At 36.2% G+C, this 71,159-nt stretch overlaps 5 protein-coding genes and 1 pseudogene across 10 annotated transcripts; 4 read left to right on the forward strand and 2 right to left on the reverse strand.

Moving 5' to 3' along the window:
- The first annotated feature begins 2,168 nt into the window (after positions 1-2,168).
- LOC147568108 (putative glucuronoxylan glucuronosyltransferase IRX7) lies at positions 2,169-4,684 on the forward strand. Its single transcript, XM_086654550.1, has 3 exons — positions 2,169-3,510; positions 3,608-3,864; positions 3,982-4,684. The coding sequence occupies exons 1-3, from the start codon at positions 2,821-2,823 to the stop codon at positions 4,448-4,450; spliced, it is 1,416 nt and encodes a 471-aa protein (XP_086510676.1). The 5' UTR covers positions 2,169-2,820; the 3' UTR covers positions 4,451-4,684.
- Positions 4,685-5,885: 1,201 nt separating this feature from the next.
- Positions 5,886-9,686, reverse strand: LOC147568109 (arsenate reductase 2.2-like). Its single transcript, XM_086654551.1, has 4 exons — positions 9,628-9,686; positions 8,555-9,287; positions 8,294-8,432; positions 5,886-6,228 (listed from the first exon to the last, which is right to left on the reverse strand). The coding sequence occupies exons 2-4, from the start codon at positions 8,713-8,715 to the stop codon at positions 6,061-6,063; spliced, it is 468 nt and encodes a 155-aa protein (XP_086510677.1). The 5' UTR covers positions 8,716-9,287; positions 9,628-9,686; the 3' UTR covers positions 5,886-6,060.
- A 2,375-nt stretch (positions 9,687-12,061) lies between these two features.
- Positions 12,062-22,638, forward strand: LOC147568110 (pentatricopeptide repeat-containing protein At2g38420, mitochondrial-like; annotated as a pseudogene). The gene is made up of 5 exons (XR_015230423.1): positions 12,062-12,067; positions 12,636-14,096; positions 15,346-15,468; positions 16,069-16,362; positions 21,817-22,638. The product of XR_015230423.1 is annotated as a pentatricopeptide repeat-containing protein At2g38420, mitochondrial-like (transcript).
- An 8,802-nt stretch (positions 22,639-31,440) lies between these two features.
- LOC147568111 (transcription factor HHO2-like) lies at positions 31,441-32,845 on the forward strand. The gene is made up of 6 exons (XM_086652851.1): positions 31,441-31,735; positions 31,778-31,888; positions 31,931-32,118; positions 32,220-32,263; positions 32,438-32,571; positions 32,769-32,845. Exons 1-6 carry the CDS (start codon positions 31,441-31,443, stop codon positions 32,843-32,845), a joined length of 849 nt encoding a protein of 282 aa, XP_086508977.1.
- A 1,712-nt stretch (positions 32,846-34,557) lies between these two features.
- Positions 34,558-39,999, forward strand: LOC147568112 (uncharacterized). 5 transcript variants are annotated; one of them, XR_015230962.1, is made up of 8 exons: positions 34,558-35,764; positions 36,089-36,164; positions 36,299-36,388; positions 36,469-36,510; positions 36,917-37,099; positions 37,181-39,289; positions 39,452-39,626; positions 39,683-39,999. XR_015230962.1 is itself a non-coding variant. In XM_086654548.1 (6 exons), exons 1-6 carry the CDS (start codon positions 34,797-34,799, stop codon positions 37,190-37,192), a joined length of 1,371 nt encoding a protein of 456 aa, XP_086510674.1. In that variant the 5' UTR covers positions 34,558-34,796; the 3' UTR covers positions 37,193-39,892. The 5 variants fall into 5 exon arrangements, 1 of the variants encoding a protein (XP_086510674.1); XR_015230963.1 differs by having other exon boundaries at positions 37,181-38,591; positions 38,887-39,289; positions 39,452-39,999; XR_015230965.1 differs by having other exon boundaries at positions 37,181-38,591; positions 38,887-39,267; positions 39,452-39,999.
- A 6,620-nt stretch (positions 40,000-46,619) lies between these two features.
- LOC147568113 (putative xyloglucan endotransglucosylase/hydrolase protein 32) lies at positions 46,620-48,400 on the reverse strand. Its single transcript, XM_086670529.1, has 4 exons — positions 48,107-48,400; positions 47,914-48,014; positions 47,489-47,706; positions 46,620-47,240 (listed from the first exon to the last, which is right to left on the reverse strand). The coding sequence occupies exons 1-4, from the start codon at positions 48,303-48,305 to the stop codon at positions 46,874-46,876; spliced, it is 885 nt and encodes a 294-aa protein (XP_086526655.1). The 5' UTR covers positions 48,306-48,400; the 3' UTR covers positions 46,620-46,873.
- Positions 48,401-71,159: the final 22,759 nt, after the last annotated feature.

The following is a 71,159-nucleotide window of genomic DNA, read 5'->3' on the forward strand; positions in this document are numbered from 1 at the left end:
GTTTTTTGCATTATTATTTTTTATTGGGTTTTTTTCCTATTAGGACCTAGAGTTTGGGTTTTTCATGCATTGTTTCTTTTCAAATAAAGGGAAGTTTAAATACGCTCCCTATAAGTGTTGCAGGCGCCCCCTCAAGGCAAAATTGTGAGGGAGTTTGTGAAGACAGGCCGCGTCCGTAACACTTAAGGGAGGCGCCTATGAAACTTCCCTCAATAAAACATCACGAAGTGTAGTTTTTGTTTGTAGAGTTCAGTAATCATTACAATCATTATGAGTCACAAAAACATCACGAAGAAATAATATACAGATACATCAAGATTCTTAAACTGAATAATTATTATAACATTATAATTTAGGATCGCAAATATCACTTAACATCCCTTAAAGGCTTAAAGTCAATTAATCTACCTTTATTTTATTTTGACGTCTAAATTACATGAGGTCAATTTTAAAAGTAATATTTTTGATTAAGTTCGGTTGCACTACTTAATGGGCTTACGACGATTACAACAACTACACACTTTTTTATTTTACGCATACTTTACACTCGCCTCCATGTTGCATTTTGTTGTATGGAAAGGGGTTTGACCGGTTGGCTTCCTCGATACATTTGTAAGCAGATTGTGACTTGGTTAGCCAACTTCGTAAAGCGTTAAGTTTGTGGTCATCAAACTTAAAGCCAATTGACAATGAGTACAGGACCTAAACATTATTTATTTGGTTGCTAGATGCCCATTCTCCCATGTGAGACTATTCTCACATAGAACTTTTTATGGACTATTTGTGACTTGGCGTGATGGCACCAACTGCTTCTTTTCTAGGAGGATCGTGACTTTGCGACTCGACGCTTTTGACTCATTTCCACACGGACCGTGACTTGGTGAGCTGAGGCCACAACTCACTTTTTAGACAACCGTGACTTGACAATTTGCGACTTTGTGCACACACCCATTTCTAGAGGGACCGTTACTTTACGAGCGTGCACTCAATTCTAATATGACCTTGGTGATCTGATACTCCACCCATTTCTACGTGGATTGTGATTCAGCGAGCTAGCCACCGACTCATTTCTAGACACTATTTGACTTCGCACGTTAACACTATGATCCATTTCTGGACAAACTTGGCGAACTCGCACCTTAATCCATTTAGTGACACAACACTACTCGGTAACTCAACGCCGCAAGCCATTAGACTGACTATGACTTGGCGAGCTGACACCCTGATCCATTTCATGATGGATGGTCTGGTCATTGCGTTAATTTGTCTATGTCATGTCGTGCCCGTTTCACCTTGGTGCCTTGGTGGAACCCATAAGAGCGAGTCCAACCAGGGATTGTCCCAGGCCCTTAAAACCACTTTTTCATTTAAATTTTACAACCTCAGCTCAGGCCCTGAAATTCAGTTCCAACCACAGATTCTCTTGGACCCTTAAATTTGAATTGATCACTTTTCTACCCTTCCAACCACCATATTAAATTCTTTATCAAATTTATTCTCTATAAATACAACTCTCTTTCTCTACAAACTCAAATCAATTTCATCTTCTTCCTTCTATACAAACTTATCAAACTCTCTTCCTATACCCTCTATCCTTTCTACAATGCAAAGCAGTTTCTTTTTATTGAACATGATGCTTGAAGAAGATGCATGGGCTGCAGAAAGAGATGATGATGATCTCAGAATGTCAGAAGAAATGGAAAAGAATGCTAAACGAAAACGTACTCGTCATGTTGGTTCTGTTTTGGGTCACCCAACGATAGATAATAATGGACAACTCGGTCATGAAACCATGATGAGAGACTATTTCAATGAAACTCGAACTTATGATGATACAAAGTTTCGCGCACGTTACAGGATGAATTTCGATTTATTTTTGCGTATTCTCAATGTTGTTGGGGATACAATCCCAAATTTACCGAAAGAATTGATGGATTGGGTCAAAAAGGGATGAAACAGTCCGATACATCGCAGAGAAACTTTGCCGGACGAATTACTTGACCGTATAGGTCGAGTTAGAAGCCATGACATCCACACCCGGTTGAAGGCAGATCTCGTTGAACACGTGTAGAATACGAGATCTAACGACAACGAATAGATTATTTTAAGTTTTTGAATTAAGATGTTAGATTATCAATGATAATGCATTTTAAGTTTTGAATTAATGGTTTTTTTTTAATTTAATTTTGTTTTTAAAAAAGAAAATAATCGACCGTTGGATCACATCCACCGTTGGATGTGATCCCCCATATGACCCGTTGGTGACCTTCCCAACGATCATATGGGGATGTTCAGCCGGCCCTTACTAAGAGCCGGCTGTGGTTGGACCGGTGGGAAGGGACCCTTAAATTGAATTAAGGGTCCAACTCCCACCGGTTGGACTTTTTTTTTGTCGAACCCTACCGGTTGGACTTGCTCTAATAAACCAATTAACTACATATAGCTTTAGCGCCGAAACCCAACCAGACCACCAAAACTTACCTTGTTTTAAGCAAAGAAAGACCAATCCAGCTCTCATTTGTACATAGAATGATAGAAGAATATAACCTCAGAAGAAAAATACACACACAAGAAAAACGTCAAAATCTCAACCTAATCAATCTCACATAAAACCCCAAATAAACAAGTCTGCTTACCGAAGTGTTTGAACAAACAGGCAGCCAACATTCAACCACAACCAATCTCTTTGTTCCTTCTTCCTCACCTCATCGTCAACCAAACACTGAAAGCTCCATTTTACATACTAAACCCATCTCAATCTCCATTTTATTCTTTCATGGGTTTCTATCAATACATCTGATACTTCAAAAAGAAAAGGAGATGTCTGAGTTCAATAGAATCTCTGAAAATAAAGGAATCTATGTGAAGATGAAGCTCTTAAACAGAAATGGAAGAAAATCTAAAAGCTTCTTCTATAAATGTTTCAAATGGGTACTTTGGATTTCTTTTTCTCTCTACTTTTTTAGCTCTTACCTTATCACTACCTCAACTAAAACATCTTCTCCTCTTTCTCTCTCTAAAATTACCTTTCCTATTTCAAAACCCACTTTTGTCTCTAGAGCTTTATTTGAATTCAATACTACAGTTCTTCAAAAACCCATTACTAGAAATGTAATCCCATCATCTCCTTCAAGTAAGATTTTTACAGAGTTATCAAGTGATTTGAAGATCTATATATATGATCTTCCATCAAAATATAACAGTGATTGGTTATCAAATAAAAGATGTAGTAATCATCTATTTGCAGCAGAAGTAGCTATTCATAAAGCTTTAATGAGTAGTGAAGTACGAACATTGAATCCATTTGAAGCTGATTTCTTCTTCGTTCCTGTTTATGTTTCTTGTAATTTCAGTATTGTAAATGGGTTTCCTTCACTTGGTCATGCTCGTCCTCTATTGAAATCAGCTATTGACCTAATCTCATCAACTATGCCATTTTGGAATCGAACTAATGGTTCTGATCATATTTTCGTCGCTACCCATGATTATGGAGCTTGTTTTCATGCCATGGTAAGATTCAGATTTCGATTTCTCCCCTTTTTTCTTGATCAGATTTACATTTTTTGACTGGTTCTGATCATAAAAATTTGATTTTTTTTTTTTGTAGGAAGAAGATGCGATTGCTGAAGGAATACCTAAGTTTTTGAAGAAATCGATTATTTTACAAACATTTGGGGTTAAATCAAAGCATCCATGTCAAGAAGTTGAGAATATTTTAATACCACCTTATATCTCACCGGAGAAGATACAATCAACGGTGATCAAATCTGTTTCAGCTCGTAATGGCAAAAGAGATATTTGGGCATTTTTCAGGGGTAAAATGGAAATCAACCCTAAAAACATCAACGGCCGTATTTATAGCAAGTAATCACTCTCTCTTCTTACAGTTCAATTTCAATTCTTTTGTTGATTGTGAATTGACGATTAAACCCTTGAATTTAAACTAATATTACGTTGTTCTGTTTTTTTGATGATTTTCAGGGGAATTCGAACTACGATATGGAAAAAATTCAGTAGGTTCAAGAGAAAGTTTTACTTGAAACGCCAAAGATTTGATGGATATCAATCAGAGATCGGACGGTCTGTATTTTGTTTATGTCCTTTGGGTTGGGCCCCATGGAGCCCTAGAATCGTTGAATCCGTAGCCCTTGGATGTATCCCCGTGATCATCGCCGATGATATAAGATTACCATTCTCGAACACAATCCGATGGTCAGAAATTTCTCTCACAATAAAAGAGAAAGATGTAGGTAAACTTGGTAAAATACTTGAACACGTGGCAGCTACTAATCTCACGATGATACAGAAGAACTTGTGGGACCCTGTAAATCGACGGTCCTTATTGTATAACAGTAAGATTCAAGAAGGTGATGCCACGTGGCAGATATTGAATTCTCTATCTAAAATGATGCACCTATCGTACAGGAGATCAAAACTTTCTGACTTTTAAAGACGACAAACGTGGCAGGTAGTGATTAGATGTGAAGCAGAGAAACCACTGCGGTTTGCTTAGCTGGAAAAAGAGTGAAATTGGTGGAAGACAGCTAAGCAGAATAATGGTGGGGACAAGGGAGTGATATTGTACATCGCGTTGTACCAATTTATTTAGTGTTACCTAGTTTGTAAAAAGATAGTATTTGATTCTTTCATTCATTTAATTTAAAGAAGTAATTTTGACGGTGTAGATTTATTTCATAAGATAAGATTGGTTGGAATGGGTTAACATGATAGGTGATCTATAGAGAGAGAGAGAGAGAGAGAGGGAGGTCACGAGAGTGTCAGGTCATTTATTTTGGGATGTCGCTATCGATGATGAAGTTGTCACGAACTTTATCGAATGAAGGGAACAAACATTAAAAAGGAGAGCTAACATCAATAGCAAGATAGTAAAGATTGGGAAATGGATCAAATGGTCCCTCTTTCACTCTTTAGAATCTGACCTGGATAAACAAAGTATTTTGAGCCTTTTGAGATAACACAAAGTTTTTTTTTTTTTAATACTATGGAAATTGCCACACAGGCTGTCTTTAAATCTATATGGCATGTATCGAGCTGTATAACCTAAGTTTTAATATTTCAACCACTTGACCTTTCCCCCATCCATATATTATTTATAAATGAGACATAGGCTCATTTACGTGCTAGATTTGATTAGGCATTTTTCGGGAAGGACGGACTTTTTTAGTATAATACGAGAGTTAATTTTTATTTGACCTCCTATTTTATGACCAACTTCAAATATGACTCTCAAATTTCTGTAAATTCAAATATGACTCCCTATTTTCATACAAATGCCATAACTACCTCTCCTATTAATGTATTTTCAAAATAAAATAAAAAAAAATTCTAAATTCCACCTCACTTCCCTCTCCACCACGTCACCTCTCTCTCCAACTCACCTCTCTCTGTCTCTCCACCTCACCAGTCTCTTCTCCTATGAAGGCCGCCGGTCGAAAAATTTTCCGGCCGGCGACCTTCATCGGAGAAGAGACTGATGAGGTGGAGAGAGAGAGAGGTGAAATGGAGAGAGAGGTGACATGGAGAGATGAGTGGTGGAGAGGGAAGTGAGGTGGAATTTAAGTTTTCTTTTTTATTTTATTTTGAAAATACATTAATAGGAAGGGTAGTTATGGCATTTGAATGAAAATAGGGGGCCATATTTGAATTTACTGAAATTTGGGGGCTATATTTGAAGCTGGTCACAAAGTAGGGGGCCAAATAGGAATTAACTCATAATATTATGACATGGGTTGTACTAGAGGAAACCCGGATGAATGCTTATTCAAAGTCAGCAAGTGCCAGCCATTTCTGGGTGGTAAACCAAAATTTTGGGATGCTCATGTTCTACTAATCTTTGAAAAAAATACCTTTTCTAGGAAGAGAGAGACATAAAATAGTAATTTTATACTAGTATATTAGAGTTGGACAAGAAACAGATACATGTATCATCATTCTGGACATAATATGAACATCATTGTCAAGGTATGAATCAACATAACACAAACACATTCATTTCATGGGCAATAGCGTAAGAGTTTCGGCTTTTCAAGCAAATATCTGTTAGTGTTTGCCTTCGCAAGGGATATCGGTGCAGCGACAAACAGGTCTACCAGAAGCTTCCCATCCATTGAAGCCCCGTTCCAAGACCACAATATTCTTTATGCCCGCATCTTCCTTTGTTTCTTCAAGATAGTTTGCTAGTTTTCGTGCACAAGATGGACCTCGGACCTACAAATAACATCACCAACAGATAGTGTTATGGGAATATATAGACAATCAAAATCTTTGTTCTAAGTTTAGATTAACTTTAAATGAGATACATGAAAAGTGTACATATTTTCCAATACCTGGAATTAAGCTCTAGATCATGTGTCATTTGAGCAGACTAAGATAATGAATACTTAATGATGAGTGAGTAAATTAGTAAGGTCCATAAAAAACTGAAAAGAGACTTGAGTTGCAGACAAGGGTGATCCGAATATATACTTCTATAATTCTAATGAAGTGAAGTTATGAAGTTTAAGGAAAGGTTGAAGTTTAACCGGGAAGGTTGTAGGTGAGGGTATTATTTATGGATTACACTATAAAGCACTCATCGATGGGACCATTTTCAACCATTAATGGAAATTCGTCATCTACATTTTGTATGTCGAATTTGGAACATGAAGCAGAACTTGGAATATGAAGCAGAACTTGCAGTTATCGTGGCCCCATTTTTGCTTTGAGCCCACATGCCACAAGCATTTTAATTTGATTGTTAAGACCATTTTAGGATTTCAATATATCGATCGGAAATGACGTGTTCCTATCGTAGCTAAAAAAGAATTAGATATAACAACAAACAGATGGAAACATGACATAGTTTTATCTTCGTACAAGAACAAATGGGACCAAGAAAGCGAACTACCTATAGCTTACAAAATTTAAATGGTGAAGTCGAAAGTGCAAAAACTAATGGAGCTAGTATAAGTTTGAGCCCATCTGAATTTCAAACTAAAAACAATCAGCAATGAGGTGAGAGCTCTTAGATATTATTTACTAGACATGAAACTTCCTTTTGTCCATGTGAGACTATTCTCATATACATGCCATACAAGTGACTTTCTTTTGAGCCTAGCAAGTTTCTTTTTGTTGGGAGACAGATAACAGTGATAAACCAATTGGACCTAAGATTTCCATTTCTCTATGTGGGACTATAATCGTTGTTTCTCTGGTATAGTAAGACTAGAAAATTTGTCTTGCTGTTCATCTGAAACAGTGATAAACAAAGAAAATTTCTATCTGAAAATTCAGAGATAGACGACTATTATTTTTTTTATTTTGTATTCAATACAAACTTTCAAATCTTGTTTAAAAGCAGAAGTTTATTTCTGTTTCAAATACAGACTTTTAATTCGATTTTAAAACCAGAAGTTCATAAAACTAAAGGAACAACAATAATAAAAGAAGAAGAAATCAAAGAATCATAAAGTCGAGTGATCTCTGTCCTTGAGACATATTACACCATGTTATTTGTACCAACAGATCTTGTGTTTGTTTACCAAGCCAAAACAGCGTTACCTTTCAGGGGTTAGACGGTGGTACGTCTGGTTTCCAAAAGTCTGTCGAATAGCGAGTAAGAAATACAAACTTTTGCTGAACTAAATGAGGGCTTAGAACTTTAATGCTTCTGTTATGAACTAAATATACATGGGCAAATGGGCTAGTTATTAAAAGGAAATTTTTTTCTCTCAGTACTTTTAGATTTGTGACTATCTAGTTCACACTTTATTAGTTGAACTACTTCTCATACCAACTTGAAATATTAATAACTCATTCGTCAGGAATCGGTTTTGGAAAAACTTTAGGTCTAAAGTCAATAGCTCGACGAGATCCGTTCAGCTCCTGATTTGGATTATGTTTGGTCTCTCAAAAACATGAAACACGGTTCTAGCTAAATCCTAGCTTAGATCCAATTCCACCACTCGTAATAATGGTAACCTAGCAATTAAGTTTATGGATGGCCTAAGAAACTATTAGATTGAAACCAAGGTTTATAAATTTTTGGAATTGAAGGATTAATCTACTACTGCTTAAATTCAAATGAGTTCATTTGGTAATAACAGAAGCGATTATGATTTAATTAACTAATCAAAGGCTTATCTAAGCAACAATCAGTGAAAGAAATCAAAACAAAACCCAACTTTTATAAGAGGGATTAATGATAAATTAATCTCTATCCATGTCAATTAAACCCAGAAACCAGGGAAGTTCAAGGAACATAAATCAGGATTTGAAAATTAAACAGAAATACCTGGCTTAGGGCACAATGAAAGACAAGGGTATCTTTCCCTTTAACTTGTTGAATGAGATTAGGGAGTTTCTCAGAGAAAGTATCACTTGCGTAATGAAGAGAACCAGTTATATGTGCATCGTAAATTCTCTCATCGTCCCTATACAAAAACCAGAAGGAAACTTCAAATTAACTGTGTCAATTTTGACTTTTGAGATTTCAATAGAAGAAGAAGAAGAAGAAGAAGAAGGGAAGTTAGAGAGATATATATAGAGAGAATACCTGACATCAACAACAGCTATGTTTTGTTTGCCATTGAGAGAGAGAAGTTGAGAACCAGTGATGTATGAAATACTTGGAGCCATTTTTGTGTGTGTTCTCCGTTGAAGATCAGGCTGCTTGTTTATTTTTGCTAATGGGACGGGCGAGGGATATTTCGCCATTTCGGTGGCGGAATATATGGGCTAATTCTCGTTTAGCTCCTCATAATTTTAGGTGATTGGACCAAAGGTCCAATGGTCTCTCGGTCATACGACTCGTCTCCTGTGGACGGTTATTGAGGCGGAGCTCCAGGACGTCTGAGGGTGAGTCGGAAAGACGAGAAAGGGTCATAGGTTTCGAATACTTATGGTAAATAAATTTCATTCAAAAGATATCCGCTAAATCTTCAAAAATCCTAACAGTGGTGCACGTTTTTCTGTCCGTTGTCGTCCAACCGTCCCATCTCATCAGTTCCGTCCCACTTCACTCTGAAATTTAAATTGATTTTTCTTTCTCTCTCACAACCGTTTCCTCTTTCTGGTTTCATTTATAATCATCTCAAAACTGGACCTAAAACACCTGAAATCCAAAATCTCTTCAATTCGCCTGAAATCCAAAATCTCCTTTCTGCCCTTGAAACCCAAAATCTACTTCTTTTGCCTGAAACCAGAACTTTCTCTCTTGGCGAAAGCGCGTTTTTCTGCGTAATATTTTCTCAACAAACCAAAATCTGCTTAGGAACAATAAGTATCCCCTGTGAGAATAGTCCCACATGGGAGAATGGGTAACTAGCAACCAAAAATATAAAGAATAGGTCCTCTCCACTCATTGCCAATTGGTTTTGAGTTGGATGGCCACAAACTTAACATGGTATCAGAGCTAGGCCCACACGTGATAGGCTTAAAAGCCACACGTGCTCCACGTCACCCGTAAAGAAAAAAAACACGTGTTCGGCTCAAAGAACGCCACACGTGAGGGGGCGTGTGAGAATAGTCCCACATGGGAGAATGGGTAACTAGCAACCAAAAATATAAAGAATAGGTCCTCTCCACTCATTGCCAATTGGTTTTGAGTTGGATGGCCACAAACTTAACATCCCCATCTTTCTTCAACTTCTTGTAAGTTGTTATAACCCAAACCAACAATCTTTTGTTGTTTGGGGTTAGGACTACTCGGTTTTAATTTTGTAAATTTTTTCGGTAAAGTCATTGCTAAGTTGTCATAGATAAATTTGACAGCATTATATTATGCACTCATACATGTCCATATTTTGACTAACTGTTCGAATTCCCAAATGGGACAATTTCATAATCTCACACATTCATAAAATTAAGTACAACTTCTTTAACAAGGCTATATATTGTATTGCCATACAAAGCTTAAGCAGACCTTTCAAAATGAAATGTACACCTGTTTATGCACTCCACATTTAAAAATTCGGTGTATATGAGATTTGTAACATTGTGTTTTGGCAACCTAGTTTAAATTTCTCTAACTTCTAAGATCAATTCATGACAGTATCTATCGCAATAATAAAATGGGGTATTTAGCGATACCCCCTCATCCCTAATGTCCAATTAGGGATGCCCCCTTTTTAAATTGGGTATTAGGGATACCCTTTTTTGTACCTAAAAGTACAAAACTACCCTTGTTCTTATAGTTTCTTTTTTTTTCTTCGATGTTATGTTTATCAACTTATTTTCGTTTCTCACAATTTTTTTTCTTGTATCTGTCTTTTTCTAATTTACTAACAAAATTTATCAAAATTTTTAAAAAATTGATAAATCACAACAATTCGAAATAAAAATCGTAAATTCTAAGAAAAAATTTAACTTTTCATTTGTTTTTTCTTTTACGATAAAATTGATGTACGTTACCCATTTGAAGAAAACCTCTTGATATTTATTGTTCTTTTTATTAATTATAACTCGTATCATTCAAAAAATACAAATAGAAATTGAGATTATGAAGCGAACAAAAAGTAAAAAAAAAAAATTAAAATAAAATTACTCAATGAACTTGCAAATGAGATTTCAAAATTCTTCGAACGGGCAAAATTAGAGTGTTACGTTAGTCGTGAATTTACAAACTAGATAGAAAACTTCACGAGAATACCAAAGTTAGAATGTTATGTTGGTCGTAATGATATGAAAGGGAAGAAAATAAAATACAATATGTCGGTCGTTATGATTTATTAATTTTAAATTTTCGATAAATGTTGTTGGTAAATTAAAAAAAAGATGGATAAGAGAAAAAAAATTATGAGAAACGAAAATAAGTTGATAAACATAACATCGAAAAGTATAAGATATCAAACAAAAAAAGAAACAATAAGGGAGAAAAAGAGTAGTTTTGTACTTTTAAATACAAAAAAGGGGGCATCCCTAATATCCAATTAAAAAAGGGGGAATCCCTAATATCCAATTAAAATTTTTTTTTGAGTAACTTTAATTTGTTTGTATCCTATAACTTATTTTTAAAGATTTTCCCCTAAATTTTTGGTTTGATTTGTGTTAGTTAGAGGAGATGTGATAATTGTGATGAAGGAAGGTCCACCACTTGATAACACGTAAACTGTTCAATAGACGCGTCCGTGTTGCAGCCACGAGTAATGCTACTTTATTACAAACATTATCTTCTACAGTTTTAAAAGATTATCTCTTTTATTTTACTTATTAGAAACTAACACTTTTATAAAACTTTATTTACTTTTAAATATTAAAATATATATAATTTTTTATTAAACTATTTATGAAGTTCCTTATTAAAATATTTATTTTATAGTTTGCTACTTATTATGAATCATTATAAGTTTAATTTTTGATAATTAGTTTTAATATTAAGTGGTCGCGTTTATATTTTAATAAAATCTGATAAATAAGTTTAAACTTTAATACGAAAGTATCATTAATAATATCAAAGTTAAAATGTATCTTTCAAAAGGTTAAAAACCAAATTAACTATATAATTTTATAGATTGCAAATATAATTAAGAGAATTACGGCACATTCACAATAGTATGATTGTTATATAAGATTTTTAAATAATTATGTACTGTATTTCTACACTGTTAAATTTATACTCGAATTTACTCAATTTAATTTGAAAAGAGGTAGACTTCCGAGATTAGAGTACATCTTTTATCACAAGAATTTGAGTACGACGGATGAAAATATCATCGATCACAAAAAATATGGTAAAGGTCGTAGAAAGGTTCCAATAAAATCAACAGATTCATGTAAATAATAATTCGTTTTAAATTTTTTTTATAGTTATTAAAATATTAAAAATAGTTTGTGATCAAATGTTAAAAAAAATCAACAGAAACAAATATATATCTTCGGTAGGTTTATAAAGGATATCTCTTTTGTTTTGCTTAATAAATAGAAAAAATAATAAGAATCTTTATTTACATTTATATCATTAAGAAATATTTATTAAAGTATTTATTAAAATTTTATTAAATAGTTTGCTATTTATTGTAAATTATTACAAACTTTATTTATTTTTAATTGGTTTTAGCAATAAATGGTCGTATTTATATTTTAATCATTAGAACCTATATATAACCAATATACATATGTAGTTTCTCTATGTATTTTTTCGATCGAAAAATTTCCTAGTATAAAACACAAGGGGGTTTCTATTGTCTAAGACATATGATGGGCCTAAAATGTGTTCTTAAAAAGTCTCCGCCGATAAGTATACTACACTTCAAGTAATAAACCTAGTAAACCGGGTCGATAGAGACTAGTCAAAGCTATTCTCAATCTGAAACTAGAAATAGTAACTTTGACTTTTGAGTTTGATAATGAAATCTATTATACAAAACAGATACTTGTGACTAGGACAAAATAAATGTCCCTAGATTATGACTAGATTGCCACATAGATTTATAAGTGGGACAAATTCTAACTTATATAATAGAATAGCTTGGAAGATGACCGACCTTCTCCCGACCCTCCATTATCTGACCGAACAATTGAGAAGAACATAACTCCCACCCTTCTCTCATTAACACTGCCTGGCTCTTCAATTTCTAAAAGATGTTAAAATTTTCAGCTTCTTCAATTTCTTCATCTTCCTGATGTTCTCTCTCTAGCTAAATCATTTGAAACCGAAATGGCAAGAAAACTTCAACGAACAACATGCTATTGAAACCCTAAGAAAATCAGTATCATCTGAAGAAAAATCTCACTATAATCTTCTCTCACTTCTCATCAACTCCTTCAACATCTATAATTGCAATCCAACTCCTTCCCCTTATTCTTTCATTTTCAAAATCCTAACCCTAAGTTCCCAAATTGATCAAATTCCTTCAGTCCTCGACCACTTAGAAAAAAAATCAAAAAATTCGATACACTCGAAGGAGTTTTCATAAATCTCATTCGAATTTATGGGGATGCAGATAAGTTGGGAGATGCAATTGATTTATTCTTTGGAATCCCTGATTTCAGGTGCCACCCTTCTATCTATTCCCTTAATACATTGCTTTCAGTTCTATGTAAATAAGAAGGTCTTAAATTGGTTCATCAAGTTTTATTGAAAGGCCAATGGATGAACATTCGATTTGAAGAATCGACTTTCAGGATACTAATTGTATCTATTTGTCAAATTGAGAAAGTTGGGTATGGAATTGAGATGTTAAATATGATGTCTGCTTATGGATATGATCATGATTCAGAATTATATGTTTTTGGAAGAGATTCGAAAAATGGGTTTTAGTCTAAATAGAGAGAATTACTCAAGTGTGATCAGCATTTTGGTCAAAAATGGGAAAGGAAAAATGCTTTGATATGTTGAGTGAAATGAAAACTAATTGGTTGAAGGCAAATATTGCTTGTTACACTAGGGTTTTGCAAGAAATTATATCTATTGGGAAAATTAAGAAAGCAGAGGAAGTGTTCGACGAAATGCTTGTGTTAGGTATAGTTCCTAACATTTATACTTATAATGTTTATATACATGGAACAGGATAAAATTGATGATAGTTTTAAGATGCTTGGATATATGGAAGAATTGGGGTAAAGCCTGATATAACAACTTACAATACCGTTATGATGGGGTTTTGTAAAATTGAAGTTAGATAATCAATGTCTTTCTCAACAAAGCCTACTTGATTTTTTTCAAACCAAGTTTCTGATATTGCTTCATCTATTGATATTTGTATCAAAATCGTTTCAACCTTCAATATGCCCCCACTCCAATCGCTTCACACCCTAACCCTGCTAAAACCTTACATGAAAATCGCCCATTACGTTCTTCTATTGAACCTCGGGCGACCATTATCCAACAAAACGCTAATCCCCAAAGACCCTCACCTAAAATTAATCATTCTAATTAGTGAGAAATTCTCTTCTGGTGTTGTTGGTTCAAGTGGAAGTCCACTTTCTATTGTTAGATCAATGGTTGTTGTTTATTTATTACATCAAGTTCCTCTTGAATATATTGATTCATCTCTTTTGATAAGAAAGTCAGAGAATTGTCAGAAAGTGCTCAATATCAACAGCAACAACAGCAAGACTCAAATTCGGCAGATGGAAATCATAATCAGAATAAATAGGTAAATTTTATTTAAAGGGTTTATGGCTTTTGTAGTAGAATCCAGATGGTTTCGGTTTAAATAGCCTAACTAGCAACCAACTGCAAGAGCCAAAAGTACAAGTTTTCTGCCCATATATATTATGCACTTAAAATTTTCAAGTTGCAGTATATAACTTACTAGGTTCCCACCGCGTCCGTAGGACGCGGTAGATCCCTTTTGGCTGCGCCGTCGTGTTAATAACAGTTGAATAGTCATTTTACGTTTAGAGAAAACTATAATTATACATTAAACAACCAAGAGAAGCAATCAAATACTAAGCTATTTACATTTAAAAAAAGAGAATTACATTTAAAAAAGAAAAATAATATTTCATTGAAGCCTGAACTATAAAATAGATGTGAGAGATTGTTTTTTTCTTACAGTGAAAAGATATCAGTCTGGCAAGAGTCCTATTTATATATTTTTCGAAGTAGTTACTTTGGGAAGTTTTTCATAAAAAAACCGATCAAGAATGTGGAAGAGAGATTTTCTCCCCACTAATTTCTCATCCTCCCACGTTTTTCTACTGAATAGAAAAAAAAGAGAGAAATATATGGGTAGTAGTTACTCTAACCAATTTTAATTGATTTACATAGATACCCTTCTTTTTGTAGTCTATTTACATAAAAAAAAAATTATATCATCCGTCGGATGTCTTCCCAACCAAATCTCTAAAATAAAATGGACGGTCAGACTTATCCCCTGGATAACCGACTGACCTGTTTTAATATAATAGATTAGGTAATCATATATATATTTGGGTCATTTTACTGGAGTATCTCATTCTAAATTTTATTACTTTTCTATAAATTTCCAACTTCTTCAATTTCTTCATCTTAGCTAAACCCTAAGATTAAGGTTCTTAATCTTAACCCAATGAAGAGTTCTGATAGTTTTCAAGGTAATGTGGATTTCCCCTTATCTTTTTAATCTATTATTTTCCTGAATATTGTTTTTGAAATTCTAAATCATTTTTTTTCTTTTCCAAAATGAAGTAGATATAGGAATTGGGGGTGGAAAACTAAACAACTGAAGTCATATTAATAGTATAGTTGGGCCTTCACCTTGTGCAGTCAATAAATAATATTTTTGGAATGAAGTTGTGAAACCCTAATATCTCATTTGCCCTAAATGTTTACCCCATGAATTTATATTTCTGATTTTTATCTTGGATTTAACCTGAATCTTTCTTTTTATTCAGAAAAAATGCAATTTCATTGTTTTGTAGAGAAAGCTTCCTCGAGAGAGAATTAAAGTTTGTATCGATGGGTGATTATAGAAAGAAGATGAGTTTTCATTTTGGGAAGAACTTTCACCGCAAGAGTATGAGCTTCTCGTGAAGGACATTGTGGTAATAACAATTCATTCTTTACTCTTTCATTCCTCTTATTTGATCCTGATTTCAATTGATTTTGCATATTTATATCTTTACTCACTATCTTTCATTATCCATTTTTCAGAATTTGGGGTTTCAGATCTGAGAATAGATTGAAAATCGATTAGATGTCATTCAATGAATTTTCCAAGTATTTTCAAATATTTTTTGATTCGTTATCTCTTAAATTGATAATTATATGGTTTTAGTTAATTCATTGATTCAGTGAAGTTTTTGTTTTCTTACCAATTGATGTACTTATTTTCGATACTGTGAAGTCAGAGCAATTAGGTTCTCAACAGGTTTTCCTTTTTTATGTTTTGGCTCGTAGACTTCTCCTATTTGGTGAAATTGGTTTCGCTGGTGTGTACTTGTCACTGGAATCGGGCTTTGTTACTTCTGAATTTCTATTGAGAATATATATTGGTTCCAATGTTCACTCGAAGTATCCAGCGATACAAATACCTAAAAAAATGGTTTGGTTATACTCACCATTCACTTATATGAATTATTATTACTATAGAATAAGATAGGTATTAATAAAATTTTCAATACATTATATCTTTACTGTTGCAGGTAAATCTGCTGCACTCAATATGGACCATGTCAAAGTTTGATGGCATACTTGGACTTGGTTTTCAAAAAATCCTGGTGGGCAATATTGTTCATGTTTGGTATGTTATTACATCTTTAAATATTAGTAAATCAATCAAAGATTTGTTTAAAACTACACAGTAGTTATAGATTTGGTATTTACACCATCTGTTACTCTATTTAATTGACCGAAAAACGTCTCATTTTTCCTTAAAATTAGCTGTTACTTCTCCCTGTATCTCCTATTTGAACTGATAAGTTTACAATCTCTATTCAGTTATTGTAAGAGGCAGTTTCTAAAAATTGAAGAGGTGGTTTTGGAGGCATGGATGTTTACTTGTGGCGGTTTAGGATGGCTTCAAATTAGGCAGTTTTCAAAATTGGTTGGTTTCTAATTCATGGTCGGTGGATTGAGTTTCCAATTTTGAGCCAATTTGGAGTCGGCAATTCCAATCCCACCGGCTTATAATTTATATAAATAAGGGGTCTTAGAGTGCTTCTACACAACCAACACAAGCAACAACAACTCTTCTTTAGAGAGAGCTAAAGAGAGAGAGCAAGAGTGAGAGGAATTTTTCATAGTTTTTGAGCGGTGTTAAATTTCTCGGTCGTCGAAGATTTAGTATAGAAGGTTATTACTATACGGTACCATCTTGGGACGAACTTGCGGGTTGTGTTAGTCGTCTTCATCTATCCTTCAATAAAGATTTCTTGTTCGCCCGAGGACGTAGGCTTTAAAGCCGAACCTCGTTAAATTCTATTCGCATATTTGATTTTGGCTTAGCTTTTCGATTAATCTTCATAATCGGATCAATTTCTAGGATAGGTTCGATAGCTTCCGCGACTTTTAGTTATAACAATTGGTATCAGAGCCTTGTTGAGATTGAATGAAGAAAAGATGGGATCGAGAAGTGGTACGGTCAAAGCAGGGAAATATGAGATAGAGAAGTTCAATGGGAAAAACGATTGTTCTTATTGGCGGATGCAGATGAAGAATCTGTTAATCTCACAGAAATTACACAAGACGTTGACGGGAAAGAAACCGGGAGATATGTCAGATGAGGATTGGGAAGAGTTAGATCTCGAAGCACGGGCAACCATTATGTTGTGTCTTGAGAGGGACGTGGCGTTCCTAGTAGACGAAGAAACAACGGCGGCGGGTGTGTGGTTAAAACTAGAAAGCAGTTTCATGACGAAAACTTTAACGAATCGGGTCTACTTAAAATCTAAATTATTCACATCTAGAATGGAAGAGGGTTCTTCTATTCAGGAATATGTGAATAGGTTTGACAGGATTATCTCAGATTTGAAGGATATTGATGTTAAGGTTGAGGATGAGGACCAAGCCCTCATATTGTTACTTTCATTGCCTAAATCCTATGAGAACCTTGTTCAAACTTTGATGCTTGTAGGTGATAGTCTAAGCATGGAAGAGACGAGAAATTCGCTATTAGCGGATGACCTTCGTAAGGTTGCTACTAGCAGTATGGCGTCGGGTGGAGTAGACAAAGAACAAGCACAAGGGTTGTTTGTAACGAGGGGGAGGAGTAATGAAAGGGGAAAGGGAAAGGGCGGGAAATCTAGATCCAAATCTAGAGGCTCTTTCAAGAAAACGTGCTTTAGTTGTGGTGAGCTTGGCCACTTTAAAGCGGCTTGTCCAAAGAGAAAGTTGAAGCAAAAGAACGAAGGCTACAAGGAGAAACAAGAGATGCAAGAGGCGGGATATGTGTCAGAAGAGGCGGATGAATGTTTCTCGGTGACAGAGGTGTCTGAGAAAATCTTTGATAAGTGGATGCTTGATTCAGGAGCGTCACACCATATGTGTCCAAATAGGGAGTTGTTTACTACCTATAGGAGTATAGATGGTGGTACAGTTATACTGGGTGATGATAGTATATGTAAAACTGTGGGACTCGGAACAATACGTATCAAGATGCACGATGGAGTGGTGAGAACATTGACGGACGTAAGACACATACCTGATTTGCGGAAAAATCTAATTTCCCTTGGTGTGTTGGAGCGGAACGGCTGTAAGATAATTATAGAGAATGGCTCCATAAAAGTCGTTAAGGGTTCTTTGGTGGTAATGAGAGGTACTCGTTACGGTAATTTATACAAACTTTTGGGGACAACAATTACTGGAGATGTAGCAGTAGGAATCAGTGGAAGGGATCCAACGGCTAGTACGAGGCTTTGGCATATGCGCCTTGGGCATATGTCAGAAAAGGGTCTATCTCTGATGTCCGGGAAAGGCTTGTTGAAGGACATGAAGAAGCCTTGCATGGAGTTTTGTGAGCATTGTGTGTTCGGGAAGGCACACAGGGTGACGTTCTCTACAAGCAAGCACAGGAGCAAAGAGGTGTTAGACTACGTACACACCGATGTCTGGGAACCGGCAAAGTTACCTTCCAAGGGTGGTTCCAGGTATTTTGTTACATTCGTTGATGATCATTCGAGATTTGTCTGGCTTTATTTTCTGAAGCATAAGAATGAGGTATTCAACACATTCCTGGTGTGGAAAGCAATGGTTGAGAACAAAACTGGTCGAAAGCTGAAGACGTTAAGGTCAGATAATGGGACCGAGTACACGGATGGGGCATTCAAGGAGTTTTGTAATCAGGAAGGCATTGTGAGGCACTGGACAGTAGTAAACACACCTCAGCAGAATGGAGTCGCAGAGAGATTGAACCGTACACTACTTGAGAAGGCTAGATGTATGCGCTCCAATTCGGGACTAGGCGTAGAATGGTGGGCAGAATCTGTTGCTACAGCTTGTTATATTGTGAACAGGTCTCCACATTCTTCTTTAGATGGCGGCATACCTTACGAGGTGTGGTCAGGTGAACATGCAGATTACGGGAAACTTAAGGTTTTCGGTTGTACGACCTATTACCATGTTAAAGGTAACAAACTTGACAATAGAGCAAAAAAGACAATTTTCTTAGGATATGCTACAGGAGTCAAGGGTTATCGGCTATGGTGTACGGAAGACAATAAGTTTGTAATCAGCAGAGATGTGGTGTTTGATGAGTCATCTATTATAGCTATGGCGAAAGCTACAGTGCCTAGTTGTGGTGATGTTGGGTCTACTAAAGCTCAAGTAGTGGAAGTAGAAGCCGAAGACCAACGGGTTTCTAGGAATCATGATCAGGTGGAGCATCAGGATAATACTCAGGATGAGGAAATTGATGAACCCGATCATGAGGAGGTTCAAGGGGAAGGTACACAAGTTTTACAACAACAACAGCAGGATGTTTCGGTACACACTAGGCCGAAACGGTTATATAAGCCGGTACAGAGGTTAGGGTCAGACAAACCTCTTAGGCATTACGGGCAGGCAAATGTGGTTGAATATGCACTCTCGGTGGAAGATGACGAGTCGGTCACCTTCAAACAAGCTATTACCGCGGAGGAAAGAGAGAGTTGGTTGGTTGCTATGCAAGAAGAGATGGAGTCTCTTCACAAGAACAAGACATGGGAGGTTGTCCCATTGCCCGAAGGTAAGTCTGTTATTGGTTGTAAATGGGTGTACAAGAAGAAAGAGGATTCTTCCGAGATCAAAGGTACAAGGTATAAGGCAAGACTAGTGGCCAAGGGTTATGCACAGAAAGAAGGGGTCGACTACAATGAGATTTTCTCACCGGTCGTGAAACATACTTCTATTCGGGTGCTATTGAGTATTGTTGCTCACAGGGATCTTGAGCTGGAACAACTCGATGTTAAAACCGCCTTCTTGCACGGTGATTTGGAAGAATAAATTTATATGGCTCAACCTGAGGGATACAAGGTTGAGGGCAAAGAAAATCAAGTATGTCGTTTGAGAAAGTCTCTTTACGGATTGAAACAATCCCCTCGCCAATGGTACAAACGATTTGATTTTTTCATGCTAAAGCATGGTTTTCCCAGAAGTGACTATGATTGTTGTGTATACATCAAAAAACTTCGCGAAGGTGACTTTATTTATCTCCTTTTGTATGTGGATGACATGCTTATTGCTTCTAGAAGCATGGTGGAGATAAATAAGTTGAAATCTCAACTCAGTCAAGAGTTTGAGATGAAAGACATGGGCGCTGCAAAGAAGATACTGGGAATGGAGATTAAGAGAGAGCGGTCAAGTAAGAAACTGTACTTGAATCAGAAAGGTTACATCGAACGAGTAGTTTCTCGGTTCGGGATGCAGAATGCAAAGGCGGTGTCAACACCTTTGGCACCACACTTCAGGCTCTCGGGAAAACAATCTCCCACTACTACGGTGGAGAAGGATCATATGAATCGTGTACCGTATGCTAGTGCAGTTGGCAGTTTGATGTACGCTATGGTGTGTACTCGTCCGGATATTTCACAAGCGGTCAGTGTGGTTAGTAGGTTTATGGCAAACCCAGGGAAGACACATTGGGAAGCTGTGAAGTGGATCTTGAGGTACTTAAAGGGTACCGTTGATACGGGTTTGTGCTTTGGTGGAGACACATGTCAAGTAAGCGGTTATGTTGACTCAGATTATGCTGGCGATCTAGATAGAAGACGATCTACTACTGGTTATGTATTTAGGGTACATGGTGCTCCAGTTAGTTGGCGATCGATGTTACAATCTACAGTTGCATTATCTACTACGGAGGCCGAGTATATGGCTATGGCCGAGGGTGTGAAGGAAGCATTGTGGTTGTGGGGTCTTCTGGATGATCTAGGGATTAAGCAGGAGTGCGTAGATTTATGGTGTGATAGTCAAAGTGCGATCCACTTGGCGAAGAATCAGGTTCATCATGCTCGCACTAAGCATATCGATGTCAGGTATCACTTTGTACGAGATGTCATAGAGGAAGGTGATATTTCTCTCATGAAGGTAAACACAGATGAGAATCCCGCGGACATGTTGACTAAAGTGGTGACGTGTAGCAAGTTTCAGCATTGCCTGGAATTGCTACAAATCGGCTCGTGTTAAGTTGCCCGAAAGGGCGTAATGGCGACAAGGTAATCTTTATGTGAAGGATTGGTAGAACTACGGTAGGCTTGATCCTATAAAAGGGTACGTAGGCAGCCATGGTCATATGGTGCAGTCGGATAAAGTTACAAGAAGAAGATATATCTTACAAGGAGTATCCTAGTGTTCGTCCAAAATTTGAAGTATATCAAATTGTGTACGAGGTGGAGAATTATAAGAGGCAGTTTCTAAAAATTGAAGAGGTGGTTTTGGAGGCATGGATGTTTACTTGTGGCGGTTTAGGATGGCTTCAAATTAGGCAGTTTTCAAAATTGGTTGGTTTCTAATTCATGGTCGGTGGATTGAGTTTCCAATTTTGAGCCAATTTGGAGTCGGCAATTCCAATCCCACCAGCTTATAATTTATATAAATGAGGGGTCTTAGAGTGCTTCTACACAACCAACACAAGCAACAACAACTCTTCTTTAGAGAGAGCTAAAGAGAGAGAGCAAGAGTGAGAGAAATTTTTCATAGTTTTTGAGCGGTGTTAAATTTCTCGGTCGTCGAAGATTTAGTATAGAAGGTTATTACTATACGGTACCATCTTGGGACGAACTTGCGGGTTGTGTTAGTCGTCTTCATCTATCCTTCAATAAAGATTTCTTGTTCGCCCGAGGACGTAGGCTTTAAAGCCGAACCTCGTTAAATTCTGTTCGCATATTTGATTTTGGCTTAGCTTTTCGATTAATCTTCATAATCGGATCAATTTCTAGGATAGGTTCGATAGCTTCCGCGACTTTTAGTTATAACAGTTATACTCCTTTAATTCCTGCCATCTTTATATAATCAATACTTGGTCAGGTTTGACCACTTAAGTATTGTGTTTTTCAACTTTCAAGCTGCAATGATTAGGGATAAGTGCTTGATTTAGTTATCTGGCTATGAAGTTTATGGAAAATAACTGAAAGCTCCCTTCTGATGAACAACCCTCGAGGAAAGGTAGTATCTTACCTCAATTTTCTTCAAACGATGCTAAGGAATTTAGTTACTCAACCTTTCTCTTTTGTATTGAGTTTCTTGAAAACAGAAAATATGAATTCCCTAAACATAAATTTTCAATGTTTTCTATGTGTAGAATCTGACTTTTGAAAGGGGTATAAAATTTGTAAAGTTGGATTATTTGAACTTTTCGGTCAAAGTATATATATGGATCAATAAGACTGAAGTTAATATTAAGTTTGGACAGGGAGAAAAAAAATTGTCATCTATTTACACTAATAATATAAGTGGTTTCCACATTGTTTTATCTCATTTTTCAGTATGCTATTGTGTACAGACGGATCATGAAAGAGTTGTCACATGAAAGTGGGGATGAAGTCATCAAAGGACCCTAATGCAAAAGAACTACTCAGTAGACCTTTGAATTCCGAACATGAGATGGATGCAGTTAATATATACACCAATATATCTATAAGGGTGAAAATAATACTTCGGTAATCGAAGCAACATACGAGATTAAGTAATACTATGATTATATTGTTTTTTTGGTTTAAAAGTTGTTTACTATCGAGTTCAATTTATAACAAATTTTTATTTTTATATTTAATAAAATTATTTTGCTGTATTTTTCCTAATTAGTGAGCATGTACTTCCCCTCTTAGTTTGAAGAAATCTGTTCGGATCATAAAATTAAATGTCTTATTGCATACCGCACACGTTTTCTTTTTTCAAATTGTTATCTTTAAAAATATCTTCATACATTGTCTCTCAATCCTCAAACTATACATCTCCATATTAAACGATCGTAGATTTTGTTTTCCTCCATATGATTCTCGTATGTTCATTCACATTTAAACTTCTTTTGTTGTCGATGATAAACTAGAAAAGACGGTAGATATTTTTTCGTCGTGTAACTATAATCACACTAGATGGTGACTGGGCGGACACACAAACATATGACTGTGACGAACATTTCTCATTCAAATCCAACCATCCGTTTTCTTTCTCAGATTAAATCTGGTTCTCCATGAACACTTCATTGTCCCTTCAATTACCTCTTCATTGTCCCTTCAATTACCTCATTCGGATACTAAGCGTGCAACACTCCGTTTCCCTTCTCCCTCTGAGAACTTCATTCTTCTCTCTTTATTAACTGAAACGACAGAAACCCTAATGCAGAACGCTTTGTCTGCGATGTTGTTGTTAATTGAATCTGCACCTTTATTGAATCTCTCCTTCACCACCGTTAAAGTTGCACCTTTATAGTTGGGATAAAAAAGACATGGATGAACAGTCAAGAGATTTGGTAGACAAACTGAACGTTGCTACGTACATATAGATCATATCTTGTACGTTTTGCAATAATGTTTTTTTTTCCTTTCTTCAGTTCCATTTTTATTTTAGGATTTAATTTTGTGGAGACCTCTTCTTTAGTGTTCATAAGATTTCTTTGTCGTTCATCTTCATTTAGGCTTGAATTCTATTCAAACATTTCATAGTTTACTTGTTGGAGATTGTATGTATAGTTCTGAAGATGATATGATTATAGAGTTGGAAATTGATGAGTAAATCCTAGAAACTGATGAGTAAACCCAAGCTAAAACATATTTAGAAAACTAAATTCTTTTTTGAAGTATCCAACGAATCACATACCTAAAAAATGGTTTGGTTATACTCAAGATTCACTTATATGAATTATTATTACTCAGATAGGTATTAGTAAAATTTTCAATACAGTATATCTTTACTGTTGCAGGTAAATCTGCCCAACATGTGGCCTACTTGAATATATTTAGTGATGAATATAACCGTGCAAGATTTGCGTGTTAAAAAGAATCAAACAAGGTGTTTGTAAAATGAAATCTTTTTTTATCTTTGTCTCTGTAGATATTCAGTTTCTTTAAATTCACATCAATTTACATTATGTCTCCTACACCCAAGTATGAGTCTGAATTGATTTTTTTTCTTTGACATTAGGGAGTCTAAATTTCTTGCATTTGATTGGGTTTCATATTCTTTATAGAAAATTACATCTAATAACTCTATCACAGTATGTACAAAATTTAGTAACGCGTGTGAAGAAAGTAAGATGGCAACAAAGAAAAGAGTAAGATGGTAGTGATCTATCCATAATTTTTGAAAATAGATTTTCTAAATCGATTTAAAAACATTAAAATTAAAAATAGTTTTGTAGACTTCAAAGCTTTAAATAACTTAAGATAAATCTAATACCTCAAGAACAATACACTTATGGAGAATATTGATTTGAAAAGTTGATACCACAGTGAGAAAGTACTAAATGTGGAAAAGAAGAGAAAATTTAAATAATCAAATATCATGTCTATTATTCTGTTGCGTAAAGGGCATTCCCCCGCCCACAGGGCGGGGGTTATGCCTTGTAAAATAATAAAGCGAAAAAAAAACAAATGAAGCAATCAGGAGGAATGAATATGGAGAAAAAGCTAGAATTTCTGAATCCACCTCGAATTATGATAAATAAATTCTCCTTAACTTAATCATGATTTCTAACTTTATAACTCAATATTTGGTAAATTATCATTATATAAATATATGAATTCATCTTTTCAAAAGAACATGTTCAATAACAAAATAGTTAAACCTATTTCGATTGAAAGATAATAACGATTCAGCTATATATTGACTATCAATTAATAAGCATGCATCATAAAATAAAATTTTCTAAACATGACGTATCAAATTAAAAAAATAACCAATGAAGAACATGTTATTACTCGAAGAAATCGAATAAGAGTTTTGGAGAATCGACATTACATATCACATTGCAATATTTGGTGGCGAAAATGGAAGACTCAGATTTATTAAATCAATATAAAAAACAAGGGATATGGGTTGCGAAATTGACGACCCATATAAATTTGAAACACGATGGATGACCGAGGTAAATTTAAAACACAGTTGATTTATTTCCTATTTCATCTTCCAGCAAATGGATCGTCCTCTTCATCTTCCGACATTACAACTTCGAATACTCCTCAATAATCAACCTTGTGTTACCAATCAACCTCATTCCTCTTGCCTAAAAATCTTCTTCATCAATGGAGTCCACCCTCACACTCGCTCTCTATAAATCTCATATCATTCATCTAGGTCTTTTGTTCTCACCTGTGTTTCTCTACTTGCGAAGGAGATCACAAGTTTGTTTCTCTCTCCAAAAATCTTTATCTTACTATTTCATTCTTAAGGTTCTCATTAAAAATGGTTAAACTTAGCATTTTGAACTATCTACGTGAAGGAAAAAATTGTGTTTTTTAAGGTTCTGGACGAAATATCCCTTTCAATGCATGTGGTGTCATTGTAGATTTCTATTTCCGATTGTATCATGTTAAATTGGTTTTCCAAGGTTTAAACTTAGCATTTCGAAGTATAGACGTGAAGGAAAAATTATAGTTAAAAGTTTGATCGACTAACAGTTGTCTCATCTTGGTAGATTTGAAACTTAGGCATCTAGTTGTTTCTGTTATCTTCATTTTACCTTTTCCCTTTTTCTACCAGAAAATCTTGGTTAAGTTTAGTAACTCTATTTTACTGTTTCCCTTTTTCATTGTCAAGGTTAGATGGACTAGTAGATTTGAAACTTAGGGCATAATGATGGTCAATGAGGTGTTGCAAATTAGGGATTGTATTATGTTGTTTAACTTTGATAAACTCGTCGGTTAAGTTTCAAATATATTAGGTTTTACTGATTTTTTTCTTTAAAGTTCTGATTGAGATTCAATATTAGCCCATCTTAGATGAAATATCTCTTTCATAACATGACGTTTCATTGTTAAGGTTGGGTATCTACTTGTTTCGTTGTTAAAAATGGCTTTTTCAGAGTTTGAATTTTGCATTTTGAAGTATCTATGCCAAGGAAAAATTATTTTTTTCAAGGTTAGATCAAGTGGAAGTTGTTTGAATCATTGTAGATTTGACATCTGGGTTTTATGTTAACTTCATTTTAGTGTTTCCCCTCTATCTACCAAAAAAATTGTTTCATTGTTAAGATTTGGTATTCTTTTATAGAGGTGAAAACAAGTTTCCCACTTCCTCGATTTCCGTTAGATAAGAAGATAACAAGTTATATTACTACTTTTGGATGATTTTACTTATCCTGTTCATCCACTTACTTTTATGAATACATGTTTGCTTAGGACTGTTATGATTTAAACTCTAAATTTTGTCGTACTTTTACGACCTAAAAAATTCATATTGAGTTTACTTTTGCGATTCTAAAGCCTCCTTTATAGTTAATAGGCTTCGTGATGTTTTCATGTGATTCTAGCTTGTAGTTGTTGGAGGTGTTCTTTTTATGAAACAATTTCAATCTATTAGAATTTTTATAACCTTGAAAGTGTTTAACCTAAGTATTCCACTTAATATTTGTTAAAATGATTGTCAACGAAACCTCTCTGGCCTCTTTCTCTCCCTTTCACTTGCTTACTGGGGTAACTTAGTTAAGCATTTTGTATTGATCAGGTCAAGCACATGAAAGAAAATCTTACTATTATGCATTTTGATGTTTAACTATGTATGAATCATGTTTGCTTGAATAATTGGTATCTATTTCATCACCAATAGCTTAATTTAACTCTCCATCAGGAGACTTCTCATCACAATTTTTCCTACACATATAATTTTCTTTATATGGAGAAGACTTTCCCTTATAGTTTTTAGATTGGATATATTGTTTGTTTTGTTAAAGTGATGAGGATGTAGCCGAACTTGTGACCGCCATACAGGGGCGGAACCAGGATTTCAAGCTAGCCTGGACAGACTATTTACTTAAAGTAATTCGAACTTTTAACAAAAAATTTACTACACATTAAATGTAATATCCAATAAGAGTGCAAAACAACCTTTATTTTTCGCCCTAACTCGTAAACCTAATATGATTTGAGTGAAACTAAACTATTTCAAAATTATAAAATAAGCCCTAGAGAGAGAAACTAAAATAAACCTTAATCTTAATCCGGTTTTTCGATTTATAAACTTAGCTTGAGTTTCATTTTCAATCCAACTTCCACAATTCTTTAAATCAAAAGGTAGATAAATTCATAAACCCTATTTCACTCATTGAAGTTTTACAATAAACCCTAGAAAGAGAAAATGGAAAACTTAAACTTGAAAATATATTAGAGATTTAAGAGTATAAGTTAAGTAGAATATTAAACATTCAATTTTTGGAGTTGATCTTCATGAATCATGAATCAAATTCAAGAAAGCAATGATTTGCATAAGAAACTCCCGGTCTCTGCCTCTCTCGAATACTCCCAAGTTTTCCTCTCTAACGACCCAATTGAAAAGAAAAAAATAGGTTTGAACCTGAATATACCAAATTTCCCCTACATCTCTTGAAATATTACAAAATCCAGCCTAGGCCATCGCCCAATCTGGTCTTCACATCAGTCTGCCCCTAACCGCATGGTATGGAATGTTCTACTAAACACGTTACACGAGGGTGTCATTTCCGAATATGCAAAAAATTAATGCTAGGTGTCCTTTCTTATGGGTGGGAAATGGAACTGACAGATAGCCCGCAGACACATACTTCCCTGTCCGAGCTGAAAAGACACATTTTAAATTTGTCCACTTGGCAAACGGGCGGACACTTGACAAAATCGAGTTGTCCATTGCCCGTCCGTGTTTGCCTAAGATGTCGGACAATCCGGGCATTGGACTATTCGGACCCTGGTATAACCACTTTTTATTTCTTCTTTAAGTGCCCATAAAGATACTAACAAAATTTTACCTTATATCAAAACCCACTTTGAAGCCCAATAAAGAGAGTTCCATATCTCAACTCCTACAAGGAACTCCGATCACTTTTTCCTTTACCACTAGTGATGTGAGACAAAAATGTAGAGAATAAAATTTATTTTTGTTATAATATCTTAGTTCGACATTATAAATTCTTTGAGATAAAAGAGATCCAAAGCTTTATAAATAAGAGAAATGTAAGTAATGGTCTAATAATGCACGTAGGTTCAAGTGGGCAACCTAAATGCTAACCTTTTAGTTAAATAATTACTATTTATATACAATAAAAACTTCAAAGTGAGTTATATATCAACTGGTCGGGCTTTATCAGTCGGACTCGGACGGGAGCCCTGTTAGAGCTCCTTGTTCGCGTTCATCTACCTAAAGTTGACGGTCTGGACGGGTAGTGCCCGTCTCGCACATAGGACTTCTGTGGACACATCGGACTCGGGCGGTTCGTGGGCGCATCTCAGACTTTTTCCTACCTTATCCTTTCTGGAGGAAAAATGTAGGAAAGTTGTGTCATGTATGGTACAAGGGTAGTTCGAGAAGAGAAGAAAGAGGAAAGAAAATCTTACGCTAGGCCATTAATCTCTGTCACCATTAATCTCAGTCTTTTTTCTGACGAGATGACCTACGACCAAATTCCCCAGCTACAGGGGGTCAAATCTTATTAAGGTTTTTTTCCGACTGAAAGCCAATTTCCGGAGTAATTTTATATACACTCGATGTTTCAACCTTCCACACTCACATTTCATTTGATTTGGTCAATTTGATTTAACCATGTCAAGTTTCATTCACATTCACCACTTGATCAACAAGATTTATGTAATAAAAATCAGAATTCTCCACCATTTGCAAAACCTAGAGATTTCCCTTCATGATTCCTTCATTAGTACACCAAGTATTTTGTCAGTCGTAACATCCCAAAATCAAACTATTATTTTCCTCTGATATCATTTTCTGTGGTGTAGACTTAAATTAGTGTTTTACTATTAAAAATCATAAAAAATTCAAAATCTTATGATTCAAATAAAATTATACAAAGAAAAGAATGTCCCACTACAAGGGTATGGAAACATTTCATTATCTTCGTTTTAAGTGATATTCCGATGGAAGTGGTGTTTTAGTTGGAAATGCGCTTAATTTTCAGATCAGACAAATGATGTTGATCATTAAGTTTGGTCATTTTAAGGGTCGTGACGTTGAGCTAGAAACCAACTACGGTCAGCGACTCACTCAGTTGGCTCGAGGATAACGACGGCTTGATCTTACAACGGGTTACCCAAAAGAATGTCGACTTGATAAAAAAATTTGAGTAGAGGGAATGGGATATAAATGCGCGGATTTGATTCGGCTAAAAGTATCCAAAAGAATCAGGCTCCAAGATAGCAAACGGTCGGGGCAAGCACCCGGGCCAAAGGGTGGTCGGGGGCATGGCTCGAGCCATGCCTAAGCCAACCACATAGGGTCGGCCCTAAAAAGGGTGGGTCAGCCAAGCTAGTCCAATTGGGGGTGGAACTAGAGGCTGGTCACACCTGAGGGAATCTCATATGGGATTAATTCTCCATCTGGGAATCCCACGCAGATTTAGTATTTTGTTTGTGTTGTTTTGGGGAATCTTATTTCCATTACCTTTTTTTCTCTGTTGAAAGGTCTATTTCCATTACCTGATTGTGACTTCAGAAGTCTCTTTATAAGAGAACCTCATTATAATAGAAATAAGTGTGGAAAATTTTCATCAATTTAATTTTATGCATCTCTGGTTACACCAATTAGAAGATATAAAAGAGATTAATTCTCAAGTTACCTATGTAGTCTAAAAAAGAGGGGGGTTTTCATCTTCGACGCTAAAGAAGGATCAAGAGGGGTCTCAAATAAAGGAGCTGCACAAGTGGAGCTCTAGATCTCCGAGATACAAAAATCAATTTATTTCGAGGGAAAGCAAATTAAGGTATTTCTCTTGTTCATCTAGTTCGTTATTAGTTTTGGCATGGGATCCATGCAACCTAGTGATAGGTATATGATACCCAAGATTCGGCACATTAGGTGTCACCATAACCCAGTACTAGATAGTCAGATTTCTTTTATGCTTTCTTGAAAATTGTGAGACTGTATAAGTCGACTACATCTTCAATTACAAATGTTTTTGTTATTTTAATTTTTTGTCTATCGTCAAAGATATACATACAAGTAAATGTTCTAGAACTAACAAATGAATATGTATACAAAGTTTAAACTGTTTTAAATACGCTTCCGTGTTTTTTATGTTTTCCACATTCTCTCGGTTCTCAGTCGGGAAGATGAGTATCGATCAGCGAACAAAAAATAAAAGTCGGAGGCATCTTCCGATTTGGTTTATATGGAGTTGGTAGCATGTCTTAGTAACGAAAAACCGAGAGCTATATATTATTCTTTGTTTTCGTCGGTAAGATGAGGACCGACGCTCAAACATCAAAGTCAGATGCATCTTGTTGATTCAAATAAAAAAGTTTGGTTATCGTCTCGCGACTAAAGCCAAGGGGCGCTACTACAAGCACCCGTCCGAAATGCTGTACGCGGGCGGAGATTTTCTTGACTCAGGTTAATGATCATCGACCCAAGCTCTATATAAGCACCAAGTCAACTAACCTATATAAGCACCAAGTCAACTAACCTGGTAAAGTTCACCTCTATTATATTTCCTATCTTCTAGTTCCAAAATAACATTTTGATTCGTTAATGAGTTTATTTTGTTTTGCGATTTAGTCTTGTAATGCTTCACTTCTATTGGATTCAACAAGGAGAGTCTTGTGATGCTTTACTTTTGATGAAAACCAATTTCATTTGAGTACAAATGAAGAACTATCCCTCCTTCTAAGTTACCTGATAATGTACAAGCTTAGACCATATTAAGAATTGTAACTTCATCAGGCTCTATGCTACCATTTTCTCTTATCTTTTTTAGTACATCAAAAGCTTCCTAATAAAATCATTCATAAACACGTGCTCCAATTATTGCATTCCAAGTTTCAATATCTCTTTTAGGAGTATAATCGAATAACTTACAAGCATTATCGTAACAACCCGATTTTCGAGTATATCTAAATGAAAGAGTTAAGTACAAAAACATCTATTTGAAAAGTTTGGCAATGTAATCTCGTACCAAAGTGAAGATTCTATTTGTTATTTTATGGCTATTTATTTGTGGTCTGATTGTGGTTTCAGTTTGGAGGACCTCATATCCAATTGAAGATAGAAAGAAGAGATAGGAGGACCAAGGTTGAAGTGCTTGAACTCTTCCTGACCACAATGAGAATATCTCTGTTGTGTTTGAGAGGTTTGGTTGGATGAACATTGACATTCCTGCCTGGCCTCCTACTTTAGCAAAAATACCCATATGGCCCCCTTTTTCAGTTACCGTTAACCAGTCATCATTTCTCTCTCTTCCATGTCATTACCTCTCTCTGCCACCTCACGTTATCGCCAACTCATCATCTTCTCCGGCGAAGGTCGCCGGCCGGCCAATTTTCCGGTCGGCGACCTTCAAACATTAAATTCTTTTTTATTTTCATTCTCTCTCTCTCTAATTTTTTTTTTCTTTCCTCTCTCTCTAGAACAGATCTAGAGAGAGAGGTCTGTTCGGGATGGAACACGAACAGACTCAGTTCATGATGAAAATGGGTGTCATGGATTCGATTTTACAACCAGAACTGAGGTTAGGTTTAAAACCCACCTTCATACCTAAAACCATTACTGATTTTCTTCAAGATATTTCAATGGTAATAAATGTTTCTGAGAAATCTTCTAAGCTTGATGAATTTATTACAAAGTTAGAAGAAGAAATGAATAAGATTGATGGTCTTAAACGTGAGCTTCCTCTTTGCATGCTCCTTTTAAACGATGATGAGTTTCTTCATCTTCAATTTTTTAGCTTAACTTTGATTTCTAAGATATGGGTTTTTGATTTTCAAGGTATCTAAACAATGGGTACTAATTATAATTTTGAAATTGCAGCTATTTTGACATTGAAAGAAGAAATTAAACATTGTGAAACTTCATCTGTTGTTCATCTTCAATTTTTTAGCTTAACTTTGATTTCTAAGATATGGGTTTTTGATTTTCAAGGTATCTAAACAATGGGTACTAATTATAATTTTGAAATTGCAGCTATTTTGACATTGAAAGAAGAAATTAAACATTGTGAAACTTCATCTGTTGTTCATCCTGTAATTGAAGAATCTAGTCCTAAAGATGTTAAAGATAATAAGATGAACTGGATGAGCTCTGTTCAGCTTTGGACTAGTACAGATTTGCCCAAAATTGATACTTCAGATGAGAAAAAGAACTTGGTAGAGGTAAGATAGAGAAACAGATTCTTTTTTACTTTTTTGGGGAATTAAATTATTCCTGGGTTGATCTGAAATTGAAGTTTGATTTTGTTTATGGTGATGAACAGATAGCCAAAGAAGAAAAGATTTCTCCAACTCACATGAAATTTCAGTACAATAATGGTGGAGGAGCATTTGTACCATTTAAATGATTAACTGGTTTTCCATTACCAGAGATGAAGAAGATGAAAGAAGATAAAAAAAAGGGTCAATCAGTTTCTCTCTCTAGTCCTGTAAGTATGAAGATTACAAACACAGATTCAGGTACCAGCATTTTGAATCCCAGGTACCCATCTGTATCAATGACAAACTTAACTTCAAATTCACCACAAAATCCATGTAGGAAGCAAAGAAGATGTTGGTCACCTGATCTACATAAAAAATTCATTAATGCTTTGCAACAACTTGGTGGTTCTCAAGGTTAGAACCCTAAAGTTTCTGGTTTAATTAGGTTAAAGTTTGGGATTTAAGTATTAAAGATTTCAGCTTTTGATATATTTTAATCTGGGTACGAGTTGAGTTAAAAGAAAAAGGGGCAAATAGAAGTAAAAAGGTTCCTTGTTTCTGATTCTTATGCTTCAAAATCTGATCTTTAATTTGTTTTTTGTCTTGTTCAGTGGCAACACCTAAACAAATAAGAGAATTGATGAAGGTAGATGGTCTAACAAATGATGAAGTTAAGAGTCATCTTTAAGTGGGTTTGATGATCAATTTAATAGATTTTGATCTTGAATCTTCTTCATTTAGTTCAAAATGGGTGCCATGGATAATTTAGTTCAAAATGGGTGCCATGGATAATTTAATTCAAAATGGGTTCCATCACGAACAAACCTCTCTCTAGATCTATTCTAGAGAGAGAGAGGAAAGGAAAAAAAATAGAGAGAGAGAGAGAAAATAAATAATAAATTTTTTTTTAATGTTTGAAGGTCGCCGGAGAAGATGATGAGTTGGCGATAACGTGAGGTGGCAGAGAGAGGTAATGAGATGGAAGAGAGAGAAATGATGACTGGTTAACGGAAAGTTAATGGTAACTGAAAAAGGGGGCCATATGGGTATTTTTGCTAAAGTAGGGGGCCAGGCAGGAAGCTGGTCACAAAGTTGGGGGCCATTTGAGAAATAACCCCTTATTTGTTACCTTGTTAGGTAAAACAACTCGGTTAGATAGAATTGAGCCGCTTTCATAGAATTGGGTGCCTATAGAATTTCAGTCGGGTGAAGGCGTTAAGAATTTCCGTAAGGAAGGCGGGGTGCTTTCATAGAATTGGGTGGCTATAGAATTTTAAAATTTTGAGCCGCCTACTAATAGCCCCCGCCCGCTTATAGCAGGTGCTTTTAGCGCCCAAAACCTACCCTTATAAAAAATTCTCAATTTTTGCTTAAAAAAAAATCTCAGTTTTCATCGGTAAGATGAACACTGACAAACGAACATCTAAACCAGACGCATCTTTCTGATTTTGTTCATATGACGTCACTAATTATCTTACCGACAAAAAAAAAGTTCACCAAAATGTGGGTGTACATGAAAAGTGAGTCTAGGAGGGTAAAAAGGGTTCATGAGGTGTGTGCGAATAATCGCTAGTGCAACAGGTAAAAACTTTAATGGTGTGTTTGGTTGCAGGATTCCTAAGTAGGATTCCTATCAAAAGTGGAATTTGGTAGGAATCATGAATCCTTGGTCTGTTTGGCTACCAAGAATCCTAGGACTCTTGACTCCTAAGGATTCCTAATTCCAAAATTTGTATTGGACCAAAATCCCACCCTACCCCCTAGGATTTGCTAGGATTTTGGATTAATGAACCTAAATTTCAAACTTAAAATCAACAAAAAAATATTTCCTTCTACAAAATCATTATTTTTTTCCAAAATCATTATTTTTTTCAAAAATCATATTTTTTCTAAATACGTTTAAAAATACTCAAATAATAATAAATGATAGGATTCTTAGTTGCCAAACAAGCAAAAAATTATTACTTGGATTCATGAATCCGTGGAATCATGAATTCCAAAGACTCATGAATCCGCGGATTCATGATTCCGCCATCCAAACACACCATAAGTGTATATAACATTTCTCTAAGGATATTTCGTGTTTGGGTCAAAGAAAAGTACCCACTTTAGTGTTTGCCCCAACTATTTTTTTTTTTTAATGTACTTTCCTTGACCCAAACGCTAAAGCCGGTAATTTTCTTTGACCCTAACACTAAATATCTCTTTCTCTAACTCAATTTAGGAATGTGAATCGAACCCAAGAGCACATTACCCCGACCCAAAATGTCCCAATCCAATACACTAATAATAAACTAGGCCGAAGCCCAAAACGGTTACTATCCGCCCCACCCATTAAATTTACAGGGCGGGCTTGGCCACATATAAAACCCAAAAAAATTTGCAAAATCAGTTGGGCCACTTTTAAAACCCAAAAAGGAAATGCGAAATGACTGAACGGAAGGCCAATTTGCGGTGAGAAGAATGGATCAGCAGAGAGTCGGTTCGGGCCTTGGAGGACCATAAAACTCAAAAAGGGCGCAAATTCGAACTGTTCAGTGAGTTTGCGATAAAGCACCGCGCCACCGCGAAAACTGAATATATCTCCCCTCTCTCTCTATAAAGTAAAACCCTTTTTACGCCAGTGATTTTAATCGAGGATGAGCAACTCTGACGACGGCTTCTATAATTCCGGCGAGGAAGAAGACGATGACGGCGAATACATGGATGACCAAGACGACGATGAAGGAGAATTCATGGATGAAGAATATCACAATGATGAAAACTACGTTTCTAACCTTGAACAATTACTATCTCAACAAGAGGAAGAGGACGAAGGAGAGGAACTGTATGATGATTTTGATGAAGATGAAGAAGGATTTCAAGAAGATGAAGAAGAATTTCAAGAAGATGAAGAAGAATTTCAAGAACACGAAGATGAACACGAATTCCAAGAAGAAGATGGATTCGATGTATTTGATGAGTGGGAAGATGGCTATGTTTCCCCAATTAGATCAACACCTAGGGTTTCATCTATTCCGTCTTCTGTTACTTCATCTCTTTCTCCTTCCGTTTCCTCCCAAGAATTAGAAAGGGTTTCATCAATTCCTCCTTCAACTTATGGTGTTCTTGAAGAATGGGAGGAGGAATGGGGTGATTCGGATGAAGATCAGGAGACAGTAACGATTAGGAATTATACAAGTCATTTTTCTGGGTATCGACCAAACGATTGGTACCATGGGTTTGGAGCAGAAGAAGAATACGAGTATCAAGAAGATGAAGAAGAAGAAGGAGAAGAGTATTTAGAAGAATATTTGGAGGAAGAAGAAGAAGAAGAAGAGGAAGAGGAAGAGGAATATGAAGAAGAAGATGAAGATGGAGTAGAAGAAGAAGACGAAGAAGATTTAGAGATATTATTTCAGGTCGGAGAGAGTTCAGTGGCAATCATGGATGTTGATATTAGAGAAGAGCATAATCAAAGAATTAGAGGAGAAGAAGAATTGTCTTCGCAATCAGCAAAAAGAACCAAAATTGACACTAGTAGACAATCAAATACTAACGATGCCGATGGTAACTGTTGCTCTATCTGTATGCAGCCATGGTCATCTGAAGGTGATCATCAAGTTAGGTTCGTATCTTCTCTATTTTCTTCCTTCACACTAATACATAGTTGTTTGTGTTTGAGCCTGATTAATTCTCATGTATGCCAATTCTATGATATTTGTTCTTAAGCCTGATATTTGTGTTAAAGCTTGATAACTCACATGTATTCGAATTCTAATATAGGGTTTACTTGTATCCCCATTAGTTGCACATTGTAAAACTCCATTAGGACCCGTAAATAGAATTTTGCAATAACGAGAACCACACAGTTAGCGTATTTTAATTGGTTTGAACTTGGATATTACAAGTGCATATGTTTCGTTTGTCTTATTATTGTATTTGATTGCAGTTGTCTTCCTTGTGGACATGTCTATGGGCTTTCTTGCATAAAAAGGTGGATTGAACATTGCGGTGGGAATTCAAAGGTATTTTGATGTTGTAAACACACGATTGTCGTCCAACTTATTGTTGGTTTGCTGTCGTTAATCAGCTACTTAGGTCCTCATAATTTTTCTACTTCTTTATCTAATTCTGTATTTTTTTTGCTTGTATTCTGTAGTGTCCTCAATGCAAAAGGACGTGCAGGAAGTATGATATTATAAAGCTTTATGTTTCAGGGTTGGGTGTTGCTAATGAAGAACAACAAAAGGTCATCCCCGTCTCAATCTGATTTTTCTTTTGGAGAAAAGAAACTTTTGATTTTTGACTGAAACTCTTCCTTCAATGCAGAATTTATCTCTTCAGTCTGAATATGATTTTCTTCAAATGAAGGTACGAGTTGCTAGATGAGGAACAAAAGACATTTGATTAGTGTTTTTTCTATTAGTTTCCTACATGTTGGATGTTATCTAGTTTATTCAGCTTAGTATGTTTAATGGAGAATTAGAGGCGTCTATCACTTGTCATCTTGGTGCATGCTGGAACCAAGCACAAAATAAGATATTATGCTTATATGTATTATCTATTTAGTGGAAGGGAAAAAGGCAAAAGCTGTTGTCATTCACTTTAGCAAAGCAATTTAAAAGTTTTCGAATTAGTATGTTTAATTTGTGACCTCGTTTAAGATTGCTGAACTATGAGTGGGGTTCAACTCTAATAGATGGTGTCCTTAAGGTTGGTGAAGGTTGTATTCTACATACTCATCACAATTTTTCTCCTTATTTTTCTCTTACTTTAGTTTGAGGCGAAATTGGAGGGAATGAAGAAAGTTATGTCTGAGATGAGGGAAGAAAATGAGGAGAGATTTAAGAGGCTAGAAGAACAGTTGAAAGAAATGAGCCGATCGAATGATGAGTTATATAAGAGGCAAGAAAGGCGGATCGAAGAGTTGAAGAAGAAGATTACGCCACGCGAGGGTCAGGTATAAATATTTTATACTTTTAGTTGTTTTTATACATTATAGATCTATAGCATCCACTAACCAGTTTCTCATGTTATTTAGCACTCCCCATAGCCGGACCCGAGAAGATAAGATCATTTTGGGCTGCAATGCTGCATGGGTGCAAGATAATACTATCTGCCTTCTTCTTTTTTTGTTTCGAAGTACTTGTATAGGTGGACTTGGACACAAATAATATGAATATATTGGGAGTTTGAGTTTCGTTAATGCCTGTTTCCTTTTGTAGGTGTGTAATATTGTAGGTTAACAAAGTTCCTTTTAAATGCTTTTTGCTATTTAAGCGATTGAAATTCTACTATTTGCATCATTTTTGTTTTAATGTATAGTCTTCGGTAATACATGAGGTTTGCAGTAGACTACCCACGTTCACTTCATTAATGTCTCGTTCTCGTACGGGACCATATTCGGTCTGGATATTGGAAGACGGAATCCGCAAGTGAATGCAGGCTGTTGTGTCCTCTTGAGGTCATTCTTGAAGGGTTCTTGGCCTTGGTCTTATATTTTCTTCTCTTTTTTTTCTATTTATAGAGCTATGCAGTTTGGTTCTTAGTTTCCTTTGTCTGAGGGAAATATGTTATTTCAAAATCAAAACTTGGAAGTAGATCTACTATGTCAAGCTCCTCTATAGAGATTTTCAGCAAGTGACTTTCAAAAATTGCTTAGAATGTTTTGAGCAACTTGTCCATTTTGTTGTTAGGTATTCTGGGTTTGCTGGTCAGTTATTCATGTGATCTGTTAGCTCTACAATGAATGGAAATAGAGAGTTTTGGTCTTGTCGGGCTTCTGGTGAAGTTCGAACTTTGTTAATTTTTTTTACCAACTTCGTATGACAAATAGCTCCTAAAGAAGTAATTATAATGCATACATACATGGAATGTGAGCATTTGCAAGCACTTGCAGTTTGCATACTTTTAAAATAACTGTTCTGGTTTTCGACTTTCTAGTCCCCTACCGTGTCATCAAGTATTCAATCTAATGGTTTAGAGGCAGCCCTGGCAAATTACTAGTTACAAGCATTGCATCGTAGGCGTTTCACCAGTGGCACTTGAAATGAGCCCAAGCCAGGTTGGTTCTCAAAGAATAATTCCTACTAACATAAGATTATAGAAGAAAAGAAGGTGTTACGAGTTACAGAATGTTCTTTTTATTTTCCAATGGAATGATAAAACTACACTTCAGATCCCCAGTGATATTTCTAATGTTACAAGAAATTTTAATATACTTGTATGGGTGATCTTCATAAAGGTTCTACTGTAAAGTTAGTTGCTTGAAGAAACATGGAGGGTGGGAGGAATGGAAGGAAGAAAGGAGGTTTAGAAGCTTTCACTTATATTCTTCTTGCACAGGTGAAAGAGATATGTTTCAAAAAATAGGTGAAAGAGATAAGCCGATCGAATGATGAGTTATGTAAGTCGAAGAGTTGAGAAGGAAGGCTACGAGGCGCAAGAGTCGGGTATTGATCTTGTATACAACTATACATTACTTTCCTTCTTGTTTCGAGCACTCCCTCTCGCCAGACCTGTTAGGATAACTGGATAAGAGCACTTTGGTTGCATTTTGGCACCGCTATTTGTTCTATCTCGCTTGTTAGGAAAAGGATGTATAGGCGATGGATACTGCAATTAGTGAATGTTAATATGTCGAGGATGTGGCTATCTTAATGTGTAGTTTGTTTTGTAGGCTTATGTAGATTGCAAGCAGATAAATTGTTCTTGTAAATACTTTTAGCTAATATGTAACATTTTCAGGATAAAAGGTCTACTTCTAAGCGTCTGTACTCTTTTAATGTACGAAGTCTTCTCTTTGGCAATAATGGCATGAGGCGTGTGCTGAAGATTGTACTCTTTTGTTGGGCGGTTTCCATAGCCTTCTGCTTTTTGTCGTTGTTGGGTTCGGGCGATGGTATCACTACATCATACTGCAGTCGAGGGTAGTCCTTTTTCTGTTATCCATTGGAAGTTTATGAGAATAACTTCTATGAAGGATGGGAAATTGGATGGGTTCTATGATTTCAACAAGAAAGAAGACAGAAGTCAAAGGAAAACACATTGAGGAACAAGACGAGGAAGAACACCATGGCGATGAAGCCTACATTTCTTAGCTACAACGATCAGATAATTTTGGTGCAGGTATCTTACCTAGAACATTCAGGTAATTTTGAAGGTGACTACGATTTGGAAAATTTAGAGAAGATTGAATTCAATGAATTTATTAGGTTAGCACCTAGGGTTTCATTGCTTCCTTCTTTGGCTACTTCCCTCCTCTCGTTCCTTACCTAGAGTTTGTAATGGTTTAACTAATCCTCCTTTCCAGTCTCATTGAAGGATTTGAGGACTTGGAAGAATTGGAAGAAGTGCTAGAGACACAACGCTTTTCGGAATTCGCTAAATAGTTCTCTAAGGGTCTGCCAACATGTTTCTTACCCCGGCTCTGACGTTGTTGGCAAAAATAACTAAAAGTGGAAGATTCAAAAAGACTATGGGGATGGGTAACTGTTGTTCTATTTGTGCAGCCATGGGCATCTGAAGATGATCATCAAGTTAGGTACATAACTTCTCCGTCTTTGGTATTTACAACGGTACAATTTCTTTTTCCGTTTTACTTCATATGATCTTTTTTGTGTTCATGCCTGATAAATCTCATGTATGAATTCTTGTCTTGTGTTTTTCTTAGTTTGGAGAAATGTGATTTATCATGATATACAAAGGTCGATCGACCACTTGAAGAAATTAGTATATCTAGTAACAAGTCCAATTTCCTTTGTCTTGTATCATTTGTAGTACACTATATCTCGCCTTTAGGATATCAGCGGTTAACATATTACACTAGTTTGAACTTCGAAATAGGATCTTTCAAGTAAATCTTTTTCTCTCATCTTATGGTTGTATTTCAGATTGCAGTTGTCTTCTTTTTTGGGCGTGTTTTTTTTTTCGCATAAAGGATAAGAGCAGTTCCAAGGCTTTGGGGCTGAAATTTAGCAGGATAACAGCACTCTTTGGACTGCATTTTAGGTAAATGATCCAAGACTAGTCTGATTTTGGTCCCAGTAGTGGTATTGAGCCTTGGATGAGGTGATCATACTGGGGCTCCAGACAAGCCTATTCCTCTTATCAGTTGGCTGAAAGTTGAAATTTTAGTAAAAAGAACATCTCCCCCTCTGTCAAAAATTTTTTCAATACAATTTTGCTGAGATGCTATGTGTACTGACCTGATCCGTACATAATGAACAACACGAACCGGCAGAAAACTTTACTGAGCTCTAAAAGGTATTCAGACCTAATGCCTAGTGGTCTTCACATCTGGTACCGATGGCTCACCTTTTTCAGAATTTTTATTGTCGTGATTAGTGATTTGTTCTCTCTCCAAAGGTTGAGATTAGATGTCTCAAACTTATCTCCAAGGTTGAGATTATACTTTCTCAACTGATCTTCAATGATTAAGACTGCACCTACTAAACATTATTCCCAAAAGGGAGGAAGAAGGAGAAGCTGCATCCTCAGAGTTGACCTCTCACTAAGGGTCTTTCTTTCTGTCTGTTTTGTGTAGTTCTTAGTTCTTGTTTGTTTTATCTCCTGTTTTGTGTATTTGGTCTTTTGTTTAGCAGGTACAGCAGCCACAGTTGTTCTTCTCTCAGAACAATCTTTTTTCCTTTGCTTTTGTGAAGGGGATGGTCTGAGCTTTCTTGGTATAAGACATTAAAGCTATCAGACATCCCCCATTAGGGTTTGGCAATCTGTAGCGGCTAAGTTCTTATCTCTGTTTGTTTTTAGCAATCTATCCGTCCTTAGTAGTTTTATTTTTGTGGTTATCTGTGCTTACTATTTTCAGTTGTTTGCAGCTTTAGATAGCTTTCTGTTTTCAGTTCTCTTTTGACCTTTTGTTGATAATGAACAACCCCAAACCCACTGACATGTCTATCCTGGCATGGAATGTCAGAGGTTGTGTTAACTTTACCAATCGTAAGCATCTATGGAATCTTATAAATGAGCATAAACCAGGTATTATCTTTTTGTCCGAGACCAAATGCATGAACATCAATTAGTAAAAAATGCTAAACCTTAGACAATATTTACGATCACTTTGTTGTTGACCCATTAACAAGGCTGGCTGTCCAGCCATTTACTGGACCCAGGCTTGTTCCCTTGAGATTATTTATGTGGACCATAACATTATTCATGCTAAAGGCACCCAGGCCCATAACCAATTTCAATTTTACATCACGGATGGGTGCCGTTATAGCATAAATAAAAAGAAACCTTGAACAAAAACTTGCTAATCTCACATCTAACCTTAACACTCCTTGGGTGGTTATAGGAGACCTTAATAGTATTCTACACGCATCGGAGAAAGTGGGAGGTAAAGAGACCCAACCAGCCGGCATGATGAAGATTAAACAAGTTATTAACAACATGGGCCTCCATGATATTGTTTTAACTGGCCCTCCGTTCACTTGGTCCAATAAATAATTTAAAGGTAACCTAATCTAATAAAGGCCTGATGGGCCTTGACCAACCACCATTGGCTATTGCACTTCCCACTACCATGATATCTCACCTACTTAGCCCAGGCTCCGATCACAACAACCACCAAGCCCAAATCTAATCTGGGTCGCAGACCTTTCAAGTTCATCCGCATTTGGATGACTCATCTAGATTGTGCCCACTTCATCAGAAACAATTGTACAAATCTGCCCAACCAGATTCAATCTAAACTGAACTCGTTAGCGATACATCTTTCCAAATGGAACAAATCTGTCTCACTAATCCTCAGAACGTTAATGATTATTCTACCTACCATGATATCTAGGTTCAACTGAATCACCTTTTCCTTCAATAAGAGAGCCCCTGGAAAGAAAATTGCGTATTGCCAACATTAACCTGGGTGATCGTAACCCCAAATATTTTCATTCGAAGGCGATCACTAGAAATAGGAAAAATAACATCAGCTTGATCAAAAGAGAGGACAACTTTTGGACTAATGATGAAGCGGAAATTTCGTCCATCTTCTCTCTTCATCTCTCTAAAATCTCCACCTCGGTTGGCTTTAGCATATCAGATAACCTAGTGGATTGCTTCCATGATCAGATCAATGATATTCAAAATCTATCCCTCACCACCAACCCATCTGAAGTGGAAATCAAAAAGGTAGTTTTTTCACTCAAACCAGATACGACCCCATGCCCTGATGGTTATCCCCACTTCTTCTATCAGTCTATTTGGGAAACGGTCCAGAAAGACATCTTTGTTGTGGTCACTAACTTCTTCCAGACGGCCTGTCTCCTTGACCACTCCAATCATACCCATATCTTTCTTATTCCTAAGACTAAAACCACACAAACTTCGGCTGCCTTCAGACCCGTTAGCTTACTCAATGCGACGTACAAAATCATCACCAAAATTCTAGCTAACCGACTAAAGAACCACATTCCTGATCTTATCTCTTCTTTCCAAGCTGCTTATGTGTCGGGCAGACAGATAAGGGACAACATTATTATCAGTCAAGAACTTGTCCACTCGTTTAAAAAGATTCGCGGCACAAAAAACTATTTTGGTCTTAAACTTGACATGTCGAAAGCTTTTGAGCGCATTGAGTGAAATTATCTGGAGAGAATCATGACACACATGGGTTTCTCTAATCAGTGGAGTCATATGGTCAGAGCCTGCCTAAACTCCTCTACTATGGCGGTTCTTATTAACAGTCGTCCAGGACTTACCTTTGAAATTAATAGAGGAATTAGGCAGGGAGACCCTTATTCCCCCTTCTTATTTGCCATTGTCATGGAATGGCTTAGTCGTATGTTAGAGAATAATGACTATCCCAATCACTTCATTGGCTTTCCTATCCCTAATTCCAATCTGAGCATTAAACACCTTCTCTTTGAGTCTTTGTTAATAATTGCATTATCTTTGGCCAAAACACTCCTGATAATGTTTATAATCTTAAACAAATCCGTAAGGAATTTAGTGAGGCCTCGGGGTTAGATGATTAACTATGCTAAATTCACTATCTTTTTCTCAAAAAACTCTCATCCAAAGTTTAAAAGAATGATCATTAGCAATCTCAAAGTTCACCAATCTTCCTCTCTTGATAAATACTTGGGCACGAACCTGTTCATCAATAGGAATAAGAAACAAACATTCTCCTCTCTTCTCACCTAGATCCAGAATAAACTTTCCAAATGGCATACTAACCTTCTTTCCCAAGCTGGTCGCTCTGTAGTGGTTTCCACTATAGCAGCTGTTGTTCTCCGATACCAAATGCAGTGCTTTGCCATTCCAAAGGAATAAGTAACCGCATTGAGACCTTACAAAGGTCCTTCTGGTGGGGAAAATTCAAAACCTTCCACACCATCAACTGGTCCTCCATTTGCCTCCCTCGCAAACTGGGAAGGCAAGAATTTCGTTTTCCGCATCTCGACAACCAAGCCTTCCTCAGCAAGCTGGCTTGGCGAATGATAAAATAAACCCCAATCCGTTTGGACCCAACTTCTCAAAGCTGAATACTTTTCGAGAACCATCAAACCCGATCTCTCGAAATCTAATCATTCTTGGCCCTGGATATCCATAAGAAAATATTTTGACCAGGTAGCAAAATTGATCCTCTGGGATGTCAATAACGACACTCAAATCAATATTTGGCATGACAACTAGATCCCGAACTACCCCTATTCCTGACATTAGAAATTTGGGTAGCCCAACTAATTACTAATAATGAATGGAATACGAATATTATTAATCATTGTTTTACCAGCGATATCAGTAATGATATTCTCAGCATCAATTTGCAGGCGGACAGAGAAGACACAGCTAGATCGACATTAACAAAATCAGGTAACTACACGATTAGTTCAATGTACAGACAACTGAGAACTAACAGGTACGATAATACTAACAAACCAACTGAATGGCATTTTATTTGGGGCTTGAACACGACGCCAATAATGAAACTATTTATATGGAAATGTTGCACGGATAATCACCTACTCAGAGACAAAATAAGTAAATTTATTGGGAACTTATACTCTTGTATTAATTGTGATGCTAACGAAATCATCGATCATGCCCTGATTCATTGTCATTATGCTGGAGCAATATGGTTTCATTTTTAGATAAGAACAGAAAACTTCATCACAGTCAAACAATGGATCCTCCAATGGAAGGATCTCGATGAGGAAAACTAATTTATATGCAAAAATATTATGGTTCATTTGGAAGGCAAGATGCGAGAACTGTTTCTCTACGCAGAAACAAAATCCGATGCAGATTATTAACAAAATCAAAGTCACACCAATTATGCCACTGAAATAACACCTCTGAAAACAACCACCGAAGGCACCCAACAAAAGCAACACCAATTGAGTCCTCCATCGACACCATTCCTTAAGATCAACGTTGACGCTTCTTTCATAGCCATGACGGAAGCCGCAGGTATTGGTTGTATTATGGATGATGAAGAAGCAACATTTGTAACACCTTTAGCGGATACAGTCAGAGGGAAAAATGCAGAAGAATGTGAACGCTTAGCCACACGGAGCGCTATCCTATGGGCGACCAACTTACAAATCCAACACGTCCACATCGAAGGTGATAACCTCAACGTAATAAAGCACATTGAAGATCAGACTTACGTTATGGCAATCAGGAAAATTCATTGATGAGATCCTCAAGTTGAAGAGACAATTCGCGGACATTATTTTCTCTTACACTCCTAGACAAAACAATACAAAGGCAGACGCGCTGGTAAAATGCAGAAGGAATCATAATCAGAAGAAGATCTGGAACTCCATCCCACCGTGTATTTCTCGTATTAGTTAATGGATGTTGTAGCATTACTCTTTCAACAAAAACAAAAATCTCTAATGCTTCATGTTATAAAATTGGCTGTCCACCGGGCACGGGTTATACCCTCGTAGTTGTATACGCGATCTCGTTCATTTTGTTTATAAATCTGTGATGCAACATAACAACACACTACTACAGTCGTGAATTTGGGGCTTTCTCCACCAAAAGAATAGATTTTGTGCTACATGCCTTTTTTTGTTTTGAAAGATGCTGCATTCTGTGTTGCTATCGTGAAACATTTTATTGATTACTAGTGCTATGACGAAAAATTCATGGATTGCTAAATGTGAAGTTTTAGAGGTGCCTTCCCAAACTGTTATTGGGGCCTAATGTACTTCCTTTGACTCTCACTCTGCTTTGACTGCATTTGACTAAAGACGCCTCTGGTTGGGGTGGTATACATAAATCTGTTTTATAGTTTTCTTCGCCCACATTTTTTTCCATCCACACCCCAGATCCTCCAAAAACGTACATCTCAGTGGAACTACTTCAACACCAGGCGTAGGCGAGCTCGAGTATGGTCTAGTCTTACCGAAATCGAACACCTACTCCATTGTGTTGTTGTGTTCCACTGTAAGTGTTCTTTGTTGCAAATCACTGTGGATAAAAATAATCTTGAAAAATTCGGGGTAACATAAGGATACTAGCAAACTAATTTGTAGACATGATTTGATTTGCAAAAGCGGCATTTACAACCCTACATTATTGCAAGTTTGAGGAACTTCGTTATTGTCAATTTTTTTGAATACAACCATAATTTCGGTCTAGTCATGTATTGAATTTTTTCACTAAATTTGCTTGTACCGGACCGGTTTCAACTCAAAATAATTGAGTGAAGTTAGTGGCCCAGAAATCGGTGGCTTCCAACTGAAATTTCATTCAAAATTTTAGTGGAGGTGAAATGGGTGAGGTCTGTACAATCTTCGCCATGACCCAGCCGTTTTAAACTTGAGTAACTTAACTGAAGTTACTTGAGTCCAGAACGGTGAGGTTAGACAAATACGGATTAATAATTCAACTCAAGTCCACCGTTTTCGACTTCAGTTACTCTACTTACATTACTGAAGTTTAAAATTGTATCTTTATACCGGATTTCGAAACCAAAATTAGGCTGTTGCAACCGTTGTACATAACAAAATTTTACCCTAAATCCATCTAAATCTTCACGAAAAACCATTATACAAGGAACGAAAACATTCTTAAGACAAATAAAAACTTCAAAGCACCACATTTAAGATCACAAGAGCACAAATAATATTGCATTTCAGGGTTTACCTCAAATTGGTTCTTTCTTTTGATTTACTCTTCACTAGATAAAAATGACCAAGATAATAGTTTCAAACAACCTCTTAATGATCCTAAGCAAGATATTGGAGTTTCAGGAAATATTAATATCGTAAGATCTAGCGCGAAAGAGGTTTTGCTTTGCTGAGAGAGAGATATTGTGGTTGCATTTTTCGCCGAGAAATGATTTGGGGTGGGGTGGGGGACGCCAACAACGAAGATGTGCAGATAATAGTTGCGTGGGGCGTCTATAAAACTCCACTTCCCTTGTGGACTTTCTACATAAAATTTTTGGTTGTTTAAATTGACTTGCTACATAAAATTTTTTGGTTGTTTAAATGATTTCCCACTAAATATTTCCACACTGATAATATTTTTTCATTACTACAATTATACATACATAATATTCTTATTGATGCATACACCACACAAACTAAATAACAAAATGAACAGACAATATCAACTCTTGGAGTCTTGGAAGCTTAACTACTCTTGCATTTTTCTGTTTGCAAGTCTAATAAGGAACCATCTCAAGATACCAACCTAGAGTTGCCAAAGAAAAATAAAAATTCTAACAAACATTTATATTTGTAGAGAGAATTTGACCACTTCAAGTCCAATGACATTCTGGTATGACAGATTGATCTCGCGTAGAGTCTCTGCAATAGTCGTAAACCAAGTACTTTTGAGCCCATTGCATGGCAGAGAGTTGCTGGCGGCTCAGCCCGCCTGAGGGAGAAGGAGATGCTGAGACCGGGCGACACCAGGCTGGAGAATTTTCAGAGCATCCACTAAGTTTGAAATTGTTGTATCTGCCGAAGAACGGTTGGTAGCCGTAATCAGCTTTATATTTTCCACCTTCTGTTGCCCAAGGCGAAGCATCCCATATTGATCCATAAACCCACATTGGTCTTAAAGGAAATGTAGCGTCACTCTTTTTCTTGTACCTTCTTATTGGAATATCATCTACCAAGAATCTGAAATATGATACATAATGCTAAGTTTTGGAATAAGTTGATTTTGACTTTTTTTAAATAAACTATAATAATTATTTTTTTTTCGGTTTTAATCCAATTTTTATATTGCACATATATTTTCAACACTAGGTGAAAATTCAATAAAAATCACTTAACTTTTTTATTCTATTTGTGTGGATAATGACTCTTAAGTGAAAAAGTCAATATATTTATAAATAGTATATGCATGAATAGTGATCTCCACTTACATGATCTCATTAGGATTCCAAAGTATAGCATAGTTGTGAAAATTTGTAGTTGGATCAAACCAAAGATGAAACTTCATCTCTCTCCCAATAATCCGTCCATCTCCACTCCCTCTTATATACACATTCGTCTGCAAAATGTAAGGCTTCCCGGGTGTCGTTCCAAGGAATTCAATGTCTACTTCATCATGGTTACCCGGGTGTGCTTCGTTGTTCGAAAGCTGTCAATTGTCATATCCCAATATTAGTTATCAACATACACAAATATTTTTTTTTTAATATAGTATGATTGGAACCCTAGTCTTCTCAGTGGAAAGACAGACATGTTATCACTCAACTAAAGTGACTTTCACATCAGTACACAAATGTTAGAACTAACTCCTTTTTTTGTAAGATAAGAATAAAGTTTGTATGAGAGCTTTTCTCACATAAAGAGATGTTATGACTCCTGCAGTATAACCAGGATGGAGCTTAATTGCTGCACTGAAGTAGCCCGACCGATATGCGCTTTTTGACTTGAATCCACTTCCTGTTTTAAGAAATATTTAAGCGATAAATATGAGGAGACATATAAAAACCCCATTAATTATTAATGAAGAAGTGAATAGCTTAACAATTGACCTGAGCTACTATCAAGCCAGATAGTTAATGAATTTTGATCTACTTTTTGATGCTGAGGACCCCATAAATTGTTAAAACCTTGGTAAAACCCTATAGTTCTAAATTTAGAACTTGGGTAGTAGCCAGGGGAAGGTTGTGCAGTGTTTGAAGGAGCAATGAAGATGATGAGGAACAGAGAAGAGAGTAATGAGAGAGTCATACTGCAAGAAGAAATGGGTACTGATTAGTTTTGTGCTTGAGTGGAGTTTGATGAGAGAGAGAGAAAGAGAGAGAGATAGAAGGGTTTGAGTGAATGAGTATGGAAAGTACACATAAGATATAAATAAGGAGATGAAAGGCCCACCACAAGAAAAGATAGGAGATTGCATGGGGGTAAAACATAAACAAAAGCAACTAGAAATATTTTCACATTAAGTAATTACTTTGATATTTATAGAAATTAAGTTTTTTTATTTTTCTAATTTTGGCTTTTAAGTGAATTTTTGTTAGCGATTATGTATAGTTGATTGGTCAGTATGAAGGAGGTGGAGAAAATAAGGAATTGGATAGATGGGTTGGTAGATGGATGTCTTTCCTTTAATGTGTTTGCATGTGTTTTCCTGAGCTAGAACCAGAGAGTTTGACTATATGACTCCATTTAAAATGACAAAAGATAGAAATTCTAGCTTAGATATAAGCTACTATTGTGGAACCTTCTCCTAAAAACCTATTAGCAATGTAACAATGTTGATCTACTTCTGTTTACTATGCTTGATTTCATCACACTCATGCTAAAAAAAAAATTGAATGCTTTCGAAAATGATGGGGGACTATTATATCACTTATTAATGTTAGGATTATGTGATGGCGAAAACAATTAACCATGGAGCAATACCCTTTCCCTTTAATAGGAAAAAATAGAAGCTCTTCCATTTTCTAAATCTACCTAAAAATTCCCCGACCAAAAATTTAGAATTTGGAGAAACTCAATCTTATTTTTGGACCACCAAAAGTAAATAATGTAGGACCGTATTGAGTTAGAAAAGTAGTATGAGGTAGCAAGCATGTTAGGACGGTGCCGTCGTACAACCATTTACGTACCATCAAGTGGAACCCTATTCGTTCATAAATCACAATTGAATTCGTAATTCTTCGGTAGGTAGTTTCTTCTTTGCAATGTTTTATGTTGGACTGAAACTAGATTAACTACTTGTTAAGTTGTTATACTCATACTACTATATTAGAGCATAATATATGATTCACCTTTTTTAATTTTAGTTTTTCTTATTTCGCTTGACAATATTTTTTAATTTTTTTATAGGAAATTTTGTTTTCAACTCTTTTCTTTGTTAACAAAACCTAAAAGCAATCATTTAACAATTAAGCAGTTAATTAATGAGTTAATTCCTATATGGCCCCCTACTTTGTGACCAGCTTCCTTTATGGCTCCCTTTTTTTCGTAAATTCAAATATGGCCCCCTATTTTCAGACAAATGTCATCACTACTCCTCTGATTAATGTATTTTCAAAATAAAATAAAAAACAAAACCTAAATTCCACCTCACTTCCTTCTCCACCACTCATCTCTCTGCACGTCACCTCTCTCTCCAACTCACCTCTCTCTCCAACTCACCTCTCTCTCTCTCCAACTCATCTCTCTCTCTCTAACTCACCTCTCTCTCTCTCCAACTCATCTCTCTCTCTAACTCACCTCTCTCTCTCTCCAACTCATCTCTCTCTCTAACTCACCTCTCTCTCTCTCTCCAAGTCACTCCTTCTCCGACGAAGGTCGCCGGCCGGAAAATTTTCCGGCCGGCGACCTTAAAAAAAAAAAAAAATTACCCTCATCTCTCTCTCTCTCTAGAAACTCCGGCGAAGGGGTTTCCCCTTCGCCGGAGAACAGACCTTCAAGATCTGTTCACGAACAGACTTCTTGAACAGACCTTCTCCGGCGAAGGGGTTTCCCCTTCGCCGGAGTTTCTAGAGAGAGAGATAGGAGAGGTAAAAAAAAATTTCCGGCCGGCGACCTTCGTCGGAGAAGAAGGAGTGACTTGGAGAGAGAGAGGTGAGTTAGAGAGAGAGATGAGTTGGAGAGAGAGAAAGAGGTGAGTTGGAGAGAGAGAAAGAGGTGAGTTGGAGAGAGATAGAGAGATGATGTGGAGAGATATGTGTGGGGGAGTAGGAAGTGAGGTGGAATTCAAGTTTTTTTTTTTTTTATGTTGAAAAAATATTAATAAGAAGGGTAATCAGGACATTTACCTCAAAAAAGGGGGCCATATTTGAATTTACAAAAAAAATGGGGCCATAAAGGAAGCTGGTCACAAAGTAGGGGGCCATATAGGAATTAACTCTTAATTAATTGTGACACTACTATTTCACCTTTTTTTTTTGATTATAGTCATACACTCATAGAATCATTACTTTCAATATGGTATGAATACATCATATATATATATATATATATATATATATATATATATATATATATATATATGAAGTGAATAAGTCGTGAATAAGTCTGATAAAGATATTTAAGACCTAAGGTTATATAAAATTCTTAAGGCCATTACATGGACAAGAAAGTTCATTTGTACTTCAATTTGTACCTACACCAAATCAAAAACAATAAATGGTGGATTCTATTTTCACTAAGGGATGCAAGAGTGCCGAGCTCGGTGTCCACTAAAATGCTCAACTGACGTGATTCACTAAAAGACAAGGTTTTTTCAGAATTTGACTACGGTGGAGACCGCTTTTATTTCTAAATGAAGAAATTTCGCATTTATTTCTAAATGAGGAAATTTAGACATTTTAGTGGGCATTCTAGCTGGGCACTCTATCATATCCCTTTCACTAAATCTAACTTGGGACCTCCAAATATTTGGGGTAGATGCACACCCAAACTGGACAAGTGTTGGGTATTTTACTCTTTTGGAGACAATGAATTGTATAAAGGAACATGATAAAAAATTAATCAAAAGTGAAATCATTGGACGCTACTTTGGGGTTGATAGAACACCAAAGTAAAGATATTCAATCAAAGATTAATTATTGTAAGGTGATATTAAAGGGATATCTCTCCCTGATTCTTGAAACTAGTTTGGCTTTTCTTGGGCAACATATATCATCCTCTATATTACCAAAAGCAAATGAGTTTTCTAGAAGTGGACAGGTCTCTACACTGTCCAATTTGATTTTCCATATTTATGTGACTGCAACATGAATCTTGAGCTCCAAAAATATGGTTGTGGTTTGTGGAAATGAGGAATCAATTGGTGAGAAGGAAAGGATAAGGAAAGTTATAGATAGACACTAAAGCTAGAGGATTTTAATATTATTTCTAATCTTAACTAGATAATATTATTTCTAATCTTTGAGCGCCTTTTGTGGCTTTAGTAGCTTGAAGACATATCTTTCTACATATTTCTCTAAATTTCATAATTTAAAGGTTGAGGGTGCTAAGAATTTCTCGTCTTTACCGACACAAAATTTAGCGGGTGATCATAGTAGGTAGGGCTAACAGATACATAAAGCGCTTCCTCCTTGTGGCGGGGATATTATACTACATTTTATTTAATTTTTTTTGGAATCTGACTTCGGTGAAACAATAGTCATTACAATAGCGTAGATACATCAAAGATGTGATAAGCCATTTAACATTATTTATGCCCTAATAATCTCAAATTCAATAATCCATTAATTTTTTTTTTGGAATCTGATTTCGGTGAAACAATAGTCATTACAATAGCGTAGATACATCAAAGATGTGATAAGCATTTAACATTATTTATGCCCTAATAATCTCAAATTCAATAATCCAAAGATTACACCTCCTCTGGAGTTCGAACCCGGGATCTCCAGGGACCTTTGGAGTATATGTCAACAGTTTAACCACTTGGGCAACCAAGTGTTGACCTATACTACATTTTATTGTCACATATAAAATACATAAACCTTATTCATCCAACTTGTTGAAGTGTTTTTACGATCTACATCCGCAGCAAACGAATAAAAATTTGTAATAAATGTACTCTCGTAGAGGTCAATTGCGTTGTAATTTTCAATGTATTAATATAATTAATGAGTAGAAATATTTTGTTGGTTATTGTTTTTTAACATAAAATTATTTGGTACGTAATTTCGCACCCCCTACATCCAAATTCTGGATCCGTCCATAGGACAGAGAGATTATGTGATTCATTCATGTAACAAGAATTTTATATACTGAAGTGCATAAAAATATTATAGAAATAAACAAACAAACAAAATAAAATATTTCCCAGCAACTCGGTTACTCCTTTCTACATCAATTGCAGTTTACACAACTCCTTGTATAATTTAGGGATTAGGGTCGTGGATGGGCCAGTGTCGGCAGGGCGCCCGCACCTGGCCCCCCACCACAAGGGCTCATGTTGTTCTGTATGTTTCGTCTAACTTAAATGAGTTATTAGAAAACGAGTAACTTTAGAACACTTAATCGATACCAGCTCATTGGGTAAGTTCCATGGTTTGTGTACGATACGTCTTTGGTTCCACTCCCATTAAAGTTGTTTTTTCATTTTTTTTTTTAAGTTGTAACAACTAACTCTCTCTAGGCCTCTCCCACTTTCATGTAATCTTTTATTTTACAATTTTTCAACACCCTTCTAACTTTCAAACTTTAATTTTAGATTGTGTGAAAAAGAAAAATTGAAATTCTAATTTTGTAAATTCTTATATAAATTGGGGTCTTTTATTTGGTTAGGACAATCACAGAGAACTACCATTCATTTGAGTTTATCAATGATTTATTATAACGTTTTACTATTTCAAATTTGTGCTAATTACTTCGCGTGTAACTTTTTCTTCTTACCTCGAATTTGTATAAATGGACCCTGATTACAGTTTTGGCACGGGACCCCAAAATTGTCAGCCACGACCATGCTCTCACTTTTATTTCTTTGTTGTCTCTTACCACAATCCCTACTCTCACTCGGGTGATTGTTTTTCTTTCCCAAACAGATTAAGTTGATTAGTGGATTGCCTAATTTGGTAAACGCTCAGAATAATTATTTGAATTAATTATAAATACAATTGGACCTCAATCAAATCATGGATATATAGACATCAAACGTCCCAAAGCTATTAAGACTTTTTGTCATATACTACCTATTAATTCTTTGCAATTTGGGTTATCTAAAGTTATCATTATTCAACAAAAATATAGTGAAATTTAAATCAATCTTTTCTCTTAAGATTTCTCTGCAAGGAGAAATCTTTAAAGAAAGAGACTCTCCAACCATCTAAACCAGAAGATGTCGTATGTGAACGTAAGCAACTTAATACAACTAAACTATATTATGAATATACAATGCGATTATGTTTTTTAATTCTTTCATTAGCAGTTGTCTTCTTGTGGATAAATCCAATCACAAAAGAAATGCAAAATAATTTAAAGTTGAATATATAATATGATATTTTGCATGTAATCTTCTTTGATTATCTTTCTCATATTATTGGAATTTAAATTAGATTTCAACAGGGACGGAACTAGGAGTAGTAGTCAAGGGGGGCCGAACCGAAAAAAAAAGTGAAAAATCTAAGTCTACCAGTGCTCGAACCCAGGTCTCTCACATACAAAACTCGGACCTCTACCATCTCACCCACAGTACATAAATGTTATGAGTATGACTCGAACTTTATTTATGCGATAAACCAGAGAGCAATCAGCATTTCTAAAACAATTTACGGCAAGTCAAGGGGGGCCATGGCCCCCTTTGGCCTGCATGTAGATCCGTCCCTGGATTTCAATTATCGTTCTAAGTCACTTGTTCAAATAAATGCTAAACTAAATTAGAATAATTCTGACTTCTATACGTAGGCGGAAGATATCAAATTGATTGATTTTTTTTTTATGGAAATTCGTTTTGGGGTTGGAGAGTATGAACACAAACTCATGATCAAGAAAAAATATATATATATATATATATATATATATATATATATATATATATATATATTTATATCAACCTGCTCTTCGGAAACAATGAAGCTTGGCTACCGACACATTAAATTTGTGAATAATGTGGGTGGGTCACACTGAGCCCTAAATTTTGAATTTCCCAGTCCAACCTCGAGTTTTGATTAACCAGAAGAATTTGGTAGGGAAAAAACTTTCATGCCACTCTTTGCATTAATATTCTTGTTTATTGACCGGAAATTATCCTTTATTCAAACAAAGCTAGTGGACATATTGTTCCATTAGTGGAATTTGGTGGAGGCCGTCCAAGAGTCCAACATTGATTATCCTAATATTGAATTGGTTGGAATGATATTCAGGCACTACGATGGTTATGGATTTCCTATACTCAGTGATCGTGAATTTTCTTTTTTTTTGAGAAACTGACAACGATCTGCGATAATCATTACAATGACATTGATACGTCAAAGATGTAATAAACACGATAACTGTCAAACTCAAACTCTTACAAGTACGGGTTTATAGTCCAACTAAACAATGCCCTAAAGTCCAACCACATCTATTTATATCTTAATAACCCAAATGCCAAGTTTATTGAATGTGAATTGGGTTTTAAGATTCATGTGGTGCCCATAAATATTTTCAATGGGGTCTGATGGTAGAAATGTTACATACACTTACCATTTTTACTTGCCACCCTCACATCTCCTTACTTCAACAAAAATTACTTTAGATGTGAGTGTACATAACAAAATGGAGAGTGCCGTTAAAAATTTCCCTTTCCCTTAACTTGGTCAATTTAAAAGTCAAATTTTGTTCACACCATGGTCTCCTCAAGTTTGGGCAGCAAACTAACACCAACAACCACTCCTGATGTATTCTAACATATAATACCTCTCTCTTAACTATAGTACTCGCTCAATCCATTTTCTTTATTTCTCTCTAACAATGGTTAGACATAACAACCGAAAGATGTTGTTGATGGTTCAATGTACTAGACTGGTAAGAGTACCTCCAATGCAACACTCAAACTCTAAAATTTTGAGTGTCACATAAGATATTTTAAAGTTTCTCTTTAAAATCTATCTACAATGCAAAACTCAACATGAATCTCTAAAATAATGTGAAAAAATTTATTTTAGACATCTTCAAGAGGACATTCTAAATTTAGAGTATCCTCTTAAGGATCTCTAAGTGCCACGTAAACAAATCAACTAATAAGTTTTAGAGTTTCTCTTGAGTATTGTATTGGAGAAGGTTTTCTACTAGAGTATTCTAAATGGACATGTAAGAGAGATCATTTAGAATTCAGTTTTCACACTTGACACCAAAGATTTTTAAAGTTTTTGTTGAGTCTTGCATTGGTGATGCTCTAAATCCATTGCATGTAACCGTACCGGTGATTGAACATGATTTTTGGATCTGTTCGGATTATGTTAAAAAAAATTAAGGAGATTGCTTGTTAGATAAAGATTTAGAGTGGCCCCACTCATTGTTCGACTAAGCTGGGGCGTGGTTCGTTGGATCCTCTATGTCTGGCTACGGTGAAATGCAAGTAGTTGGATCCTCGCAGATCCAACGCTTTTGGTGGCGTCCCACCGAAATCCCAAAGGATGATGCGCACGGTTGTACGATTCCATGTTTCGACGGGGGTCGAACACGAGTCGTTCGATCTGGGCGTGCTCCCTTTGTGTAAATGACCTCCAAATTAACGTTTCCTTATTGTCGTCTAACTTAACATTCATCTTTCCAACTTTAGACTTGAATATTTCATTCATCTGAAATCAAAATTGAGTGATTCGTGACTCTAAATTAAGAGCACGACGAGACGAACGCAATGGCATGTGTCATATCGAGTCAGATCGAGCCAAAATTGAATCTGATTCTAACCGTTTCAAATACTTGAATTAATTTGAGATAATCTCCCGCCTCATATTACTTCCTCCATCAACAAGGCACTAGAAACTGCTTATTCAGAGAATTTTAACATTGCCACTTGGTCAGGATCCTCCCCACAAGTCAGAATCCTTAATAATCCACCTTCATCTCCAACAACTTCCGTCATGGATACCACCAGAACTACTGCAGCAACCATTATGTTCGTTTCACCAATTATACAGTACCTACCCAACCTCTGGTAGTTACCAAACAAACCACATCTCCACCTCCCCCATTATCACTTCATCCATTCTTTCTGAAAGAGAAGTCTTATTTTCTGTTTTGAATAAGTCATAGTTAGTCCTGGTCTTTAGGGTAGTGGGTTAGTTTTCCTTTATTTTCTAATAGTTATTGTTGTTTTACTCTAGTTTAAGATTATATGGCCATAAATAAGCTAATTGCTCAATAATAATGGTAGAGAGTTTTATCAGAGTTCTCCAGTGTTCAGTTATTTATTCTTAACATTCTGGTATCAGAGCCAGGTATGAAGTCTTGCAGTAGCAAGGAAGATGACAACTGAAGGAAATTTTGTGCAGCCGGCTATTCCTCGCTTTGATGGTCGTTATGACCACTGGACCATGCTAATGAGAACCTTTTTCGATCTAAAGAATACTAGGAACTGGTACAAGATAGGTATGTTGAGCCAGAGAATGGAGTGGTGCAGACACAAGCACAAGTTAAGAAGTTAGAGGAGTTGAGGTTGAGAGATCTGAATGTTAAAAACCATCTTTTTCAAGCCATAAACCGGACTGTATTGGAAACAATCCTTGTGAAGGATACTTGCAAACAGATCTTGGATTCGATGAGAAAAAAGTTTGAAGGAAGTGCTAGGGTCAAGAGATCGCATCGAGAAGCTCTCCGTAGAGAGTTTGAAACCTTAGAGATGAAGGTTGGAGAAGGAGTCTTCGAGCATTTTTCAAGAGTATTGTCGGTGGCCAATAAGATGAGAACATATGGAGAAGAAATGCAAGATGTCACAGTGGTGGAGAAGATCCTCAGATCATTGAGTGAAAAATTCAACTATATTGTTTGCTCAATCGAGGAGTCCAAAGACACTGATCATCTCTTCATTGATGAGTTGCAGAGCTCTCTTATTGTTCATGGGCAAAAATTCCAGCGACATACAAGAGATGAACAAGCATTAAAGATAACCCCTGACGATAATTTTAGTGCAAGAAAACGTGGTCGAGGTGGATATAGAGGTAGAGGAAGAGGAAGAGGTTGTTATTGTGAAAATCAATAACAATATTCAAAGAGAAGAAGGAAGAGGAGAAACATTGTAGAGGCTATGAATCTCATTCATTGTATTAGGTTTACAACTTAACAAATAGGGTTATTTCCCAAATAGCCCCCAACTTTGTGACCAGCTTCCTGCCTAGCCCCCTACTTTATCAAAAATACCTAGATGGCCCCCTTTGACCGTTACCATCCATTTGACTGTTAACTATTTATAGTGCTTTCCAAAAGTACCCTCCCTTTGATTTCCATACAGTCAACCCTCTTTCTCTCTCTAAAAACTCTTTCCCTCTCTTTCTATTTATTTCTCTTTCCATTATCTTCACATCAGCCATGATGTTATTTCAGCTTTCTATAAAGAGAAAAAAATTTCAATTTTTGATTTTGATTAGAAATGCTTTTCGGTAAACTAATAGATAATTTAAGCTTCCCATAATTCTTTCAGGAATTCCTCTTGCATTCTCGACCAAAATTCGGAGATCTAAAAAACGAGTTCCAGAGATTATTATTTCAATTCCAAGATCTATAGAAATGACTTTCAGCGACTATTATTTCAATTAAAGCGGCGATGTTTACTCGAATTTCAAATGAAGGATTTGATAGAAGCTTCGTCAAACCAAGAAGATCAATTTTTGACCAAAAATGGTTACTTTTCTTTCAGATCTAGTAATGGAAGAAGTGATTTTTCAGAGTCTGATATTAAAAACTACGGAATAAAAATTTGAACTTGATTCAAACAACACATTCATCAATAAACAAACTGAAATAACATGATTAAGAAGTTCAAAAATCTTTTAGTTAACTCTTTTTTTCTCTCTATACATTTCAATCCCACCATTAGATAATCAAGTTCAAATAGATCTGAACTTTACTTGCTGCATCATCTTCTTCATCTCCATCTTCATCTTGAAACTCAAATTAACATCTCTCATTTCCTACCTTATCATGGTTTCATGATACCCTTTAAGAAGATCTGTTCAACTAATCTCCTGATCTTCATCAATGAAGATGATGATAATTCTTCACCCTTTGATGTAAATTAATTTGTTGAAGACATTAAATGTGGTTCTTGATCTTCATAAACAGATTTATGTCCAATTGCTCTAAAATCTTTATCTACCATCACACCGAGATAAACACGAGGAGAAGAAATTTTCCACATGGGATGTTACCTGATCTAGCAACAATAGATAAACATGAGAAGAAGAAAATTGTAGGAGCTCTAGAATCATTGAAATCGGATCCAATAGGACTACTTGGATCAAAATAAAGGTCACACCAGAAATTAGTGCTCATTTATTCATCAAGTTGCGTATATGATTTACCCGATCTGTGTCACAACTCATCAAATAATTTCTGAGTTTTTGGAACTCCTCTTTGTAGAGAGAGATTGGGGAAATATTAGGGCTTACACAAAGAGAAAGAGAGAGAGAGAGAGAGAGAGAGAGAGAGAGAGAGAGAGAGAGAGAGAGAGAGTGTGTGAGGTGGATATTTGGTGATTAAGACAATGGAGAAGAGTTGGTTGAGTATTTATTTTCTCTTTCTAGAAAGAAAGAAAATGGGAGTAACGTCTGATTCAAAGTTTTAGTAAAGCTCTAGAGAGAGAAGATCTAAAAAGGGGAAAGAAAAAGTGATGATGGGAATGAGAATTTTTAGGGAGAGAGGGAAAGAGATTTGATTGTAGGAGAATTAATGGGGGGGGGTACTTTTGGAAAGCATTATAGATTGTTAACAGTCAAATAGATGGTAACGGTCAAAGGGGGCCATCTGGGTATTTTTGATAAAGTAGGGGGCTAGGCAGGAAGCTGGTCACAAAGTTGGAGGCTATTTGGGAAATAGCCCTAACAAATATATACTAATGATAAAAGACTAAAAGACCCTTAAAGAGAAAATTACTAAACAACCCCTAACTATTATATGTATTATTTCTAGCACCCTCCCTCAAACTCACGGTGCGATTTTGAAAAGCACCGAGAGTTTGCTAACTAAGAAACGAAAGCGTGAAATCGAATGTGACTTGGTGAACAAGTCAGCAATCTGCATAGTGAATGAGACAAATCCAAAATCCCCAAAATTACCATTTTTCCAAAATTGCAAACCAAAATCCAAAATACTGCTAAACCAAAATCCAATACTAGCAACCAAAAATCGAAATCCAATATTGCCCACCAAAATCCAATATCCGGTACTGTCAACCAAAATCCAAAATCCGATGTGGCCCACCAAAATCCAATATCCAATACCAACCAAAATCCAATGTGGCCCACCAAAATACAATATCCAATACTGCCAACCAAAATCTAATACTGCTAAACTGCAAAAGGAGAAGAGAAAGAAGATGCAAATGCAACATTGCCCAAAAGAGGAGGAAGAAGATTCAAATGCAATATTGTCCAAAGGAGGTGGAAGAAGATTCAAATGCAATATTGTCCAAAAGAGGAGGAAGAAGAGTCAAACACAATATTGTTCAAAGGAGGAGGAACAAGATTCAAATGCAATATTGCCCAAAAGAGGAAGAAGAGAATTCAAATGCAATATTGCCCAAAGAAGAAGAAGATGCAAATGCAATATTGCCCAAAGGATGAGGAAGAAAATGCAAATGCAATATTGCCCAAACGAGTAGGAAGAAGATGCAAATGCAATATTGCCAACATTCAAATGCAATACTGCCCACAATCCAAATGCAATACTGCTAACATTCAAATGCAAATCAAAACCACCAACAAATTCACTGCCAACAAGTTCAATAACAAATCCAAAACCACTTTCAAATTTTCAGTAACACCACCTCCTTCAAATTCCAAAACCAACTTACCCAAAAACCACTCAAATCAAATCTCATCCAAAACTATCATTCAATACTTCCTAAACCATTCAATACTACCATTCAATGCCCACTCAAAACTACCAATCAAATCAAAACTCCCATTCAATACTATTCCACCTTCTTTTATATTCAAAAATTTCGTGAAGAGTAACGAAACTAAGCAAACCAACCACCTTTTTTTTACACCAAAAATCAAAACAATACCAAACAAACTAGCTAAAGAAATACGAAGAAGAAGTGCGAAGTAACAATACCAGATCTGCAACGAGAAAATAATTTTTCAGCGGCAGCCAAACAATCTATTGAGTAAAAAAACTATCCAACTAGAAATTTAAACCAAACAATCCCTAGCCATCAAAACTACCTCCTTCAATAACCAGCTACTGTTTCTCCAAAATCCAATGAAAACCGCCTCTAAATGCTTTTTTTTTGTTGAAATGATATTATATTGAAACTAAACAACAAGAGTTCTATTACAGTACATAGAAGAAATAAAGTAAGGGATGTTCTTCCATGTCTGCGTCCTATTCCTTTTCCTTGCCCACTTTGCCAGTCTGTCTGCCACTTGATTGAATTTTCTGTTCACATATGAGAACTTAACTGTTTCCAACCTTTGCTTGATTTCCTGTATTTTTTGTATATGAGTTTTGGATTGCCACTGTATTTCATTTCTATGATTCTGTAAATATTGTATCACGTTGATATTATCACTTTCTATAATTATTTTCCTGTAATTATGGGCTTCCGCCCATTCCATCCCATTCAGGATAGCTATCGATTCGCATTCCTCTGCATTTCTGCTTCTAGTTGTTGTCGCGTGAGCTTCTAGGAATTTCGACTCATTGTTGTGTATGATTAAGCTTATTCCTGCAATATTTTGGATGTCGATGAACGACGCATCTACATTTATTTTCACCCAATCTAAATTTGGAGGGGTCCATTTATCTTGTATCGTTTTGGTTTTTATCGGTGTATTCTCCTTATATTGGGGAAAGTTTATTATCATAGATTTTATTTGATTTATCGAATTGATTTCATGTTGAAAGCAGTGATCACAACGTGCTTTCCATATATTCCACAGTATCGTCGCATAATGAATATTATTGATTGTGATACTACTTTGTGAGTTTTGTTCCCAAGTGAAAATCCACTCTTTCACCGAGGATATTTTTTCAGAGATAATATTGAAGTAAAACCATATGTTTTTTGCCAGTGGACAGTGTAGGAGAGCATGATCTATAGTTTCCACTTCGTTACAGTTCGGGCACTTCAGATTATTGTTGATATATTTACCTATTCTCTCCCTAACCGGGAGTGCTTTGACGCATATTTTCCATATGAATAATTTTATTCTGGGGATGACTGGAATCGACCATATATAATTCCAATTTGGTGATAATGGTAATGGAGAATTCATACTGATGCACAGATTTTGATACATGGATTTGACCGAAAAATTTCCCGATTTAGTAAGGGACCATCTTCTCTTGTCCTCATTGTTGCCTGCAATTGGGATTGACAAAATTAAATTTCTAGTTTTTTCATCAAATGTGTTTTTAAGAAGTTCTTCATTCCTTTACCTGGAATCCACAAGATATTAGGAAACAATATTAAGATCCTCTCAGACCCTTGGCTGAGAGATCTCCCAAACAATAAACCCATTCTTATCACTGATCTACCAGAAAATATTAAAACAGTAGCCCATCTTAGAAATAGTGATAATACAGATTGGGATCAGGATACTCTTCATGCTTATTTTGACACTGAGACTATAGAGGCCATTAGAAATATTAGTCCTGATCATTTTGATAACCCTGATAAACTTATTTGGACTCCATTAGAGTCTGGAAAATTCTCGACCAAGTCCTTATTCCAAGTTTTATACAACAGACCTGAGCTCAATAGTGACATTAGGGATTTCCCCTGGACAAAACTATGGAGCGACAAATACATAAACCCTAGAACTCAAATGTTCATTTGGAAGTTGATCCACAATGGATTAGCTACTCTAGGTAATATAGCAAAGTATAACCAAAACATAAACCCTAGTTGTAAGCTTTGTTCCTTAGGGGAAATTGAAACTTCAGATCACATTTTCGGTACTTGCCCGAGATATATTGAGTTTATTAACTTCACTAACAACAGTATGCTCAAGAACCTTAGCCCCAATCATATTAGTAATTTAAAAAACTTATTAAATAATAGATCTGACTATATAGATTGGTTATGGTATACTCATCTGTTGTGGTCATGGTGGAAGATCCGAAATGATCTTGTCTTTAATAATACTCAACCGGATTACAACAAATGCTACTGGAGAATAACACAGGAGGTGAGCTCCATACTTCCAAACGTTTCTTCTGTTTCGAATCCTTCCATGCAGGTGAACAGCTGGCTTCCTCCTCCTGAATCAAAACTAAAGGTAAATGTAGATGGAGCTTACAAACCACCGATGGGAGCAGCAGGGGCGGTGATTCGAAATTTCAAAGGGGATATCATCAGTACAGACTCAATGGTCTTCCCAGCCATCTCACCGATGCATAGTGAGATGATGAGCTTTGATCTTGGATTAAAGCTGATAGAAAACATGAGAACAGGACAGTTCATTCTCGAAGGAGATTCGAAAATATTGGTAGAGTTGCTCTCGGATGAAGACGGCCACCCTCCATGGAGACTATCGAATGATATAAGTAGGCTGAGATCTAGGGTTTCCTCTCTCCAAGTCGAATTACAACACTGCCCCCGAGTTTCCAATATAGAGGCACACAACCTGGCGAGATTGGCGTTAAGTCCACAGACGTGAGAAAGTTTTATCTTTCGTCCTTTCAGTTAACACCGTTACCCTTTGTATTAATTTCTTTCTGTACTTCAGTCCCTGCGACTTACTTTGTAATACATTGGAACTCGGATTATTTTTATTGAAAGCTTATTCCAAAAAAAAAAAAAAAAAAGAAGTTCTTCATTCCATTTATCCTGATCAATCAGTTGTGAGACCTTTGTAATTTCAGAGTTGTAAAGGGATGGTGAAGTGTTGGGATCCAGTTATCTTTCCACACCTCTATTTTCTCCCTGTTATGTACCTCCCAAGAAGAGAACTTATCAATGTTATCGAGATGCTTGCTTATATTTTCCAATGCCAAGAGTGATGAGACTTAGCTAAACTTGGATGCTCACTTTTATTATAATATTTAGCTTTTAAGAATTGCACCCAGATGGTTTTGGGTTCCGTTTTGATCTTCCAAGCTAGTTTACTTAACATCGCTTGATTATCCAGTTCAGGGGAGTGTATACCGATACCTCCAAGTTTTTTTGGAATGCAAATAGTAGACCAACTTTTGGTACAAATACCCTTTGACTTACCCCACCAGAACGACTTTTGCAAAGTCGAGATGCTCTTGCATATGCCTTTGGGGAGGGCAAAGCATTGCATTTGGTATCGGGGTACGACTGCCGCTATTGTCGAAATGACAATGGTGCGTCCTGCCTGAAATAGGAAATTATTATTTCATTTCTCTAATTTGTTTTTAATCTTTTGAATAATATCGTTAAAAACCTTCTTTTTATGCGCGCCGATAAAAAGTTGTGCTCCTAGGTATTTCTCCGAAGTTGAAGCGTATTTGACTTTGAGAGTACGCATGATCAATCTCTTGAACTTAGGGTGAGAATTTTTGGAGTAGAAGATGTTAGATTTACTATAGTTAATCATTTGACCCGAAGATGTACAAAATATTTTGAGGATGGTTTTGAGGGTATGAATATTCTCCAAAGAGTTACGACCAAAGATAATGCAGTCGTCCGCAAAAAGTAGATGGGAAATATTGAGATTAGGGTTATTCGTGGGGAAGCCTATAAATTTGTTTCCCTCATGTTCTGCATTGATCAACCTGCTAAGAGTTTCCATGGCTATGGTAAAAAGGAAGGGAGAGAGCGGGTCGCCTTGTCTGATGCCTCTAGAGGGGTAGAAAATGGTACCTGGACGACCATTGACAAGAACTGCCATGGAACAAGTAGAAATACATTGAGTTATCATACTAATCCAAAACTACCACTTAATCCTTTTCCCACCAAATACTTATCCACAAAACCGCCTCTTTTAAAAACCAATTCGATACTACCTATTAAATCTCACCAAAATCAGCTTCTGATTTCCTAAACCACCACTTTTTAAATATACTCAAAACAGCCCCCTTTATCTCCAGCAAAACCGCCACTTCTTCCACCAAATCCAGCCTAACCCATCAAACCACTAAAACCAACAAAAACTACCTCTCTTTCAACCACTAAACCGCCTCTCAAATTCTCTAAAATCAATCAGTTTACTATGGTACTACTAAAGAAGATGCTGTTAAATGGTCCTTATTTGGGAGAGTTTGGATTGATCTTAGCCTTAAGAAACCGTTTAGTCTGAGAGTCTACTTAAAACTATCTAACACCAAAATTATTGATGTCCATCTTAAGATTGAAAAATTACCGAGATTCTGTATCTTTTGTGGCTTAATAGGACTACTATAAAGTTTTGTCCTACCATGCTAGCCTGCAACGATCTTCTTAAACAAAATCTAACTGCGGAACAGCGGACTAAAATTACTAAAATTATGATACCGAAATTTACTGATGATTTTAAAGTCCCTTTTTCGTCTAAGAACAAAATTAAAGATCTTGACTCTTTTGGACAGGATAACCTGGTGAATTGTAATAATGATAATATTATTAATCCGGAATCGGATAATGAAGTTAATGAGATTATTCCTGATTTTTCTATCAATGCTAATTTTGGGGATTTATTGTCCATATTATGTCAAACCAAGAAAAGAGGAATTCAGTCAACTTATGGATCTACTGGTCTGTATACTAATGCTTTGTATACAGGAGGAAAGTCTTCATCTGTCCAAATACAGAATGCCGAACAGGGATTACAAGGATATGTGGGCGAAGGATGCAAACTGCTAATGATAGATCTTCTAATTATTACAAAAGAACATCTCACTCTATTGTTATGGGTAATGAAAGGGTCCCGGCATCCCCAATGCCGCAGACGCCATGAGTATCCTGGCGTGGAATTGTCGTGGGCTAGGGAACTCCCCGACAAAAGAAACTCTGAATCAGTTCCTAGGAGCGACTAAACCTTCTGTGGTTTTTCTCTCTGAAACTAAATTAACTAATTATGTACCTCTTATATGTTTTAATAAATTTCATCTTTCTAAGTATCTTTCTATTCCTTCAATAGGTCGTAGTGGTGGTCTTCTCTTACACTGGAATAGTGATTTACATATGGATATTCATTTTTCATCCTTAAATCTTATTCATGCCACTGTTTCTTTCCCTTATGCTGACCCATGGGACATTTTTTGTATTTATGGTCCTCCAAATGTTAGGGACAGACCTAGATTTTGGAATAGCTTGTTAACCTGAATTCAACATGTTACCAACCCATATTGTTGTATAGGCGATATGAATGCACTATTTGACCATAATGAAAAATGGGGAGGCCAATCTAATATACCTTTTATGTATTCTTTTAAACAGTTTGTTCGTGATGCCAACTTGATAGACTTGGGATTCAACGGTCCTGCTTTCACATGGACTAATAACAAAGCAATACATCATTTAACTAAAGAGAGACTTGACAGAAGTCTTTGTGATGCAACATGGTTGATGCATTATCCGGAAGCGGGTGTATTTCACTTACCCCGCTATAACAGTGATCACGCCCCAATTTTACTTAAACTAAAAGTTGAAGGTCAACCTATCAATACAATCACAAAATTTGAAATCTTCTGGAGTAAACATGAAGACTATAACCGGATTTTTGAAGACAAATGAGTTAACTCAGAAGGTAATTTTCTAGATAGATTGCATGAAGTGAAGGACTTAATTAAAAATTGGAGTAGAAGAGCATTTGGTATAATAAAAAATAGAATGAAAATTTTAAGGAAAAGATTAGTCGACCTTCAAACTTTACCGTCTACTACTACTCTGTTGGATATGGAGAGCAAACTTCAAGAAGAACTCTTATTTTTGGAAAATATTGAATGTACAAAAGCTGAACAGAGATCGAGAGCAAAATGGGTACAAAACGGGGATCGAAACACTAAGGCTTTTCATATTGCCATGTCTACCAGGAGACAAAAGAATAAAATACACCAAATTACTCTTCCTAATGGGCAGACAACCACAGATTTGGAGAGAATTTCGCAAGAATTTATAGATTATTTTCAGAATTTATTCAAGGCAGATCCAGGTAGTGAACCGCCGACCGAGATCATTAATGCATACAAGGTATTCTCGATCGAACAGCTGGCCGATATCTCAAGAATTCCATCTGCTGAGGAAATTAAAGAGTGGTTATGAAAATGGGATCGATTAAAAATCCGGGTCCAGACGGGCTACCATGTTATTTTTTCCAATACAACTGGGACATCGTAGGACAAGATCTTACTTCGTATATCCAATCGGTATTCTCTACAGGTTTAATCGACCCACATTTAAATTATACCACTATCGCATTAATTCCTAAGACCAGGAATCCGAGTACGGCCTCGAAGTATAGACCGATATCCCTTTGCAACTCAGTCTATAAATTCATCACTAAACTTATAGCTAATAGAATTAGGCCATATTTGGAGGACGGTATTATGTGGACACAAAATGCATTTGTCTCAAATAGGCAAATCATGGATAACATAGTTATTACTAAGGAGCTTTTACACTCCATGCATGCATCTCGAGCTAAAAAAAAGGACCTTTTCTCTGAAAATGGACATGGCTAAAGCCTATCACCAAGTTAATTGGGAATTTCTTGAATGAGTTCTTAAAGCAACTGGCCTTTCTGGCCGTATTTTAACCCTAATCATGTCATGTATCACCACTACGAGATTTAACATTCAACTTAATGGGGGTACTGTGGGTGATTTCACAGCTTCTAGAGGCCTTCGATAGGGTTGTCCTTTATCGCCCTATCTTTTTATTCTTACCTCACAGTCTCTCTCTCCTTTTCAATTATTATAAGAATCAAGGTACTTTTACAGGTTACCAGATCAATCAAGCAGTTCCTAACATAACACACTTACTTTTCGCTGATGATCTGATTGTTTTTGGCAAGGCAACACAAGAAAATCTTAACACAGTTATGCAAATAATGGAGCAGTGTGGTAGCTTTTCAGGCCAACGAGTCAATTACTCCAAATCTTCATTGTACTTTAGCAGAGGAGTTCCCTCGAATATCTCGACGCAATTTGTCCAAACTCTCAATGCCTCTTTGATGACTGACAGAGAAAATATGTGGGAGCACTAGTGCTCAAGAAAGATCATAGAATTGAAAGTTACAACTGGCTTATTGAAAAATTCAACAAATCTTTAGTAGGATGGAAGCAAAAGTTTACTACTCAATCAGGTCGGACAATTCTAATTAATCAAATCCATTTTATCTTCATTTTGTACTTATGCTTGTAGTTATCAAGTTATGCCTAAAACTGTGGCCAATTGTCTAGAAAAGATAGAGAGGAGTTTCTGGTGGGGTCATTTCCCTTCAGAAAGAAAACTCCACTATATAAATTGGGACATTATTACCAGCCCTAAACACAAAGGGGGATTAGGTATTAGATCCATTGTTGATGTTAATTTATCACTCATTGCTAAAATGACATGGAATTTTTTGACCAAACCTAATGAAGTCTGGGTTAGACTCCTTCAAGCTAAGTATCTGAAGAATGGTGATTTCTGGTCCCATACATCTTCTACTGGCTCTTCTCATTTTTGTAAAGCATTGAACAATACTAAGGACATTATTAGGGATAATAGTATATGGCAAGTGAATAATGGTCTCTCTATCAAGATAAGATCAGACCCCTGGATCCCTAATAGAAATCACAAAATCCCCTCAGACCTTACTAATTTACCTCAAAATATTATGTTTGTATCAGAACTAATTATGCAGGATAATTTGGTATGGAATGAGGTGCTTATTCGAAGATGGTTCAGTGAAGAAGAATCACAAATTATTCTCAACATCCCTATTCACTATGCTAATAACAAGGATAAATTGATATGGTGTCCTAAGGAAAATGGCAAGTTTACTTCAAAATCTTTTTATGCAGAAATAAAAGTTACTCCAGTTCTATCGAATCATGCTCATGAATTTTCTTGGTCTCAATTTTGGAAAATGAATCAAGCACAACCCAAAATTCAACAATTTATCTGGAAACTAATACATAATGGGATACCAGTACTTACCAATATAAGAGCTAGGATTTCCCATATCGATCAGGCATGCAAGTTGTGTGGAACAGGAGATTTGGAAAATATAGATCATCTCTTCGGAGCATGCTTGGTCTACCAAAACCTTTTACAAAAGGCAGGGGTAGCACATTTACAACACATAACCACAGATCCAGTTAGAGCTCTCAACATATTGATCAAGGACAAAGAAAATAGGAAGCAATATTGGTACAGAGTAACTTATTTTATGTGGTTTTGGTGGAAAACCAGGAATGAATGCTACTTTCAAGATAAACTGCCAGATCTGAATAGATGTTGTTGGAGTATAATCGAAGCACTCAGGTATATCACTATTCCAAACCCTTCCTTACCTACTAACCATTCCATGCAGGAAGATCGATGGAGTCCTCCACCGGATGGAGTTCTGAAAATCAATTTTGATGGTTCCTTTCAAGAATCACAAGCCTCATGTGCGGCTTTAGTTCGTAACTCGAGTGGAGTAACGTTGGCTTCTCGAGCGATTTCGATCGAACCTATTTCTCCGGTGAGAAGTGAAATCGCCGGCTTTGAACTAGGTTTAACCCTAGCTGAGGAAATGAATCTCTCCTCTTTTATAATAGAGGGAGATGCTAGGGTTTTGATCGAATTAATTGTGGTCGTAGATCCTGAGATACCATGGAGGATATCAGCCGAGATCAACGGTATACGAGCGAGAATCTCTAACAGGCCGTTGGATCTGAGATACTGCCCGAGAATTCATAACCAAGACGCAGACTTATTGGCAGCATTAGTTATATCCAACCAAAATTAATGTTTTTCGTTTAGCCCTTCTGTTGGTAAATTCGTTTCAATTTCGCCCCTTTTTTAACTTGTTGTAATTTCGGGGTCTGAACATTGTAACCTTTTATTTATATATTTGGCTTTAAAAAAAAACATTCTCTAAAACCACCCTTTCATTTGATTTTCAAAACTGCACTTATTTAAATCCCAAAACTATGAATCTTCAGTTCCGATACAACTGTCTGAGTCGAGTAATCCCAAACAAGAACAGCGGGTTGATGCCCTGACTCTCCTGCTGCAAAAATTTACCAGGTCCATGTAAAGCTGCAACACAGTTCAACGGTTTAGGGTTTCGGGAAGACACCATTAAGTGAGTTTGAGTACATATTGTTATTGAGATTCAATGAATGAGATTCATAGCCTCCACAATGTTTTTCCTCTTCCTTCTTCTCTTTGAATATTGTTAATGATTTTCACATGGTATCAGAGCATGGTTCATGAAATTTTTCTATGATTTGAGCTAGAAGAGGTGAGAAGATGAAGGTGGTTTTGGTTTTTTTGATATTAGCGGTTTTATTAGTATGATTCAGTGGTAGATTTGATTTTTGGAGGTAAAGTTCTGATTCTGTTAGTGTGATTTGGATTTGGTTGGCATTATCAATTTTTTGGAGGTGTTTTTTTGGTAGGATTTTTTTTTTAAGACAAACATAACATCTATTCATTAGAAGGTAAGTTGGTTACATTGATGCTATGATGAAAAAGAGAGCAATTAGGAATACAAGTAAAGTAGGGTAATCTCTTTTTCCTAGTGCTGATAGCAAGAGAGTTTGCTGAGATGTTGAGACTTCTATCAACATACCAAAATTTAATCATATCAAACGAGGAGATTGAGGCTTTGACTTCTTTATTAACATGTTTTGCCGTCCAATGGGTTGAGCTTGAGAATCCATTCAAAAAGTTGCTAATATTGACGGAATCTCCCTCCAAAATAAGCTTTTTGATTCCATGCTTCACTGCACATAAAACTCCATGCCGTGCTCCTTTTCCTTCTCCTTCATCTACTGATCTCGAGCTGGTGATGGTGGATTCTCTTGCAATTTGGTTTCCTCTGGAATCATATACGACAATGGCCAGTGCTGAAGTTAGAGAAGCTTTCACAAAAGACACATCATAGTTAATTTTGATTACTCCTGTTGGAGGAACAATGCATTGTTGTGGATTGGAAAGTTGACTGAGGGGGTGTACTCTTAACATTGTGATTTGTGATTGAATGAAGCTTCGAATTCCTGCAACCAAGGCTGGAATTTGTGGTTGCTTCCCTTTAAAAGTCAGCTCACATCGACACTTCCAGATGTGCCAAAGAGTAGTAGTAAAAGTTTCAATAATTCGAAATGAGGTAGGGTGATCTTTCTCTGTGTCCAAATTCTGGAATTGGTCAAACGATTCTTGAAAGGTTGTGGATGGGAGGTGTGTGAGACATGGAGTATAGAAATCACCTAAGACACACTTAACAAATTTACAGCTCTAACAGAAGTGTATGATGGTTTCTACCTCCTTATCACATAAAGGACAGATGGGCTGAAAACTTGGCAGGAAGTTGGCAGAGATAGTGGTTTAGTGGGAGAATTCCATTAGCTAATTTCCAGAGAAAGATAAGTATTCTCGGGTGTACTCTAAGGTTCCACAATTGTTTCCAACTAGAAAAGGTAGTTGTTGTTGGCGTGCTCTGTGCATGGATAAGATGTTTATAGTAAGAAGAAACCGAGTAATCCCTGATTGAGATAACATCCATTTTTGTTGGTCTAGATGTGCATTAAGAGGTATGGTTTGTATTCTTTGCTGGATCTCAGGTGGGAAAAGAAGAGACTGAGTTTGCAAATTCCATCTGTGCTCAGGGGTAATCAATTGTGAGACCTTAGTAAATCCAAGAGTATGATCTCTTAAACACATGATTTGAAGTCCAGGAACCCAAGGGTCAGTCCATATGTTCACTTTTGTACCATATCCTATGTCCCAAGAGATGAAATTATCTACACTCTTTTGGTTTTTATTAGTTGTTTTCCAGAACCAAGAAGCAATAGGTGGGCATGATCTAGAGGAGAAGGAATACTTGGCTT

Source organism: Eschscholzia californica, unplaced genomic scaffold (assembly GCF_041429995.1).
Source record: "Eschscholzia californica isolate CP2 unplaced genomic scaffold, dmEscCali1.0.p SCAF_1, whole genome shotgun sequence".
NCBI classification, from domain to species: Eukaryota; Viridiplantae; Streptophyta; class Magnoliopsida; order Ranunculales; family Papaveraceae; genus Eschscholzia; species Eschscholzia californica.

What these genes read in the sequence shown, in the direction of transcription:
- LOC147568108 (XM_086654550.1), top strand. Translation starts at nt 2,821, where the DNA reads ATGTCTGAGTTCAATAGAATCTCTGAAAATAAAGGAATCTATGTGAAG. An exon ending in GAGCTTGTTTTCATGCCATG is followed by an intron (nt 3,511 to 3,607) that starts GTAAGATTCAGA and finishes TTTTTTTTGTAG; the next exon opens with GAAGAAGATGCGATTGCTGA. An exon ending in AACGGCCGTATTTATAGCAA is followed by an intron (nt 3,865 to 3,981) that starts GTAATCACTCTC and finishes GATGATTTTCAG; the next exon opens with GGGAATTCGAACTACGATAT.
- LOC147568109 (XM_086654551.1), bottom strand. Translation starts at nt 8,715, where the DNA reads ATGGCGAAATATCCCTCGCCCGTCCCATTAGCAAAAATAAACAAGCAG. An exon ending in ATAGCTGTTGTTGATGTCAG is followed by an intron (nt 8,433 to 8,554) that starts GTATTCTCTCTA and finishes GTTTTTGTATAG; the next exon opens with GGACGATGAGAGAATTTACG. An exon ending in TTCATTGTGCCCTAAGCCAG is followed by an intron (nt 6,229 to 8,293) that starts GTATTTCTGTTT and finishes TGTTATTTGTAG; the next exon opens with GTCCGAGGTCCATCTTGTGC.
- LOC147568111 (XM_086652851.1), top strand. Translation starts at nt 31,441, where the DNA reads ATGGGTGTCATGGATTCGATTTTACAACCAGAACTGAGGTTAGGTTTA. An exon ending in ATGGGTTTTTGATTTTCAAG is followed by an intron (nt 31,736 to 31,777) that starts GTATCTAAACAA and finishes TTGAAATTGCAG; the next exon opens with CTATTTTGACATTGAAAGAA. An exon ending in ATGGGTTTTTGATTTTCAAG is followed by an intron (nt 31,889 to 31,930) that starts GTATCTAAACAA and finishes TTGAAATTGCAG; the next exon opens with CTATTTTGACATTGAAAGAA.
- LOC147568112 (XM_086654548.1), top strand. Translation starts at nt 34,797, where the DNA reads ATGAGCAACTCTGACGACGGCTTCTATAATTCCGGCGAGGAAGAAGAC. An exon ending in GAAGGTGATCATCAAGTTAG is followed by an intron (nt 35,765 to 36,088) that starts GTTCGTATCTTC and finishes ATTTGATTGCAG; the next exon opens with TTGTCTTCCTTGTGGACATG. An exon ending in ATGATTTTCTTCAAATGAAG is followed by an intron (nt 36,511 to 36,916) that starts GTACGAGTTGCT and finishes CTCTTACTTTAG; the next exon opens with TTTGAGGCGAAATTGGAGGG.
- LOC147568113 (XM_086670529.1), bottom strand. Translation starts at nt 48,305, where the DNA reads ATGACTCTCTCATTACTCTCTTCTCTGTTCCTCATCATCTTCATTGCT. An exon ending in CTGGCTTGATAGTAGCTCAG is followed by an intron (nt 48,015 to 48,106) that starts GTCAATTGTTAA and finishes TTCTTAAAACAG; the next exon opens with GAAGTGGATTCAAGTCAAAA. An exon ending in TGGAATCCTAATGAGATCAT is followed by an intron (nt 47,241 to 47,488) that starts GTAAGTGGAGAT and finishes ATCATATTTCAG; the next exon opens with ATTCTTGGTAGATGATATTC.